Raw genomic sequence first — 72,089 nt, forward strand, 5'->3', positions numbered from 1 at the left:
TTAAATACTTGCCCGTGCCTTCAATCTTCAAGTTTCGTCCTCTTTTCTCTTCTGAATCGTCTTCCTCTTCTTTCTACAACCCTCTCACTTTTCTTGAACTCCAATCCCCTTTTAGGGTTTTCATCATAATCCTTATATATATCACAGATCTAAACCCTAGCCTCGATTGACTTACGGGCCGTACACATGGACATGCCCACGACTCTTAACCTTTAGGGGACCCACCTAATGTTGATTCTGTATTCTGTATAAATGGAGGCGGTTACGTGTCGTGACCTTCGGGTCAGGTACAGGTCGTAACCTACCTGATTTTCACATCCGTCCTTTGTCTTTTGCATGTTGTTATGTTTACACCCTTTCACATCCAAGTTACCCTATTTTCAGTATTTACCTGCAAATCTCAACAAAATGTTAACTACCATTAATTCTTACCAGATTTGCAATAATTTCCCTTTAAAATGTTTCTTTTAACACTAAAATATAACGTATCCTACGGCTATATCAAGTATTTATGGGTATTTATGTGGATTTTAGATGATGTAGAATTAGGGAATGTGTGTCGCCGTTCTAAAACAAATATAGACCTTGTTTCTTGAGGTTTTTTGCTAATGTTTTCCTCATCCGTGTCCATGACAAACCATTCCAATAATACCATGAATCAACCTAAAGCCTGCGTATCCATGAGATAAGTTTATCGAGTATTTAATTTTGGTAACTCAATCTTTTCATGTCAGTTTGAGTTTAAATTTTCTTTTGAAATCCCGTAAGGTGAGGGTTGACCGCCAATTCAAATTTCAATCGCAATTTTTTACTTCAAAATGGGTTTCCAAATAGGTTGTTGATCTCCACCCTTGGACATTTCACCATCTTGAACCATCGAAGAACCACCGTTGTTTTTCTTTTATATCAACCCGATGACAAACTTTCGTTTTTTACTTCCCAAGATCTGGTTGGAAAGCTGTAATGATGGAAATTTTAGGCTATTTCTGACCTCATATTTTCCTAATAAAATGTTTAACTTTGTCTTGTTGTTCTCGCAATAATTTAGTTCTAAGTGTTTCACGCAGTTAAAATATAAATCTTTCATGGTATGTCTAGCCAAATCTGGTAGCTAGAATGGATAAAACGAAAGAAATGCTTCATAACATGTGATACCTGTGAACATCAGTGTGGATGTTTTGGCTGCTGACATAACAAGTAATTTCATATTAAAGGGTAGTTACAAGGAGCATATGTGTACAAACCATCCACAAATATATGCAGACAAATTATTATCATACATAATTTTTTGTCTATCTTATCTTGTCTGGAAGTTCAATTTGTTCAAGCAGTATGCATACATAACTGCAAAGAACACTGTGAAACTAACTAAAACTGCAGTCACTAGTCCCAAATATCCGTCTTCATATCCAAAATGGGTTTCAACATACCATTTGATTGTTGGGTCATATGACATTCCAGGGACTTTAATCGTCTCCTTTACATCACCATATTGTGAAGCAATCAATCCTTGAAAGGTCCATGCTAGTGGGTCTATCCAATAACACCATACCCACCACTTTGGAATTTTCTGAGATGATATATAAAGGTAAAATGTATAACATATGAAGTTAACATATGAGAACTATAAACAAAATAAAAGGGGAAATTACCGGTCTGGGGATGAAGAAGCCGGAGAAGAGATTGAATAGGGAATAGAAAGCAGATGTAAGGATAGATGCAAGTTGGTCATTAGGTGCAAGTGAAACAGCCATTAGCCCATTGTATGTGAAGTATAAGAAGGTTAAGAAGTGCATGAAGAAAAACCAGAAGTATTTAACTGCTGTCCATTCGAAGCTCACCATGGTGTATATGATAACAGTGTAGTATGTAGTTTGGAAAAACACATAAGGTATTTCCACAATTACCTGTAACCAAAACAAAAAAACTCTCTCATAACAACTCCAATTAAATATGAAACTATCTTCTTATTTATTACGCAAACATAATATAACTACTTTGATCTTGAGCTAGAAGTTTTATTGTCTCTTTACTGTTGTAATAATAAGCTAATCAGCTTTTGTGAATCTTTTTACTTTTTGGAAAAATTCAGATTATTGAAAACGCCTAAGATAAAACGATAAAGAAGGATATCTTTCCCAACCAAAAAAATGAGAAACCACTCATGAAAGTCTTTTGAAGTTGGTTAAAAATGGGAGTAAATAGGAAATTTTATGTTGCCTTTTGATTATTCTGGTTTGATTATTGACCCCCTATATAATCAGATAACTAGTTGTATAATATGTCTATCAAACAATAAAAACTGATGGTGATTTGCAGTAATAAGATAGTTAAATGAGAAAAGGGATTTGTAACCTGTGCCATGGCATATGGTAACGCTGAGTACATCCCTGCAGCTCTCTCCCGATAAAATACAGTTCGTTCAAAGGCTACTACGGGAACTACCGTGGTGCCATTGTTGATTCCAGCAAACAATACAGCGCCATACAGACCCCCAAAAATCATTGTCAGGTCAGTGCTGCTGTCCCTGAAATGGAAACTAACATTATGAACATGTTTACACTTCACACTCTTGATCTACAAGATAAATGTGGCAAGATGGAGTGTCAAATGTGATTTTTGATTTGACCACTCTTAGGCTATAGGGTGTGGTCATGACCCTCATGACCACCATGACCCTCCACATAGGCACCTTGTCATCTATCTTTAATCCATCATTCAAAACCACTATCCTAAGGGTGTGGTCATGACCCAAACCACTATCCCCTTTATTTTTTTTTAATTTATTTTTGTCTTAAAATTATTAAATGGGAGGGTCATGGTAATCGTGGTTTAACCCATGGGAACCACCATCAATCAAGGAGGGGGATGGTGTACCATTTAATTAATTTAATTAATGGTCCTATGTGGAAATAATGTTCCAATCCATGACCCCCACACCCCATAGCCTTATATCTAATGTGTTTTGATTGAACTCATTTGAGATAAAACACAACCTTATAAAGTAATGAGTTAGAATTAATGATGACTAACCTTTTACTACCAACCTTCCAGAATATAGTTCCAACCAAGAGTGCTGTGACAAGGGTGAAGCAGAATCTAACAAGGTTATATTCAGGAGTTCTCCAATAACTGTGCCATTGTTTTTGTATACAAGACTTAAATTGGCTCCACATGGACTGGGCATATTGAGTTGTGTAGAAAAGTTGTTTTGCTCCTGAAGGAGGTATGCTTAATTCTTTCACAAGAGCAATATTTCTTCTGCTTAAGGAGACTTGTGTGTCAATTTGAAATCTCTAAGTATGAAACATAAAAATAAAATAATATCACTTACTCATAAAGGGTTGACGACTTATAATGCTGTGCAAAATCGATCCCAAGCCTCTTTTCGGCAGCAACTGAGGTGACTTCAAGCAACCATGTTGCGGGATTTTGTTGCTCTACTATTTTTGGGACCCCATGAATTCCCTAGATTGTAAAATAATCCAAATCTCTATATATTGATTAAGAGGTTTTACATGCTATATGGTGATACTTTAGAGGACTTTCATAAGTAATAAATTGGTCAAGATGGTCACATGTAATTGCTAGAGTATGAACATTTAATCATGATTGAAGTACCTCAAGATACTCAATAAGTTTGGTTGACTTTAGGCCCAATGGCCCGGAGTAGATTACTTGTCCTCCTGTTTTCATTAGCAGTAGCTAGTGCAAAATACAAAAAAAATAAGTTCCATCATTATAGAGTGTATGTATCTTTTGTGAAATACAAATACCTCATCAAAGGCTTCAAAAATATCAACTCCAGGTTGATGGATGGTGCAAACAACGGTTCTTCCTGTGTCCACTGTGTTTCTCACTGTTCTCATAACAATTGCTGCTGCTCTTGCATCAAGTCCAGTTGTTGGTTCATCCATAAATATGATTGACGGATTAGCAACGAGCTCTACTGCAATCGTCAGTCTCTTTCTTTGTTGAGTTGACAAACCACTAATACCTGGAATCCCTACAATCATGTCCTTCAGATTTGTCAGTTCAACCAATTCCATCACCTCCTCCACAAAAAGCTGATCAAGAAATATAAAAGAAGAATCAGAGTTTTAGCAATTCAAAGTCTACTAGTCCATTATATATATTCCATAGCAGAAGAAGAAATGCAGTGCCATAAACAAAAGGAAAAATACTGCTTATTTCTTTACCATCTTTTCATCTCTATTGATATCTTTAGGGAGTCGAAGGAAAGCTGAAAAAAGGAGAGATTCATAGACAGTGACTTGTGGTGAGTGGATATCATTTTGTTCACAGTATCCAGAAATCCTAGTGAAAGTGTGTTGAACTTTTGGAAATCCTGAGATTCTGATATCGCCTTCTATGTAGCCGCCAGTCTTTCTTCCTGATAAGACATCCATCAAAGTTGTTTTCCCGGCTCCACTAATTCCCATCAATGCAGTGAGGACACCTGGCCTAAATGCACCACTTACCTCTGTAAGTAACTGTAGCTTGTTGTCTTTTGTCGTACTTTCTTCTTTCATTGCCTGTTGATTCATTGAAACCACAAAAAAATCATCCTATAATTTTCATACTAATTAATCATAAGTGGTGATTGAAACAAATGGTCTTAGTGACATAATGCTAAAAGATTGTATGTACATCACCAATGAAGATTTAGATGAATGTATATAAATAGACACACACACTTACTAGGGGCATGTCAACATAGTAGTTTATGTTGTCAAATGACATAGAGAGTGGAGTGAATGGAAGAATCATCCCTCTTTTGGGAGCAGCACCCGCAACACCTGAATCTTCATTTATATTATGGGTTTTCTGGATCATCATTTCCCCTGGAAAAATATAGTCAGTTAAATGAAAGGATATCCATAACAAACTACAATATCTTTTTATTCATAGAATATCCCTTACTCGAGTTTTTTGCTTCAACAACATGATCAACTTCCATTACATTAGCTTCATCATCATGTATAGTTGCTTGTGGCTTTCCAGGAGCTAGTATTGTATATAAAACGCTAATTATTATATGTCAAATGTCACGTGTGCTACACAAATATACAGATTATATGCATATTTGTCTTCACAAGTTAGAGAAAGATGTAATCACTATCAAGTTGTTCACACTTATAGGTGTGTGAAAAATGTTCACATTTATATGTCTGATAAGTATACAAAATTTATAAGAAAAGACTGTTTGTACTTTGAAGGACGAAGAAAATGTAGAGTTTGTGTACTCTAAACAATGTTATTGTTACAACTAGTTTCTTCAAGTAAGAGGAAGGGTGGTCAATTTCTGTGTCGATGTTTCTCTTACGTGAAGAAATAAGTTTAGGTAAGCTGTATATTTCCTGATACTTCCGAGTGTGTGCATTCTTTTCTACAGTTACAAATGTGACATTTCTTTTTGATTTTTTTCACACCTATAAATGCAAACATATTTTTATATGTACATCGCTAAAATACACAAGGGCCAGAACTACCATCTAAATATGCAAGAGCTAAAGTGAAGAGAACGTTGAAAAGGACCGCTAGACCAAGAAGAGCAGTTGCTCCTATCCAGAACCAGTTTCTGTCAGGGGTCACTCCAAAGTTCTGTAAAATCGCTACACCTAGTGTGGTACTGTTGTCAGACCCCTAAAATCCAGCAAAATTTTAGTCAATATTTTTGTTATCTATGAATAAACAAGACGTAGAAACAACATACCAGTTTGTTCATCCACCTTGGAGCTAATAGTTCATTTGTTGTTAAGGCATTGAAACCGTAGCTTAAAGGTGAAACCCAATAGGCCCACTGCCACCAGTCTGGAATTCGCCCTGTTACATAAGTAGTTGGTTATCAGGATCAGGTTCTGAAAACTATCTAGCTAACTCCGCGATTTTGAAGGTGTACTAGATATGGAATGGATTAAAGATGTAGCTAATTGTACGTGGCAAGCGGGGCGGGTTGGGTATTGGGTCAAAATGAAATCACCAGAATGGGTAATGCTTATAGTAAGGGTCGAGTTGGTCCAGAAACATCTTTTCTCCTTTGTAACCGATTAATGCGTTAATTGTGATTTAGGAACACTATTACTACCGTCTAAGTCACTGTATAGAACAATAAATTAGAGGTTGTATACATTAAAAATAGATTTTGGGTGACCTTTGACACATTTGATTAGTTTTTCTTTGTGATTAGTAAGTGAATCGGTTGAATTTTTCCATCATTGTGATTGCGTATCTGGAACTAACCTTTAGGAAGGACAATACCACCCAGAAGGAAACATGACTCAAGAACGAGTGTTCCGGCAGTGTTGGCTATTGTCATTGTTCTACAAACTGCAGCATTTAACCTGAATAATCCTGACGCCATTTGTTGAATCAGAAACATTAACAGGAAGTGCTTAAAAAACCTGACAAGTGGACATATTCCATATTTAGTTAGCTTAGGAGGGACATATGATTTGTTCAATATAAAAAATAAACTGGTTTAAGATTTCCTAAAGTCTACTGTTTATTTAGGTGATGTCTTAAACTATTTCATTAGATAATACTGATATAATATACTTTTTTACTACACTTATTGTATATACCTGCTAGGCTCAGGGGCGAAACCAATGACATAGTAGGTCATTACTGTCCAAACAGTAGACTCTACCAATGATATAGGGATACGTAGCAGGATAGTTGGAATCGTAAACGCCCATGTTGGATGAAAAAGGAGTTCCCTGTGTTTGTATAGCACAGGAAGCCTCTCTATGGTCATTGGAAGTTCAGGAAACCCATTGAACATATTAGTAATGAGTGCAAACAAGATGGCTCCAACATAAACACCACCATCTTCTTCATTTCTTGAATACATTCTAGTCCTCAAGAACATTGTTGCACCAATAATTGCCACAAAGCTGATTTGAAGAGTTTTGGCTATATATACTACAGCACTTCTTTTAACAAGTAACCATTCTTTATCAAAACATGCCTTAAAGAGCTCTCTTTTAGTGACTGTGTACTTTTTGAAGACTAGTGCTGATTTTTTACTTTCAGTTTGCTTGTATGGCACAAGCAGCTCGTTCTGTAGCTGTTCGCCAATGTGAAATTGCTTGAAATGCTCTGAAAATTGAGAGACTGCAACATAGGTGTACGGCTTGCTTTTATCGGCCCAATATTGTTCTTGGTCCTTCTGAGAGATTACCTGTTGAAAAAAAAAGGAATGTTTGGAATTGTGATCCTATGCTATATTCTTTACTCCAGATAAAATTGAATCTTAATTGAGGTAGTTCATCAATCCATTTCTACTTTCAATTTCCTTACCTGGAAACTGATGAGTTTCCAAGTGACAAAACAATGTAACTATACGTAAAATATTTAGACATTAACAAGTTCATAAACAAAATAATAATCGTACTTCAAGGAAAAAGTATGCACTTCATAAACAACATAATAATCATACTTCAAGGAAAAGTATGCACTTGAATCTTACTCAAAGTAGGAGGAACGATAAGAGGATGAATTAATAAAATACTAAAAAATATTAAGCTATTACTAAATTAAGAATTGGCAGAGGAACCAAACGTTTTGAGATACCTTTACCATTAAACTTATATATAGTGTTTTCCATTTGAAGCCAAAATAATTACATTTGATAATCGAAAAGGATTTGATGTAGGAAAGCAACTAATTATATAATTGAAATTAGAGTTAAATGTCATTTTGGTCCCTGTGATTTGGGTTATTTTGTCAGTTTAGTACAAAAGTTTCATATTTTGTCTGTGGGTCCAAAAAGGTTTCACCTTTGCCATTCTAGTTAGTTCACTGGGTTAACTTCATCCATTTTTTCTGTTAACGAGAAGGGCAATTCGATCATTTTATATGTTGCCCTTCTGGTTAACAAAATTACATATAAAATGATCGAATTGCCCTTCACGTTAATAGAAAAAATGGATGAAGTTGACCCATTGACTAAAATGGCAACGGTGAAATCTTTTTGAACCCACAGGCGAAAAATGAAACCTTTGAACTAAACTGACAAAATGGCCCAAACCACAGGGACTAAAATGACATTTAACTCTTTCCAATATGATAGTAACTTTTGAAAGGCACATCCTAATACCCTCTACCATTGTTTGCAAGATGATCTTGTATGAAAAAAAAACTTTCAACAAAATCTCTTTAATGTGTACATCTAAAGGTATTTCAAATCTATAGTCTACAACTTTGGGATCAAATTAACAGAATGATTTAATGGGATAGCTAATTAATTACCTCTTGTAAGAAATCCGCAATTCCTTTTCTCTCTGGACAAACGAATCCCAAACTCTGAAAGAAGTTAGCAATATGCTCTATTGGGCCTTGATATACAACCTGGCCTTGTGATAAAAGGATGATGTCATCAAACAGATTAAAAGTCTCTGGAGAAGGCTGGAGGAGGGACATGAGGATGGTGGTTTCTGTCAAGTGTGCTATCTGTTGCAGACATTTGACTATTTGAAATGTTGTTGAAGTATCTAAGCCTGATGATATCTCATCCATAAATAGTGCCCTTGTTGATCCAACCATCATCTCACCTGTTTGTATTCAATGATTGTTTATAAACTCATGGTTGTTGATTGTATTCTTATTATATATTTTATGAAGCTAGTAATGAAAACATTGCATTCTCAGTCTAGATTTTCTAGGCTAGCATATTTATAACCATATACAAAACTACAACGGCTACCAAAGAAAATGGCATATCCAAGATTTATTACTAGTACGACGGATTTCCTATGGATGCATTAGAATTTAAAGAAATTATTTTTTAGATTGGAACACTACAATGATAGATGCTGGATCCAAATTTATATAGTTAACATAAATACCTTTTGGCAATTTTTAAAATATTTCAGAGATAATGAGTTTATTAACTTATTATAACAAAACACAAGCATCATCAAAGTAACTATAATATTAATCTTTTGGTTATAGAGCACACCAGTTAACTAGTTAACCATCATGATATCTCCTTATGAAGTTTTTGGCGTTATAAATAGAGTTTGGACGTCTTTCAAATCATTTGAGATTTGATATATTCAATATTTAGTTTACCTTTTGAGATAAAAACAAGGTCCAAATTGTCACGTTAACATGTAAATGAGCCAAAGTTGCAACATTTAGATGCATTTTATTACGGTTTTCGTGTCTTGGAAAGTCCCTAGGAGTAGTAACTCAGAAAATATTGGCATGTTGGTGTCAGCATAATTAGTTATATTGGGCCTTTTTTACTGGGCTTTAATTTATTAGCTAGGCTAACTCTGGATTGCTTCCATGTTATAATCTTGTTTTCCTTTGTCTCTTTGTATTCCACATTTTACTAATAATAAAAGCCTAGGTGTGTTCCATGTATACCATATTCTGATTCAATGACATACTATTGATACATGCTCAAATTGATTATGTGATTGTATATATGTTGCATAATATCTTGATATGAATAATTAAGTATGAGATATAATTAGTTACCTGTTGTTAGTCGCTTTTTTTGTCCTCCAGATATTCCTCTTATCATCTGGTTTCCAACAACGGTGTCCCGACATATCTCAAGTCCCAATATCTATAGTGATTTTAACCAAAATTTAATGAGAACATAATCTGTCTTGATACGATAAATGAATAAAGGATGTAATATCTTTTCGTATTTAAACTGTCAACCCACTAACACAACAACAATGTCTAAATATGCTTGGGGTGTTTGGTTTCTATTTTGTAAGTTGAGAATGTGATATTAAAAAATTAAAAGCATACAAATTTCAGCTTTTATAAAACTTGTTGCATGAGATGGTGTTTGGATGAGATGGTGTTTGGACGTGATCACTATTCAAGTTTGTAATATATAAAAGGCAAATTGGATTTTAACATTTTAAAATATGATCCATTGGCTAATAATACGTAATGACGATGTAACCAATGACACTCTTAGCTTTCACTTTTGTTGCTAAGGGCAATCTGATGAACAAGATGATATTAGGGTGGTTTGATTGATCTCATGGGGTGGTTATAGGAGATCTTTTAAAGTCTAGAGACTAATAGTACAATTACTCTTATATATGGAGTCTCTATTTTAATTAGAAGTTTTTTAGGATTATGTTTCCTGGTTTAATTACTTTCTTGTTCTCCATGTAGTTTATGTATAAATATGATGCTAGGGTTATTTGTTTTAAAAAAATTCATTATAATTTCTTCTTAATTAATAGAAAAGAGTTGAACAAGTTGTTCAATCTTTTTGTGTTCTTCTTGTCTGGTGTCCACTTGTTAAGTTTAACAATTGGTATCAGAGCCTAAACGATCTTAGGCTCGTTCTTTATTGCCTTTCCCACATGTTTGCCTGAATCAAAGAAGACGTTCGTCCTTTCAAGAATTCGTGGTCGATTTATCTTTTGTTGTTGGAATCAAACCAATTACTGGGTTAGGTAGATGTGTGATATGTCCTACCTTCAGGGTTAGGATTTGTGGAAAGTAACCAATAGTTCAGGGTCAGGATAGATATAGGAGAAGCGATCAGGAAGTGGCATGTGATATTCGAAATGGCTATGTTTATGATGAAGAGAATCGTTAAAGAGGAGATATTGGAACACTTTCAAGATGCCGAAACACCAAAGCAGGTTTGGGAATCCTTGAAAGATTGTTTTCCAAGAAAAACAATATCTGGTTACAACTTCTTGAAACCAAGTTGTTATCGGTCATATAGAAAACCAGTACGTCACCTTCAGATTCGACAGATTCATCTGACACAACACTGTATACATGCTATTTACCATACTCTTTCTTAGGATCAGGAAACTCGTTTTTAAAATTCCCCTTTTCACCACAGTTCCAGCACCTCACATTCTTCCCAGCTTTAGACAAGCTTTTCCCACGACTCCTACTTCTTCTGTTATTACCTCTTCCCCTGCTAACACTAAACATAACAGAAATAGATCCTCCACTAGAGTTCCTCCGGCGAATGTCTTCACCTAAAACACTATCCCGGATCCGATCAAACTTCAAATTTCCAGTTCCAGCAGTTTCAGTGACCGTTGTCACAAACCCTGACCAACTATCAGGTAAGGAAGATAACAAAATCACAGCTTGAGTGTCATCATCGAACTTCATGTCCACAGTTGCTAACCTAGACAATATCGAATTGACTTCTTAATGTGATCAGCAACTAGACTGCCCTCACTCATTCTCATATTAAACAGTTTCCTCATCAAGAACACCCTATTACCGGCAGACGGCTTCTCATACATATTGGACAGAGTTGTTAACATACCGCGAGCAGTTGTTTCTTTCATGATATTAAAAGCAACGCTCCTCGTCAAAGCTAATGTAATTTTACGTCTTGCCTTTTTCTCCTTTGAGTTCCAAATTGCTTCAGCAGGTTTCTCCATTCCAGCTGGATTTTCTTCCAATACCACATCCAAATCACATTCACCAAGCAACGCCTCTATTTGCATTCTCCACCATGCAAAATCAGCACCGTTGAACTTCTCGATTCAAAACTTCCCGCCTTTAGCCATAGCCAATGAGAAAATCAGAAAAAAAAAACACAAGGAACCAAGCAACCGAAACTCGAGCAACCATTAATAAACTAGAAACCCAAAGTACCTGAACCAACAACTTCTCCTGCAAACCCGAGCGAAAATCAGTGAATAACCAGGGTTCAAGAACCGAAACTGTGATCGCCAAACACCCCAAAACCACTAGATTTGCAAGAACAAACCCTAGACCGTATGAGCCGTAACCAAAGAATAGTTACGGGTCATAAACAAGTCAGCGGCGACTGCATCAACAACAGATCAAGATCTCTCTTCCAGCTCTCTCTCGCTCCCTCTTCTGCAATAACCATGTGAATCGTGTGTTTAACTGAACCTATGGCTCTGATACCACTTGTTAGGATATCGGATCAAAGTAGGGTCGAGCAGAAGCGGAACAAATACACACACACTAGCAGAAAATAAAGAACACGAGAATTTACGTGGTTTAGTCAAGGTGTGACCTACGTCCACGGGTTGCAACTAGGGTTTCACTTTTATTAGATGCTCACAACTGTTTACAGAATGACACAGACTACAATTACATAATAAGTATTTATAGAACTATATTAGGGTTTCCTACTTGGTCAACAAGTTAACTAAGTGGGCCTAACAACTAGGGTTAGCTAACCCTAATTAGGGCTGGCTCCCCTAAAGCCTACGAACCCAACAGTTATTTACTGATCTAATCTATATGCTTTTTGTAGGATATTATCACGAAACAGCCTCTCGGGCCATGTTCCAGTAGCAATGGCAAAACTTGTTAATCTTGAGTATGTAGATTTCTCTTTCAAGAAAGCCATTAGCAAATCTAGCCCATTTGTTAAACTTAATGTTTCACACAATCAGCTATAAGGTGAGTTATCAGGTGAAGACGATGTAGCAGATTGTAATTTTAGCTGGACAAACGAGATACAAGTTTGGCCGGAGATGTAGGGTGGCCGGAGATGTAGGTTTGGCCGGAGAGAGAGGGTGGAGGTGTTTTATGATAAAAAGTGGGGTCCACTTTATTTATTAAATGCTTAATTACATTTTTATTATTTTTTAATAGTAAGGCATTTTAGTCAATGCACGTCAAGTTTAGACCAAAAACTAACCCACATTCACGTTAGTGAACTATCCGAGAAACAAGTGTACAAATGTTAGGGAACAAGGTCGTAAATTTATAAAGGTGGAGACTAAATGTGAAATTTCACCAAACCGTAGGAACTATCTCAATATTTTTCTCTGAATCTCGATGTTTAGTAAGATTATGTTTCCTAGTTTAATTAGTTTTTTTTTTTCTCTAAGTAGTTTACCTATAAAAAGGTTCTAGGATTATTTGTTTTTCATTCCTTCATTGTAATATCTTCTTGATTAATAGAAAAGAGTCAAACTGGTTGTTTAACTGTTTTGTGTTCTTCATGTGTGATATCTCTTGTTAGGTTCAACACAATCTCACTCTAACTAAAAAGTAACTTTATTTACTTCTTCGTTAAAGTGGGATTGTTCGTTAAAGTGAAAGTTAAGAGTGTCATTGGTATAAAAGTTCCATCTGTTGTTAAAAAAAAAAAAGTAGTGTCATTGGTTAGGTTACGAGTATGAATAATTATCAATCAACATATTACAATTCGGATATCCAATTTGCGATTGTATAAGTAATTTTATATTTTGTTTTAAGAATTAGTTTGATCTTTAAATTAACATATAATGATGCTCAGAACCAGAAGTAGCATACCCAACACTACACCGCTGAGTATAAGTTGCCTTGGAAGGAGAAAATAATTGTATACTTACCTTGATAATATAGTCAGAAATTATATTGTTCTCAACACCTTCAATTGCGTTAGCCTGCATTGGAAACCTTCAATCAGAACATTATGGCATATATGAAAGCCAATATATAATGGAATGAAATACTATAAATTCTTATTTCTTGTTATAAATCCTACTACCTTCATGAAGAGGTCAACATCTCCTTCTGGAAATATCCCAGCCTCTTTCTCTCTTCTATCAATCTCAGCCAGCAACTCTGTAACATATTATACTTTCAAAAAGAATTCCATAACTTTAACCCAAAGAAATTTAATACATATGATCAGTCGAGGTAGCATAACGGGGCAATAAACACTTCTTGTCTATTTCATCAAACAATATGTGTGTCAAATGTGATGAAAAAGATTAAAGTGTTCTGATGATAATTTAACTTTTAAACGATTTAGGAGGTTTTATGTTTAAGAATAAACTTTGGACTTTACAACTATTTTTATTTTATTTTATCCATTTGACCCGTTAGAGAAAACAAAGATAACCAAAGTAAAAATGGGTCAAAATTGCGAGATCCAACAATGGGTAAACCATTAAGTACCATATCTGGATCCAACTCCATGACACCTAGCTGAAAAATCAAGAGTTTCTTTGACCGTCATTTCTCCTACATGAACATCATTTTGGCTGATATATGAAGATGTCCTCTGTGGAACAAATTCTTCAAGTGTAAGCCCGTTGTACGTCACTTTTCCTTCAACCTGCATTGATCAAATATGTTGTGATCAAATTTAAATACTGTATTTGTTTCGGATAACATGATGAACATGCATCTTCATGACGCTATTTCTTGAAATCTGACATTTAAGCCTTGGTCTAACCGTCCTGCCAAAGCCATCAATAATGTTGTCTTTCCGGAGGATGGCGGGCCTAGTAAAAGGGTCATCCTGCGAAAGAAGAAAAAAATAAGAACAATATATGTTTTGTGCCGACCCAAAATGATGGCCTTTATTTCCCCAAAATTTTTTTTTTTTTTTTTTCAGTTTACATATGCACAGTTACTTAATGTAAACAACAAATTCCCCCTGATTGATGTTCATTTGTAGGTAGAAATTTCGACGCACAACGAAAGCGATAAAACAATAAGATAAATTCTCAAAGGAAGTTGATTAATTTTCTGAATGCATAAACCATTACATAAGGTGCTCTTTTATAGGTTTTTTTTTTTTTTTTTTTTTAAAAAATGGCAGGTTTGCCAAATTCTCGAACTTACAAACTGACATAAATAAGTTAAAATTAACACTATAAATAAAGATGTAAATCACGCTAATCATTAATTTACGCGTTATTAGCTAAAAAGGAAACTTTGGAAAATTGATGAAAACGGGAGAAATCGGTGATTGACGAAATTTGATCCTTAAATCAATTTGGGCTTGACAGCCGCGCCAGTTGGCTTGTCGAGACCTTTCCATCACCTACTCGTGGGCCCGTAACTCCAATCGTAGCACAAGTTACGCCCATTTGAAGTTTGGTCCTTTTATGCCCCACTTCCCTTTACCAAGCAGATAAGAATCTGCCAGCTCTTCGACCCGCTCCTCATCAAAACTTCAGTATGTTAGATATAAAAACCAACTTTAGAACATATATATTACTTATTGTTCTAAAGCAAGGTTCGTTAGTGGTTTGTTAGAACTTATAAGTTTTAGCTAATGTGCTTCTGTCCTAAGTCATACTGTGTTCTAACTCCTAAGTCATGATGTAAGTCCATATATATCACAGTTAACCATTTGGATATGTTGGTGGATAAAATATGACTTTAGAACTCTAGTTATGGCATACTATTATATTGATCAATTATATGTTAATGGGGGTTTAAATCTAAATCATTCACACAAAAAAATTACCTTGAAGGCTTGATCATCCCTGAAACATCACTAAGAATCGTAAGTTTTCTTTTCTTGGATAGTCCAATACCAAGAAAACCCAGAGCCATGTCAGCAAGGTTGCGGGCTGTGTTTGTAAGAGTCGGTATAGCTCTATTACCTACATAGCAGGTAGTTTTCACTGTTAAATTCTCAAATCGAACTTCGATTGTTGGAAGAGTAACACCAATCCTGCAACCCAAAAGATGTAATTAGTGAGACTTCCAATGAGCTTCTTGTAACCATACAAATGTTGAAATATACATTAGCTTTCTTCAATATGATTAAAAGAATATTTTTCATGAAGTTTTAATGTTTCTTCTTAGGACAGTTTCTTTTCATGCTGCATTATTTGTTATTTATAATCTCACATATGTACTCGTGACTTGTTTTCGCTTGCTAACTCTTTCACTTTAGCTCATTGATGATGAGATATTAATGGACTGTATCGTGTATATTTACCTAAAATAGGGATTGTATTATATATATATATATATATATATATATATATATATATATATAGGGTAGGGATATGGTAAAAAGTGTTTAAAATGTGAGAAGGGTAAGAAGTGTTTTAAACCATTGGATATTTGATCTAATGGTTGAGATTAATAGGGTATAAAAATATAAATTGTGTTTTAATTAGAGGGACCTTATGTAAAATTGAAGGGCAATAGTGTCTTTTTCAATGTTTGAAATATGGTAACCGTAACCTACACAACCAAAAACACCTACATTCACTCATTTTTCCTTAAATATCGGAATTAATGATTCACCTTAATTGTAGGGAGGTCTTTGGTTGCATATTCTTCATACGTTATCATAAAGAGATCTATAATCAGATTCATGGTGTGGTGTTCTAAAACAATAGGATAAATTGACTATGATTCAAGTCATGGTGTTTTATCTGGAAACATTGTTCATGGCGTGGTGTTTTAAACATCTATGATTCAAGTCATGGTGTTTTATCTGGAGACATTGTTCATGGCGTGGTGTTTTATCAATACAAAACATTCCCAGATTTTAAAACACCATGACTATGATTCAAGTCATTGTGTTTTATCTGGAGACATTGTTCATGGTGTTTTATATGGAGACATTGTATAATCAGATTCATGGCGTGGTGTTTTAAAACAACTAGATAAATTGACTATGATTCAAGTCATGGTGTTTTATCTAGAGACATTGTTCATGGCGTGGTGTTTTAAAAATCTGGAGACATTGACTATGATTCAAGTCATGGTGTTTTATCTGGAATCTAGAAAACATTGTATTGTGATTACATCCATGGTGTTTTAACATCTGGACAATCAATACGAAACATTCCCAGATTTTAAAACACCATGACTATGATTCAAGTCATGGTATTTTATCTGGAATCCAAAAAACATTAAAACACCAATTCAAGATCGAAGCTGTATGTATATAACCCTTTAAAACACCAGAATCGAAGAAGGGTGCAGAAGTTAAACAACTGTATTGTCTCTAGCGATTTTATAAGACTTCTTGTATTTATAATTGATGAAGAATGATATGTAGATAACAATCGTATTGGATCTTGCAAAAAAAATACAAAATTCGAATCAATCCCTAAACATTCTCATCGCCAGTTATTTTTTTCCAGTTATATTGGAAATCAATTAATTGACAAGAATGTACAATTACTAATATACCCTTTTGAATTAATTAAGATGAGGGACACTTGTCATTCCCAAATTATTTCTTACACTTCTTACAAAAGATGGACTTTGTACAGGATCCTCTACCTATATATATATATTGAGTAATAGAGATTGGGCGGGTTGCCCGGATACCCGTCGCTACTAGTGGTTATTGTGTTTATTATGGTGATAATCTAATTATCCCCCCACTTATGGCCTAGTGGTAGGAAACTTGGGTTTTCCAGTGGAGACTCAAGTTCAATTCCACTTGTGTCAGATTGGGGTGGATATTGGCAATGATGGTGACAAACCCACCGGGGGGGGGGGGGGGTTCGGTCCTGAGCCGCACCCCGGTTTTCATCCGGCTGTTACTTCAGCGAGGCATTTCGTGTGGAGGCAGTACCGTTTTCTCTAAATCCTGACCCTATATATATATATATGGGAGGTTATTTTAGAAGAAAATTTAATTAAAAAAAAAAGAACAAAGCGTACAATTATAAAATATTAAATAGTTTTTCTCTCATCTCATTTATCATAATCTTTAATTAATTAATCATAAAGACAATAATCATTCAAGCTATTTTTTTTGCCTACACACTTAAAGTTAACTTACATATTTCGAAATTTATCATACAATATTGAAATTTATCCCACACAACCCGTAATATATGCTACACACCTCGTAATTCATTTTAAACTCTAAACGATGATTATATATTATTTTGTTTTGAAAAAAAATATATATATTGAACATAAGTTACAAATTTTATGTAGTTAGTTATTAAAGAGGAACAATACAAATTTCTTGTTTTTTATTCTTATAAAAAGTTTCTTCTTATTTCTTCTCATTCTTATTATATATATATATATATATATATATATATATATATATATATATATATATAGGGAGACTTTCAAATAAAAACCATGCCCTTAATGCAAGAACTAAAGAACTAGTGACAACTAACCATTGTCTAACACATCACTAATCCTATCTCATAATTAAAAGGGCAAATTGGTCCATTAACACAAAATCAATACATCAACTCATGCAGACCTGCCCTCCCATGCCCTTATCAAGTAATCTCGAGCTAACAAATATCCTGACCAGTTTCAAGTTCCATCTTCCCTCTCAAAACTCATCCCACTATTAGGGTTTGTATCTAGAGAGAGAATTAAGGTGAACGAGTTCGAGCCGGAGAAAACAATGGCAAACGGTGATCCATCCCAGTAAACCAACGACGATGAACATGTAGGTGAAGGATGGTAGATGTTAATCTGATATCGATGGCGAAAGATACTAGTTTACACGATTGGGACATTATAGATCATATTTACGCTCAAGATCTTATTACATGCAACTCCCAGAGGCTCGATAGGGTTTAGATGAGACCAGAAGTGATGTAAACCTTAAACCTTGTTTGTGAAAGTTCTTCAAGTCAGAAGACACCAACTGATGTAGCAGATTGTTAGACCCATCCAGAAGGTATTAATATCTATCTACTTGCCATTTTTATTGGGAGGGGGGTGTGACACTGTGTGCTTTACCAAACTTCAATTATTTTTGGGTAAATCATGGTTGTGGTTAAGTTGTACACAGGGGGAGGGGTATGTCTTTAGGTTAACGTATTAGAGGGGGGAAGGGATGGGGTTTGTTTTTTTTTTTTGGCACAGATAACATGTTTTCTTAAAGCATTTATAGATGCCAAAACGGGGATATATATATATATATATGGAGCCGCTAAAATAGAAACCACCTCCAGTTGTAAGAACCGCAAGAACCACTCTCAACCAATAACATTGTGCCAACATAAAGGGTCTATTCGTCATTTACCCCATATGTCAAGTCCCCACTCTCTCTCTCTCTGCATTTAATGCTTGTCTCTCTCATCATCCTCTCTCCCTCTCTATTTAATGCTTGTCCTTTCTCATTTTAATTTACTTTCATAGTCTCTCCTAATTTCAAAATGCAGACCTTTCTCCATCTTCTTCGTCCCAACCCATTACCCACCACCGTTCACCACCTGCAACCCACCTCCCTCCTTCGTCAACCACACTTCCGGCACCACCAAACACCGTTCACCACCACCCAAGTGTCACAAAACCCCAAACCACTGTTCACCGCCACCCAACCGTTCACCACCAACCACCGCCCAATCCTGGATCTGATGAAGTCTTGGGTGGGCAACTGTCACAAAACCACCGCCAAAAGCTCCGATTTGGGGTAGTGAGCTCTGATTTGGAGTTTAGGGTTAGATGGTGGTGGTTGACGGCGAACAATGGGCGAGCTCCGATTTGGATGTTGACTGAAACGAGATGGGGGAACAATTCCAAGCTCCGATTTGGGGGTAGTGAGCTCCGATTTGATGTTGTGGTTGTTGGTGTCCCGATCTATGATGTTGGTGTCCTTCACCCCCTAATCTCTCTCTCTAAAGATCGTTCTAACACCATACATGTTACGGTGGTGGTTGGTCGGCGACGGTTGTAACACCCCGTGTTTTCGAATGCCAAAGTCAAAGTCAAAGTCCAAGTCAAGTTTGACTTCTTTGACTGTAATTAGTCTATTTTGTGTTTATTGTTTGTATTATGTGGAGTAAGTGTTGTCAATCAAAAAAATCGAAGTAATCGAATGTTTAATTGACGCGAAACGATTTACGACTGTGAATAGTAGGAAGTAACAATGCGATAAAGTTAATCAATCAATAATCAAGCTAATCGAATCATCAACCGAACTCGAAACTCGAATCATGTGAATTTGGTGTTATATTATGTGTGTGTGTGCCTTACGTGTTACCTGTGCATGTTTATTTTATGTTATGTGTGGTGATCAATCGAATCAAAACTCGAAACTCAATCGAACTCAATCGAAATCGAATATGGAATGTAGATGCTTGTATGTAGATATAGTGGTTGGGATTAAAAGTAATTTGAATAGGAAACTCTATCGTACTCGTATCGTCTTCGATCAAAATCGAAATATCAGAAATCGTCGCATCGAACGCTCGAAACAGGCTGTGGATCGATCAGGCTCCTAGCTGATAGAACAGCCCAGCCGATCGGACAGACTGTCCGATCGAGCAGGCTGTCCGATCGGGATGCCTGGCCGATCGGCCAGCCCCTTTCCTCTTTTGGAAGCCTATAAATAGGCCTGTCATTGTCATTCTTTCCACTTTTGGAAACCCTCTGACCGACCAGCTCGTGCTCCCCTTCTTTTCCCAGATTTCTTCTGATTTCGGTAAGTTTTCATCCTAAATCTTGTACTTTCTTGATCAATGCAATGCTCCTACACCTTTCTATCTTTCTAATCTTGATTTCTAACCGTGAAATCATTAAGATCTAAGCATTCTAGGATGATGTCATCGGGTTAAACGTTAAACCACCGTTCCGAACCGTTCACTGGCCGGACTTGGGTGATTCCTGTCCGAGCAGGGGAAACAAGTAAGAACGAAAGTGTCATGGTTCAGCTCGTTGTCAAAATACCTCGATATAACGTCAAACAATCAGAACAGCCAAGTGTTAGACGAACAGGCCGACCAGGTCAGGATGCTGACTGATCGAACAGGCTGTTCGAACGAACAGCCCAACCGATCGGACATGTCAGCCGATCGACCAGGCCAGCCCATCGGCTAGCATATGGCCCCACACATTGACAATTTTATGAAGTATGGTATTGAACGAAGTGATGTTCGATTAAACGAGCTATTCGATAACATTACTCATCGCATCATGAGATACTATGCTTCAACCCTTAATCGATTTTCAACTCGTTCGACGTATTGGAGTGCCACCCGATTGAACATGCTGTCCGATCAGGTGACATCCCGCTGAGGACCCATCCTGAAGTTCCTAACCGATCGGTTAAGCCGGCGGATCGAACAGGCTGTTCGATCGATTGACCTGAAAGGTAAGGACATTTCAGTGTTCTCAAATACTACAACGAAAACTTCAAAAGGACAAGCCATCATACACAAACACATCCTACACAAAGGAAGAAACAATCCACTCGAACAGTCCAACCGATCGAGCCTACCGGCCGATCGAACAGGCTGTCCGAACGGACTGTCCAACCGAACGAACGACCAGTTCGATCGAACCTGTTGTTCGATCGACCAGGCTGTTCGACCCATCATCACTCGTTTCCATTTTGCGTGTTACTTACCGCTATGCTATCGAACTATTCAGGCTAACCCTACTCTCAATCGCTGTGCGTATACTCGAACCCCTTTTGCTTTAGCACTTTTGGGTGTTACATAAGTTACTTATCAAAAATCACAATTGAACACACTACTCAATTATTTAAACGCTAACCGTTCTGCATGTATTACGTGACTAAATGAATGCTTGTTGCTATGTTTACACATGGAATGCTGTCTACCTGCCTTAACGACGTAGTACTATAGTTTGGACTCAGCACCCGTTCACACGGGGGTTGTTAAAGACAATTACTTGCATGGATTAAGGTGGTAATCATGTATTGCGAACTGTCTTGGACAGTCAACCCGCAGTCATTGGTATCGATAGATCCATTTCGATAATTAACATGCTTCGTTTTCCTCTGTGTACGTGCTGGTTATGCGTAACTATTTCGAACTCTATATGCTATTATCAAACTTGTATGCTCACCTTTACATTTTATGTATTGACTTTATTTTAACGTATGTGACAGGCAATTAGGATGCTTATCTGCTAGGAAGGCGAGCTAGGAATAAGCGTCTAGAGCATAGTTGTTTGTAGATCTTGCAGATCGAGTCTCTAGAAGCATTTAAACAATATTATTTTATATTTGCATTTAAATCTGAGTTGTCGGAACAGAATATTTGGCTAGATGTTATTTGTAATAATTTGTTTTGCCATTTGAGGCACGGTATGGGACGTGTTACATAAATTGAATGGTAATGATAGTTGTTATGGAAACTTCTGGACAATCTGTTTCGCTCAGTGCCATGCCCCGATGATTCCGCCATCGGTTGGGGTGTGACAGATTGGTATCAGAGCCATAGCTATAGGGAATTAGGCTAGACACGACCTAGTCCGGGTCGCTGTCTTAGAGACCTAGACTATAGTTAGGAACCAAGAGACCAAGCTTATGTGCTATATCCTATTACTCTTCGCTATCACTGCACTCGAATTCTCAAATAGAATCAAGCGATTTAGTCAGGAATAGGTGTGAAAGCCGCAAACTCTCGACTAAATTGCTTGGTCAATGGTGATTTTAGCAATTCCTCGATGATTTCTTCGTTAAATTTTCAGAACCTACAAGGAGAATTATACCAAATCAGGAGTGAAATCCATATTTTGATGAATAATCTCCTCAATTTGGCTAAAAGAAGGAAGAAGTTGCTAAGCTAGGGGTGAAACCCTAACCTTGACAACCTGTTCTGATTTTATTTATCCCACCAAAGCCTCGACGGACTCCAACGACCTGAACTTACGAGTATGACCTAGGAGATAAGTGTTGAATGCCCAAGAATCGAGGCAGAAAACACGAACCTGAAGGTCCAAAAGTGACAACAAGTCTACTGCGAATAGTTGAATCGCTTTGGGTAGTCGATGTCTAATAGCCGCAGACAATCCATTACTCGATTTTATGTGTTTCGATTCTGAGCCCGCAACTGTTGACTCTGATAATTCGCCGATTTTATATGATTTATCTGTTTATGTGTTTAAGTTTTTTTTGGAGAATTATTCGATTTTTGCTATCACTTCGATCAACACACACGACTCGCATTACTCTCCTATCTCAATACGCTAACAAGTCGCTGCAAATCTAGACGACACTATCATGTTATAAGATTATACTATACTACCCGACACGCTATACGATTATGCGATGCTACTCAATATACTATACGAACGACACGCGAACTTGGAAGGATAGGTTTCTGTATGTATCTGTGATTAAATGCGTAGGTGTTTATGTGCTTCTGTGATTCTGTGCTCTATGTGCTTCTGTGATTACGTGAATTTGTGGTTATGTGCCTATGTGCTTATGTGATACTTGTTTCGACGTGTTCCTAAGCTTTAGTAAGTAGTAGACGTGTGAGGTGAGATTCAATTTGTTGTGTCTGAGACCTACGACGATGTCTGTTGCAGACCATGTCGTCATCTGGACACCGAACCCCTCTTACTCGCCAAGAAAAGAGAGACAAGCGTCTCGCTGCTATCATCGCCAAGCAAATAGCAAAAGCTGTGAGCGAGGTGTATGAAAACGTCAGCAAATCGTCTGAGGAGTCGTGAACCGATGCTCCTAAAGATGCTAACAAGACCGTTTTCAGTTTCAAACAGTTTAAGGCATGCAGACCAAAAGAGTTTACCGGAGAAGATGGCCCTACCGCCATGTTTCAATGGTTTGATTCGGTTGAAGTCACTCTGCGCCAAAGCGGCTGTCCTGCAAATCTCCGTACCCTAAATGCAACCGGCGTTTTCCAGTCCCGAGCTCTAGACTGGTGGACGGCCGAACGAAACAAACGCGGGAATGATGCAGCTTATGAGCTGACTTGGGAAGAGCTGAAGGCCATCATGATGGACGAATTCTGCCCTCCCCATGAACGCCAAAAGCTGGAGGACGAGTTTTGGAACATCAAGCAGAAGGACGGAGACAACGCTGCTTTAACTGCTCGCTTCAAGCAGCTTAGCATATCTGTCCCGATCAAGTCAAGACACCAGACATGGCCATCAAGAAGTACATTCGAGCTCTACCTGATTGTGTTGCCGACTTTGTTCATGCCGCCAAAACATCATCAATTGAGGAGACCTACTTGCTTGCCGTCGAGATCAATGACAAGCGATTAAAAGCTGGTTTCTAGGATAAGCCCTCCAAGTCTCTGCATCAAGCTACTACTGCACCAACCGCCGACTCCACTACTCAGCCATCCAAGTCATCACGCCGAAAGAAGAAGCACAACAACAACAACAGCTCCAGCAACAAGAACTGTGTTGTCACTACAACTGCTGCTCCTCTGCAAGCCGTACCGGCTCAGCAGCAGTCTCATCACCGACCAGCCCCAGTGACCAATGCACCGCCAGCAAAGCGTGCTTACATAGGTCCCTACCTGCTCTGCCTAACATGCTCATATCATCATCCAGCGGGAATCGCCTGTCGTTTCTTCGCTCATTGCAATCTCTACGGTCATTTCACTGCGAACTGTCGCTATGGTCCCCGAAACACCGCACTCATCAAGCTCTACTCCCAGCCCCTCAAGGCCAACCCGCAGCTCAAGCACCCGCAATCAATGCTCGAGTCTGCTTTGCATGTGGTGATCCTAACCATTTTGCAAACATGTGCCCAAATAGGGTGGTGAAACAAGAGCCCCAACAGCAGCAGCAGCAGCCTCAGCAGCAGCAGCAAGCAGCCCGTGCCAGAACCTTCAACATCAACGCCCGTCAAGCCCAGGCTGACAACAACGTGGTTAATGGTACGTTCCTTGTGAATGGTATTTATGCATCATGTTGTTTGATATTGGAGCCGATAACTGCTTTGTGTCGTTTGAATTCGAGAAGCTCCTTAGTCGTAAGCGCTCTTATCTCCCCTCGTCATTCGAAGTTAAGGTCGCTACTTGAAGAACTGTCGTCGTTAACTCTGTTCTCCGTGATTGTACTCTCGAGCTCAACAATCACATCTTCCCAATCGACCTTTTTCCTATGCAACTCGGAAGTTTCGACATCATAGTAGGCATGGACTTTCTTCGTGAAAACCATGCTGAAGTTGTGTGTTTTGATAAGATGATTCGATTCTCGCTCGCTAATGGTGATCTATTATGTGTGTACGGTGAAACAGCTTCGAAAGGTCTCAAACTCATGTCATGCATCCAAGCTAACAAGTATCTCCGCAAGGAATACAGAGCTTTCTTGGCCAACATTGTAGTAGCGGAGAAGGAAAAGAAAAAGAAGGCCGAAGTTAAAGACGTTCCAGTGGTTCGTGAATTTCCTCAGGTGTTCCCTGATGATCTTCCTGGACTACCGCCAAGTCGTGATATCGACTTTCGTATCGACCTCATTCCTGGAGCGAATCCCGTAGCCAAAGCCCCTTATCGACTCGTGCCATCCGAAATGCGGGAACTCTCGAACCAACTCCAGGAGTTACTTGAAAAAGGCTTTATTTGCCCGAGCACTTTTCCTTGGGGCGCGCCAGTCCTTTTCGTTAAAAAAAGGATGGGTTGTTCAGGATGTGCATCGATTATCGGGAGTTGAATAAGCTAACCGTCAAGAACCGTTACCCTTTGCCTCGAATCGATGACTTATTTGATCAGCTGCAGGGTGCCAAGTGTTTCTCGAAGATCGATCTACGTTCAGGCTATCATCAATTGCGCATTCAAGAGGAAGACATCCCCAAAACCGCTTTTCGAACTCGATACGGCCATTATGAATTCGTCGTCATGCCTTTTGGTTTAACTAACGCACCCGCGGTTTTCATGGATCTGATGAATCGCGTGTGTAAGCCATTTCTAGACCGTTTCGTCATCGTGTTCATCGACGATGTCTTGATCTATTCCAAATCGAAAGCTGAACACACGCAACATCTACGATTGGTTCTCGAACTACTCCAAGGGAACCAACTCTATGCCAAGTTCTCCAAGTGCGAATTCTGGCTAGAAGAGGTTCAATTTCTGGGTCACATCGTTAATAGTCAAGGTATTCATGTCGATCCCACGAAGATTGAAGTAGTTAAGAGTTGGATTACGCCTAAGAACCCGCCCGAAGTTCGTTCTTTTCTCGGACTAGCGGGCTATTATCGACGATTTATCGAAGGATTCTCTAAGATCGCTGTGCCGCTTACCGCCCTTACCCATAAAGACAAGTCTTTTGTTTGGGGAACTGAACAAGAGTCTGCTTTTCAAGCCCTCAAGCATATGATTTGCAATGCTCCTGTTCTCACATTGCCTGACGGAAACAACGATTTCATTGTCTATTGTGATGCTTCCAACCTTGGTCTTGGCTGTGTTCTCATGCAACGGGACAAGGTTATAGCTTACGCATCTCGTCAGCTCAAAATCCACGAGAAGAACTATACAACCCATGATCTCGAGCTAGGCGCAGTTGTTTTTGCATTGAAGATTTGGCGACACTACCTGTGTGGTACCAAGTGTACGATCTTCACCGATCACAGGAGTTTACAACACATCTTTAATCAGAAAGAACTTAACATGCGTTAACGCTGATGGGTGGAATTTCTTAACGATTACGACTGTGAGATCTGTTATCACCCAGGCAAGGCAAATGTTGTTGCTGACGCGCTCAGCAGACGGAGTTATTTGCTCAGTATACGCAATACCCAAGCCCAGCATGATCTCGAAACCCTCATCCGCGAAGCCCAGCATGCTTGTTTTAACGAACACACTTTGAAGAAAGAGAGGATCTATCACGATGGAGCTCAGCTTGTAAGCAAGGCAAATGGGATTTTCTACTATCTGGACCGAATTTGGATTCCTAAGCAGACCGATTTGCGAAAGATTATAATGAACGAAGCCCACAAATCCCAATATTCTATTCATCCCGATACCGATAAAATGTACCAGGATCTTCGCTACAAGTACTGGTGGCCGGGCATGAAACGGGATATCGCTCTTTATGTTGGAAGTTGCCTGACTTGTGCGAGAGTTAAGGCTGAACATCAACGACCTTCTGGCTTACTCGAACAACCTCCAATCCCCATATGGAAGTGGGAGAGTATAGCTATGGATTTCATAACCAAACTCCCGCCCACGCCATCAGGACACGACAGCATTTGGGTTATAGTTGATCGTCTGACCAAATCAGCCCACTTTTTGCCAATACGGGAAGACTACAAGGTAGAACGACTAGCCCGAATCTACACCGACGAGATCATTTGTAATCATGGTACGCCTCGTGACATCATTTCAGACCGTGACGCTCGGCTTACTTCGAGATTGTGGGAAACATTTCAAGCAGCTCTTGGTACGACGCTTAACCTAAGTACCGCATTCCATCCTCAAACCGATGGACAGACTGAAAGAACGATCCGTACTCTTGAAGACATGCTCCGTGCGTGTGTCATAGACTTTGGTGGTAGTTGGAACAAATACCTACCGTTAGTCGAATTCTCGTACAACAACAGCTATCATGCCAGCATACAAATGGCACCATTCGAGGCTTTATATGGAAGAAGATGTCGATCGCCTATTGTATGGCACGAGATCGGTCACTCGCAATTAACCAGTCCCGAGTTACTACAAGAAACGACCGACAAAATCCTCCAGATTCGAGACAACTTGTCAAAAGCCAGGGATAGACAGAAAAGTTACGCCGATAGAAGACGCAAGCCCCTTGAATTTGACGTTGGCTACTACGTACTCCTAAAGGTATCACCTTGGAAGGGTGTGGTCAGATTCGGCAAGAAAGGGAAACTAGTGCCTCGGTATGTTGGACCTTTTATGATTCTGGAAAGGATCGGAAAAGTCGCCTACAGACTCGAACTACCGGAGGAACTTAGTAACGTCCACCCGACTTTCCATGTGTCGAACCTCCGAAAATGCCTAGCTGATCATGATCTAATTGTACCTCTCGACGACCTTCAAGTCAACGAAACGCTGCATTTCATGGAAAAGCCTGTCGAAATCCTGGATCGCCAAACCAAGCAACTCAGACGCTCACGCATCCCTATCGTGAAAGTCCGATGGGAAGGCAAACGAGGCGCAGAGTTTACTTGGGAACTCGAAAGCGACATGAAGACTAAGTACCCGCAATTGTTTAAATAAAGATCTGAAGCGCGAAATTGGTAAAATTCATTCACAGTGATGTGCAGCTTTCAGCCTAATTTGGGATGAAATTCCCTAAACAAGGGGAGGCTGTAACACCCCGTGTTTTCGAATGCCAAAGTCAATGTCAAAGTCCAACTCAAGTTTGACTTCTTTGACTGTAATTAGTCTATTTTGTGTTTATTGTTTGTATTATGTGGAGTAAGTGTTGTTAATAAAAAAATCAAAGTAATCAAATGTTTAGTCGACGCGAAACGATTTACGACTGTGAATAGTAAGAAGTAACAATACGATAAAGTTAATCAATCAATAATCAAGCTAATCGAATTATCAACCGAACTCGAAACTCGAATCATGTGAATTTGGTGTTATATTACGTGTGTGTGTGCCTTACGTGTTACCTGGGCATGTTTACTTTATGCTATGTGTGGTGATCAATCGAATCGAAACTCGAAACTCAATCGAACTCAATCGAAATCGAAATCGAATATGGAATGTAGATGCTTGTATGTGGATATAGTGGTTGGGATTAAAAGTAATTTGAATAGGAAACTCTATCGTACTCGTATCGTCTTCGATCAAAATCGAAATATCAGAAATCGTCGCATCGAACGCTCGAAACAGGCTGTGGATCGATCAAGCTCCTAGCCGATCGAACAGCCCCTTTCCTCTTTTGGAAGCCTATAAATAGGCCTGTCATTGTCATTCTTTCCACTTTTGGAAACCCTCTGACCGACCAGCTCGTGCTCCCCTTCTTTTCCTAGATTTCTTCCAATTTCGGTAAGTTTTCATCCTAAATCTTGTACTTTCTTGATCAATGCATGCTCCTACACCTTTCTATCTTTCAAATCTTGATTTCTAACCGTGAAATCATCAAGATCTAAGTATTCTAGGATGATGTCATCATGGTGTTCTTCAAGAACTTCATGTTTTGGCCTCAATCCACCAAGAATCACTTGGATCTAGCCGATTTCCACATAAACAAGCTAAGAACTATCATAGATCTGAACATTTACATGGTGTGAAGGATTGAAAGAAGGATTTCCAACTTTCTTTCAACTCTTTTACACTCAATGCCTTCAAACCGGTAGAAACGGAGCTTGAGCCAACTCACTAATCATTCTAGTGGTTGTGTGGTTCAAGATTCGGATTCTATCTACGAGATTCGCCGATTTCGGGTTAAACGTTAAACCACCGTTCCGAACCGTTCACCGGCCGGACTTGGGTGATTCCTGTCCGAGCAGGGGAAACAAGTAAGAACGAAAGTGTCAAGGTTCAACTCGTTGTCAAAATACCTCGATATAACGTCAAACAATCAGAACAGCCAAATGTTAGACGAACAGGCCGACCAGGTCAGGATGCTGACCGATCGAACAGGCTGTTCGAATGAACAGCCCAACCGATCGGACATGTCAGCCGATCGACCAGGCCAGCCCATCGGCTAGCATATGGCCCCACACTTTGACAATTTTATGAAGTATAGTATTGAACGAAGTGATGTTCGATCAAACGAGCTATTCGATAACATTACTCATCGGATCATGAGATACTATGCTTCAACCCTTAATCGATTTTCAACTCGTTCGACGTATTGGAGTGCCACCCGATCGAACATGTTGTCCGATCAGGTGACATCCCGCTGAGGACCCATCCTGAAGTTCCTAACTGATCGGTTAAGCCAGTCGATCGAACAGGATGTTCGATCGATCGACCTGAAAGGTAAGGACACTTCAGTGTTCTCAAATACTACAACGAAAACTTCAAAAGGACAAGCCATCATACACAAACACATCCTACACAAAGGAAGAAACAATCCACTCGAACAGTCCAACCGATCGAGCCTACCGGCCGATCGAACAGGCTATCTGAACGGACTGTCCAATCGAACAAACGACCCGTTCGATCGAACCTGTTGTTCGATCGACCAGGCTATTTGACCCATCATCACTCGTTTCCATTTTGCGTGTTACTCACCGTTATGCTATCGAACTATTTAGGCTAACCCTACTCTCAAGCGCTCCCTTCAATCCATCAATCAATCGCTGTGAGTATACTCGAACCCCTTTTGGTTTAGCACTTTTGGGTGTTACATACGTTACTTATCAAAAATCACAATCGAACACACTACTCAATTATTTAAACGCTAACCGTTCTGCATGTATTACGTGACTAAATGAATGCTTGTTGTTGTGTTTACACATGGAATGCTGTCTACCTGCCTTAACGACGTAGTACTATAGTTTGGACTCAGCACCCGTTCACACGGGGGTTGTTAAGGACAATTACTTGCATGGATTACGGTGGTAATCATGTATTGCGAACTGTCTCGGATAGTCAACCCGCAGTCATTGGTATCGATAGATCCATGTCGATAATTAACATGCTTCGTTTTCCTCTGTGTACGTGCTGGTTATGCGTAACTATTTCGAACTCTATATGCTATTATCAAACTTGTATGCTCACCTTTACATTTTATGTATTGACTTTATTTTAACGTATGTGACAGGCAATTAGGATGCTTATCTGCTAGGAAGGTGAGCTAGGAATAAGCGTCTAGAGCATAGTTGTCTGTAGATCTTGCAGATCGAGTCTCTAGAAGCTTTTAAACAATATTATTTTATATTTGCATTTAAATCTGAGTTGTCGGAACAGAATATTTGGCTAGATGTTATTTGTAATAATTTGTTTTGCCATTTGAGGCACGGTATGGGACGTGTTACATAAATTGAATGGTAATGATAGTTGTTATGGAAACTTCTGGACAATCTGTTTCGCTCAGTGCCATGCCCCGATGATTCCGCCATCGGTTGGGGTGTGACAGCGGTGGTTCTAACAGTGGGTCAGTGGCTGGTGGTGGCGGTTCGACGGCTAGGTGGTGGTGAGTCGACGACAGGTGGTGGTGTGTGATCTAGCATCGATGGCAATGGTGGTTCAACGTCTGGCTGTAGTGTGGTCGTACAACACCGCCCCTTTCATCCATTTTATTTTATGGGTTTAGTTGATTTTTCTGGTGATTCTTGGCCTGTGTTCTTGATATGTGTTCTTGAATGATGATGATGATACCGATGGTATTTTGGTATGTTGGTATTTTGATCTCAGTTTTTGATTTGTTTTGATATGGTCGATTGGGTGGCGATGATGAAAAACATTGATTTAGATGACGATGGCGTGGCAAGGACGACGGAGGGTAGGTTTTTTGAACCTGCAATCCCACTTTTGCAACTTTTTGATTATCGGATAATCTGAGCAAACCCTGTTTTATTTTCGAGATACACTTTGGTTTGATGTTGTTTTTTTTTATTTTTCCCCCTAGTCGATAATGATAACGATATATCTGAGACACCTCCCGGGTGTGCGATTTCTGGGTGCGTAAGTTTTTGCTTAAAAAAGTTTTTGTAAAACGTAAAATTTTTTAACGTAAAACGTAAAAACGTAAAACGTAAATTTTTTTAAGTAAAACGTAAAAAGTTTTACGTAAAACGTAAAAACGTAAAAAGTATTACGTAAAACGTAAAACGTAAAAAAGACGATTGAAATAGCCCGGCGTGCAAAAACCGGCACGTAAAACGTAAAAACGTTAACGTAAAACGTAAAAAGTTTAACGCAAAATGTAAAATGTAAAAAGTATAAAAAATCTTTTTAAAAAATCTGAATTTAAAAATGCTTTCAATAAAAAAAATTATGTTTAAAAAATAAAAACTAGTATAATAATACAAAAAAAACTAATAAAAACAATAAAGACAAAAAGACAAAATAGAGTTATTTTACTAAATTACCCTTTTGAATTAAAATATTGAAAACATAATAAGACAAAAAGTATTTAATATTATTTTTATTTACTTTTTATCTCATCCATTAATCTTGAAGATCTAATGGCTAGGAACTGGTTCTCGCGGTTCTTACAACTGGAGGTGGTTTTCATTTTAGTGGTCCCCTATATATATATATATATATATATAGGGTAGGGCTAGATAGAAAACCCTATATATATAAAAAACCCGAGAAAACCCAAGCTCCCGACATTTTTTTTTTTTTGAAAAAAATAACACATGTAATATACATGTTTTTAAGACTTTTGGGCCAAAAAAATCAAAAAAGCGCCGAAGGGATATTTTAAAAAAAAAAAAAAACAAGTTTCAGCAATTTTCAGCGAAATTCTGTTTTTTTTGCTTAACACGTGTTAGGAGCTGAAATTTGTTTATTTTTTTTAAAAAAATCCCTTCGGCGCTTTTTTGTTTTTTTTGGCCCAAAACACTCTAAAACATGTATATTACATGTGTAATTTTTTTCAAAAAAAAAAAATGTCGGGAGGTTGGGTAAAAATGGCTTCCCATTTGGGTTTCCAAAATTTTCTAAGAATTTTAGGGTTTTTTATCTAGCATTATCCTATATATATATATATATATATATATATATATATATATATATATATATATATATATATATATATATATATATATATATATATATATATATATATATATAAGAGAGAGAGAGAGAGAGCGGTTAACATACTTTACGGCTTATCCTACTTCACGTACGCGACAATCCTGGCCGTGGATTATCACGCATAGAACACATAATCACGCATGGACCTGGATTATCACGCATGGGACCTGAATTATCACGCATAGGAACTTAATCACGCATGGAACCTTGAATAAAAGATAATCACGCAAGTTATCTATGTTAATCACGCACGTTATGTTCTTGTCGCGTACGTTAACGTACGTTAAGCAGTTTTGTACATTATACTTTCTCTCTCTCTCTCTCTCTCTCTATATATATATATATATATATATATATATATATATAATATAGGGTTAGGTTCATTTGTGAACAGCACCCTTCATAGTGAACTATGTGAACTAATTCTTGCGCTTGATTATCAAAACACAAGTGTAAATTAATACCCATGATTTAATTAGGATTTATGATTTATGATGAAAATAAACTAGTGTATTTTACGATTTAATGATGTAAACCAATGATCATGATTTGTTCACTCAGTTCACAAACACACTAGTGTTCACTCTAGAACCCCCACCCTATATATATACTACTGTAGGATCGGTTTTGACTCCAAAACGATTGTGAACCGACTCGTGTAACGTGTGGAATCCGTACACGAACGTGACCGAACACACAAGACGTAATATAATCGGGGATTTTATAGATTGATGTGAAAACGTACAGCACCTGAATCACGTGGACAACACTTTCTCTCTCTAGACTTTCTCTCTCTAAGCACCAAGCTCTCCAATCTCCAAAATGGCAAAAGTCAAAAAGTCCCTAAAGCTAACCCTAAGGGTTCTATTTATAGGCCAAGGGGCGTAATGAGAGTTCTCATTAATTACAGAAATGCCACCTTGCCTTTCTACTAAATATAACACTATAAGCTCAAGAATTCTTCTAATTCAGCTACGAATCGTATTGACGGAGGCGATAGACATTACTGCACTAACAACTACATATCTTACATATATACACACACAAATCATCGCACAAAAACACAAAACTATCGTCAGCCACCACCCCATTAGCTCCACCTCCACCAACAACGACCACCACCGCTAGCACCCCCTACCCACCACCACACCTCCACCGTTCCCCAAATCAAAAGCCACTATCATCCCTGTCATTCGCCAAATCAAAAGCCACCATCACCACTAGATCTAGCCAAAAACCACCACCATCTCACTTAAAAAAACCCCTTTCGTCCCCGGCGGTTCCACACCACCATGGCTCATGGGTATAACGGTTGTTATCGACAAAGTTTTAGGTGGATGTGGCTTTGTCGTTTGATTTTGGGTTTTTGGTTGCGGGATTGACTTTAGGTTTTTGTTGGTGAATGGTGATGGTGATGGTTATGAACAATAGTGGCGATGGTGGTGGGTTGAAATGGTGGCTGATAGTCGTGGCGTTGTGACGGTGGTGGAGGTTGACGACAGTTTAGTGGTCGTTGGGTGTCATCGGAGTTCAGGTGAGTGGTGAAAGGTGATGGTGGTGTACAGAGTTGCAGTGTTGGTGTAGTGGTGGTATTGGTGGTGGTTAAACCAGTGTGGTGGAGGTTGCAGTGGTGGCTTAGTGGAGGTTGCAGATGTGGTGTGGTGAATTTGGGTTTTGAAAATTGTGGGTTTAATTTGCTAACTTTTAGAGAATTAGAACTGAATCGAAGCTGCTTTATTGGGTTGGTGGAGTGATGATGTTCATCTTAATGTTCACCATTTGTTTTTGTGTGTGTATATATATAGTTCTTGATATTAATATTTTGTTTTATTTTTTTAAATTAAAAGTTTTCCATATATTAATATGTATTTTTATTTTTTAATTAAAGGGTTTTCTTTAATTAAAGGTTTTTTATATACATGGATGAAATGGGCAAATACCAAACTGTTTGGTGAACTAATGAAATTGCCTGTGACCTAACTGAGTTTTTTTGGATGGAGTTAGGTTGTTAGATGAAAATGACAAAAAAATGGGAATGTCGGGGGACTAGAGGAGAAAAAATGGAAATCCGTCTGTCGATTAAAGTGATTAGCGGCGAGATTCCGTCAGTGAAATTGTCTCCGTAACATAAGTTGGACAAAACATATTTTTATTAGTGCTTGTAAATTGAGATGAAAGTACGATAAATTCTAACCTGTCAAATCTGTCTCTTATCTTCCTCAAGATCCTTCCATTATCTACTTCAGCAACCTTAAACATTGTCTCGATAATATCTTGTTGAACATTTGCACCAAGATCTCTGACATTAACTTGTTTATGCACATGCCTTTGTTGGTTTTCAATATCATAAGACACCCAGAAAGCCGTTCGTAAACGCTCAAAAGTGGGTAGTTTCTCTAACACTGCCCGTTTTAGTGCATCGTCATCCTCTTCCTCCGCACGACTGATTCTTTGGCTACCATCGGTTGCACTCACATATACTTCTTCCATGCTCCAACTTTGGCTTCTGCTTTGTATTTCTGAAGTCCCATGTTTCTCAACTTCCATCTCAGTGGACATAATTTACAACTATGTAGCTGTCAAACAGTGTTATCTGATAGCTTGTTTTCAAGCACTAATCAGGCCAAATGCATAGTTATACATATCTGACTCACACTACGCAATCGAGAGAACCATCCACATTTTATATATACATATATAATTGTATAAGCATGCATATATAATGACGTGACAAAATGGACAAGGGTTTTGTAATTTTTCGAGAACGCTTACGGTTGGCCTGCTTAACATTTATGGTCTAAAAATATAAAGGATTGTTTTGAAGCTTTAAATAAATAATGGAATGTATTATTTATAAAACAGTCAAAAAAGTTGGATAACCCAAAACGAATAAAGGAACAAAAACTATTATAAAAAAATTCTTAATAAAACAGTTATATAAATAGTAAATATTTCAGTAAGTGCTAGTGCTAATAGGTTGAAAGTTGAAAAATTGTAAAGTATTATAGTCAACAAAATTGTAAAAATTATAAGGTTTCAAATTTTATTCTTGTGAGAATTTAACTTTTGGGTAAATAGGTTGAAAATTGAAAGTGCTAACATGATTAAACGTTGTATAGTTTTCTTCTTAATTTTATTGGGCCGTGGAATAGATTGGAGATTTTGGGAGTTTATTGTTGGTTTTTCGATCCATATGATCGGCTTAGCTACATTAATAGAGTCAAATTTGCTATGTTGTAGATGGATAAGTCCAAGGAAAGAAGAAAAAAATAAATTGCTAGAGTGTCATCATGTGTTTGTTTATGATGATAGATTATGAAGCCTGTCATTGTTTGTGACGAAACTTGACTCTATTTATAGTGTTGATCGGCAGGAGAATCTTTCAGTAAAATAAATTGTTGAATCCTCCATTGATTACACAACCGTATATCCGAGCCGAGAGGAAATGTTTTATTGTATTTCTTTTCTAATGTCAAATCTTTCAAATATAGGAAACAAAAGGAACCAGGCGACCGTTCACGAGCCGAGCTGAACTAAGTGGGCATTTGCTCGTGCTTGGCCCGTCAACAAACCAAGCAAAAAATCGAACAAGCATTTTTTGAGTAGTAAATTACCGAGCAGACAATCTGGATAACTATATGATGTGGGCCCAAGTGTGGAGGAACGGGCTATTTTGTACTTGGAGGCCCAAGACCGCGTAAGAAAAGGGCCTTCACTAAAATGGCCCTAACTTGGGCTACGGGGGTCCGTTTGGGACGTGCGACCAGACGATTCGAAGGCGAGAACGAGCTCCATCTTGCTGCAAACGGCCTACGGCGGTTTGGGTCATCTTCCGGGCCAAAAAAACGCTTATTTCTATTACTTATTTGCATTTTTATGTTTTTTGAACTATTTTGGGCTTTTTGTTTTAGGCCGTGTGTTTGGCCCGTTATCTTTTTTAGGCCCGTTTCGAATTTCAGTCTTTATTTATATGTTGCTAAAGCTAATGAGAAGATCAGAATTGAATTTTGAGAAAACTGTTTTTTCACTTCAAATTCCGTGGCCTTTGGGGTTACAATTTGGGGGTTGGGGAAGAGCTACACGGGTATTCGCAGAATCAACGTGTAATCTTCATTTTTTTCGTTTCACACGCTGCATCAGTTGGTATCAGAGCCGAATTCCTGGCTCAAAATGCCTCCGAGGAGAAACAACAACAGGCCTCTCGATGAAGTGTATGAACGAGAGTTGGAGCAGCGACTCATGGCGAGAGTGGATGAGCGGTTGGATCAAGTGGTCAATCAGTTGACTGATCGGATGGCCGATTTGATCAATCGTAGGAGGCAGGGACCCAATGACGGGTATGGTTCTGATTTTAGTAACCCATTTGGTGACGGTTCGGCTTCCGAAGACGAACAGGAAGGGCGACCAAGGGGTGAACGTGGAGGGGGTAACAGGCGTTGGGATTCTGGGATTAGAGTTGATATTCTAGAATTTGATGGGTCTAGTTTGAATCCAGAGGGGTTCATCGATTGGTTGGCTACCGTGGAGGAGGTGTTTGAATACAAGGAGGTGCCTGAAAATAAGCGGGTGGCCTTGATCGCTACCAGGTTACGTGGTAGGGCCTCTGCGTGGTGGCAACAATTGAAGTTAACACGAAACAGGCTCGGGAAGTCAAGGATCGTGACATGGACCAAGATGAAAAAATGCTTGCGGTCCAACTTTTTGCCTCATAACTTTCAAAGGTTGATGTACCAGCGTCTGCAGAATTTAAAACAGGGGGCTAAATCGGTTGATGATTATACAACTGAGTTTTACCAGTTGATTGCAAGGAATGATATTCAAGAACCGGAGGAGCAACTTGTATCCCGGTATATTGGGGGTCTAAGGGTTCAGATCATGGAGGCTGTGAATCTTTTTGATCCGTTAACCATTCCTGAGGCACACCAACGGGCGTTGGCCTTTGAGAAGCAAAACCGTCGGGTGGGCGGTTCATTTACCCCCGCTGGGGGAAACGTTGGGTCAGGCAGTGGGGCACCTCGTGGCGGGCCTAGTCAGGGGAAGCCGGGGGGTAGTAATACCGGGCCTACTTCTAAGGGGGCTAGCAGTAGTGGTCCCAGATGTTTCAATTGTGGTGAAACAGGCCATCGTCAAGCTGAGTGCAAAAAGGCTGGTAAAAGACACTTATTTGCTGAGTCTGAAGATGAACAGTATGAAGAGTATGAGAATAACCCAGTGTACGATGAAGAAACTGAATATGAAGAGGAGGTTGTGACCGGTGATGTTGGGGTGAACTTGGTGGTTAGGCGTTCTTGCTATACACCAAAGGCAGATGGGGATGACTGGCTGAAACACAACATCTTCCACTCAACATGTACCATTTTGGGGAAGGTTTGCACGTTTGTCATCGATTCGGGGAGTTGTGACAATCTGATTTCTGAAGAGGCAGTTCAAAAGTTGGCCTTGAAGACAGAGAGTCACCCGAAACCGTACAAGCTTCAATGGCTGAAAAAGGGAGGTGAAGTGACGGTATCTAAAAGGGCACTCGTTTCAATTTCCATTGGGTCCACGTACAAGGATGATGTTGTGTGTGATGTGGTCCCTATGAACGCGTGTCACTTATTGTTGGGCAGACCTTGGGAGTACGAGCGTAATATAGAACATAACGGGCGGTCCAATACTTATAGTTTTCTGTTTGGTGGTGTGAAGATCACTCTTGTTCCTAGCAAGCCTAAGCAGTTAGCCGCAAAACAGTCGGGTACTTTGTTGACCATCAGTCAGTTTCAAGATGAGTTGGAGGATACGGACAGTGTTTTTGTTTTGATAGGGAAGGCAGTGCCCGAGGAAGTCGAAATTCCTGATGCTATGGTTCCTTTGCTTGAGGAATTTTCTGATGTTTTTCCTGTTGAGTTGCCTGATGGATTACCACCTTTGCGTGACATCCAACATCATATTGATTTGGAGCCTGGGTCCCAGTTACCCAACAGACCACATTACAGGATGAGCCCTGCTGAGCATGAAGAGTTGCGAAGACAGGTGGAGGAGTTGATTTCTAAGGGTCACGTTCGTGAAAGTATGAGCCCTTGTGCTGTTCCGGCTTTATTGACTCCAAAAAAAGATGGCACTTGGCGTATGTGTGTTGATAGTCGAGCAATCAACAAGATTACTGTGAGGTACAGATTTCCTATTCCTCGACTTGATGATTTGCTTGATCAACTTAGTGGTGCTAGTATTTTTACGAAGTTAGATTTGAAGAGTGGTTATTACCAGATTCGTCTTAGACCGGGTGACGAGTGGAAGACTGCCTTCAAGACTCGTGAGGGATTGTATGAGTGGTTGGTGATGCCATTTGGTTTATCAAACGCACCTAGTACTTTTATGCGTGTGATGAATCAGTTGCTTAGGCCTTTTATTGGGAAGTTCGTGGTTGTGTATTTTGATGACATCCTCATTTATAGTGCTTCTTTCAGCGACCATGTTGTGCATGTGAGACAGGTTTTGGCCTTACTTCGCAGGGACCGTTTTTATGCAGCCACCAAGAAGTGTGTGTTCATGACCCCTAAAGTGTTATTCTTGGGGTATGTTATTTCTGGTGATGGGATACAGGTTGATGAATCCAAAGTGGCGGCTGTTCAGAATTGGCCAACTCCTACAACCATTACTGAAGTTCGTAGTTTCCATGGGCTTGCTTCTTTTTACAGAAGGTTTATTCCACACTTCAGTTCTATTATGGCCCCAGTGACAGATTGTATGAAGGGGAAGACGTTTGTATGGACGGATGAGGCAGAGTTGGCTTTTCAAGTTGTGAAAGAGAAGCTCACTACAGCACCAATTCTGGTATTGCCTAATTTTTCTCAAGTTTTTGAACTTCATACTGATGCCTCAAAGGTTGGGATTGGTGGGGTTCTTAGTCAGGGTGGTCGACCTGTTGCTTATTTTAGTGAGAAGTTAACTGGGCCTAAGTTGAGGTACAGTACTTATGACCTAGAGTTTTATGCAGTGGTCCAAGCTGTAAAGCATTGGCGTCATTACTTATTTCAAAAGGAGTTTGTTTTATTCACTGATCATGATTCCCTAAGGCATATTCGTACTCAAGATAAGGTATCTCACAAGCATGGGCGATGGTTGGCCTTTCTTGAGAAGTTTACGTTTGTGGTCAAACACAAGACTGGTGTTTCAAATAGGGTTGCTGATGCCTTAAGCAGGAGAAGTAATCTGCTTGTATCTATGAGGGTTGATGTGCCGGGTTTGGAGGTCATTCGTGAGCAGTTAGCCATTGACCCTTATTTCTCAGTTATTTTGCAGGATGTGGAAACTGGGCAAAAGTCAGACTTTCTTTTGCATGATGGTTTTTTGTTCAAGGGGAATCAGCTATGTATTCCCGATTCTAGTCTTCGCTTAAAGATTATTAAGGAGTTACATGGTGAAGGGCATGTTGGTCGTGATCGTACTTTACAATTGGTTCAAGCTTCTTATTATTGGCCAACTATGAGAAAAGAGGTGGATCGTTATGTGAAGAGGTGCCGTGTTTGTCAGGTTTCCAAGGGCACGGCTACCAATGCGGGTCTCTATATGCCTTTGCCAATTCCTTCACAGCCATGGGTTGATATTAGTATGGATTTCGTGTTGGGGTTACCTCGTACTCAGAGAGGTAATGATTCCATATTTGTTGTGGTGGATCGGTTTTCTAAGATGGTACATTTTATTCCCTGCAAGAAGACGACTGATGCTGTCAATGTAGCCCAACTATTCTTTCGTGATGTGTACCGTTTGCATGGGCTACCTTCTTCTATCGTGTCTGATCGGGATACCCGATTTCTGAGTCATTTTTGGCGTAGCTTGTGGAAGATGGTGAATACTCAACTTAACTTCAGTAGTGCTTATCACCCACAAACTGATGGGCAAACTGAAGTTGTTAATCGGTCACTTGGGAATTTGTTGAGGTGTTTGGTTGGTGATCATGTGAAGGCATAGGATCAAAAGTTGTGCCAAGCTGAGTTTGCTCATAATCATGCTGTCAATCGTAGCACTGGATATAGCCCATTTCAGATAGTGTATTCATCTCAGCCTCGGGGACCACTTGATTTGATGTCCCTTCCTGTTTCTGGATCTGTTCCAAAGAAAGTTCAGGATTTTGTAGAGGGTCTACATGAAGTTCATAATGCTGTGTATGATCATTTGACCCGAGCTAATCTGAAGTATAAGCAAGCTGCTGATCAGAAGCGTAGGCATGTTGAGTTCGAGGAAGGTGACTTTGTTTGGGCTGTTTTGACTAAAGATCGTTTTACAGTTGGGGAATACAACAAGTTATCAGCGAAGAAGATTGGCCCAGTTGAAATCGTGGAGAAGATCAATCCAAATGCATATCGTCTAAAACTGCCTAGTCACATTCGTTGTGCTGATGTGTTTAACGTGAAGCATCTGTTGCCTTATTATGGAGAGTCTTCTGATGATGAAACTGTTGGTAATTCGAGGGCGAATTTTGTCTATCCAGGGGGGAATGATGTGGGCCCAAGTGTGGAGGAACGGGCTATTTTGTACTTGGAGGCCCAAGACCGCGTAAGAAAAGGGCCTTCACTAAAATGGCCCTAACTTGGGCTACGGGGGTCCGTTTGGGACGTGCGACCAGGCGATTCGAAGGCGAGAACGAGCTCCATCTTGCTGCAAACGGCCTACGGCGGTTTGGGTCATCGTCCGGGCCAAAAGAACGCTTATTTCTATTACTTATTTGCATTTTTATGTTTTTTGAACTATTTTGGGCTTTTTGTTTTAGGCCGTGTGTTTGGCCCGTTATCTTTTTTAGGCCCGTTTCGAATTTCAGTCTTTATTTATATGTTGCTAAAGCTAATGAGAAGATCAGAATTGAATTTTGAGAAAACTGTTTTTTCACTTCAAATTCCGTGGCCTTTGGGGTTACAATTTGGGGGTTGGGGAAGAGCTACACGGGTATTCGCAGAATCAACGTGTAATCTTCATTTTTTTCGTTTCACACGCTGCATCACTATATTGTCTAATGTGTCATTAGGTTTTAATTTGCAGAGAGAGTGACATAAAATTTGGGTCTCAAGTTTTTATATCTTAAAGGCAACCAATTTTATATAGTAATAGTTTTGATGAATGACATTGCTGTGACAGATGATGACGCTCAGGTTGTGGTGGATGCGGCAATGAGCAGACTGTAGAGAACGATAATGGTATGAGCGAGAGATAATCGACATAGGGTGAGAGTGGTAGATAGACAATGAAGCGATGGGAAATTGTCCGGCTGACAGACCGTCGTTTAGCGGCTTTGGGTGTTACTTTCTGCTTTAGTGTTATTTTTTATAGGGCTGATTTGGGTAAAATATGTGTAAATATAATTGCATATTTGTATATAGTGGGTCAAAGTCCGATAGAGTGGTATATGTAAAACAATAAATACACTTTATATTTGTGTGTGTATACTACTCGTTTTCCATTTGTTTCGATTTTTGCAAGGTTCCAAGTTACATAAAAGAATTAGTAATAACATGAGTAATAATTTATTTATAGTAGCACTAGCTTCAATGTTACCTCTAGCAAAAGTAGTGTATTGCCGAGTAAATTGTTTATAATCTCATTGTTTTCGTGCGGACCCGAATTGTTGGTGGTTACGATATATGTATCGAAGTGTCTTATCGGTTGTACTTAGATAGCGCAACTTTCCATCGCTTTCCTTGCATTTGGACACATGCGTGCGTGTGTGTGTGCGCACACACACACACTTACACACACACACACACACACACACACACATATATATATATATATATATATATATATAGGTAGAGGATCCTGTAAAAAGTGCTCAAAGTGTGAGAAGTGTAAGAAGTGTATTATAACACTATATATAATACTATATAACACCATATAAACGCCGTATAACAATATGTAACACCATATAATACCATATAACACTATGTAACACTATATATCATTATATAACAAATATAACACTATAAGTTGTCTGATAGCATGTCTATGATAGATGTATAGTGTTATATTTGTTATATAATGATATATAGTGTTACATAGTGTTATATGGTATTATATGGTGTTACATATTGTTACACGGTGTTTATATGGTGTTATATAGTATTATATACAGTGTTATAATACACTTCTCACACTTCTCACACTTTAGGCCCTTTTTACACTATCCTTACCCTATATATATATATATATATATATATATATATATATATATATATATATATATATATATATATATATATATATATATTAATATATATTCGAGTCGAACCGAGCCAAATATCTAATATGTATTATATGAGTGAGCATCAACCGAGTGACAAGAAGCGAGCGATTTGGACAACCCGATAGGTGAGTTATTGTTGTTGCTGCTGTTGTTGATGGTATTGTTGTTGTTGTACGTTGTTGTTGTTACCACTATTACCGTTACTGTTGTTGTTGTTGTTGTTGTTGTTACCACTGTTACTATTACTATTGTTGTTGTTGGTGGTGGTACTGGTGTTGCTACTGTTGTTCTAATATTGTTCCTACTTGTCCTCCTACTCCTATTGATACTGCTTCTCCTAATGTTACTGTTGATTAAGTTGCTGTTGCTACTTATTATACTATTAGTGTTGCTCCTACTACTGTTATTGCTTTTGCTACTATCGTTTTTGTTGCGATTCTGTTTCTACCTATAATTTTCAAAATGTTAAGATATAGTGTATAGACTCTCGAGGCTCAAGGTGCATGACTAACTAAACCTATGTGAATAACTATTCTAGAAGTAGCATGTTAAGATATAGTGTATAGACTCTCGAGGCTCAAGGTGCATGACTAGAAACAATAGTCTGCTTAGCAAACCAAGTTGAAAACTTGGGTGGTTGGGTAATCTTTAAAGAATGTAATAATGAGAGAATTCTTGGTTGGGGAACTATCACAAACAAGATTGTTTTTATTGAAATAGTTAAGTATGTAAATGTTTTGAAGTACAAATTATTGAGCATAGACATAAAAAAATTATTTAGGGAACTAAAAAGAGCCATCAAAAAAGAAGATTGCTAAATGCTAACCACTCGGAGGCTGAAAAAGATATACTTTATGAGCTTCAATGATGTCAAAGCATCGAATCATATTTTCATAGTTCCATCTTGTGACAACTCGTACAGTTAACCAAGATCGTCGAAAGAAGGGTACTGTATTATGATTATTATTTAAATAATATTAACCGCGTCGCGAGGAACGTGTGATTTAAGGGATAACCCGAAGCAAGCAATATATAATCTAACGTACATATGAGACCGTTAGATTAACCGTTTATGTGAAACGCAAAAATTCACGGGTTCACACTTGTGGGCTAGGCCCAACCCAACTCCCTTACACCCTAAACCCTACCTTTTCAAACATCTTCTCCTCATTACCCTTCATTTTTTTAATTTGAAACCCTGCATTACACAACAGCCGCATCCCTCTACTACATTTCCTCTCTAAACATGCTTGGTCGGATCCTAATGATCGACCAAACGGGTCGAGTTCAAAAGTCTAAGCGGTGGTTTAGGCCGCTTGACTTACGACTCTACATAAGCACTAAACTAATAGTGACTAGTTAAACATGTCAAAACATGTTTAACCTATTTAGAAAACTGATTTGGTATCAAAACAAAGTGTTTTGATATCTAAAAGTAGTTCCGTGGCAAAATGCGTGCTAAAACGCATTTTGACCGAAACTTTGACTCGTCACTACGCCTAGTTAACGTGGTAATCAGTAGGTATAATCGCTAAGGATTATAACCATTGTGATTACAATCACACTGCAAAGTTCAACCGAACTTTGCGTTGACCATTGACTGGTCAAACTGAAAGTCAAACACTGTTTGACTTTTAAGCTAGGAAAGCAATAAAAGAATGAAGGAAGCTTACAAAGGGTCCTTGCTAGGGAGAACTTGATCTAATAATCTAAGGTATGAAGCAAATTACTTCAACTTAGAGAAAATCAGAATCAAGGGTGAGGAAAATGTATGAAAGGCCATGCTATTTACAGTAGAGCATGAAGAACAAGATCATGACACTTGTTTGTGTGGCCAAGAAGTAAGAAATCCTAGCCATACAAGTGTTTGATGCAGGTTAGAAGCCTTGGAGAGGTGTTAACTTGATTAACACACCAAGAAAATGGCAAGAACAATCCATAAACTTTCAACAGTTTGCAAAAACTGATTTTTGGTCGCTGGGCATTTTTACCCGGGGCGCGTAGGAGTAGGGTCAGGGCTTACGCGGCCCGCCTACTACCTGCAGCTTAGCAAAAGTTTGGGAAATTACAAGTTCAGTCCCTGCAATGATTTTAAGCTCATGTTAAGCACTTTTGACACCCGTTAAGCCATTTTCAAGGCTCTACAAGGTCATTATAGTTTAGAGGACTCAAAATATGCTCGGAAAACTCTCGGATGTCGGCTCGTTTGGTTGTATGGTCGCGTTATTCGTTAAATTACGATGAAACTCAAACGGACGCGAAAACGAACCAAATTAAGCGACGAGCGGTATTTTTGCATGCCGATCACTAAAATAAAAATATTTTAGTGTGTACAAAAATTTTGGACGTCCAGATGTAGTCAGAACGTAAGATATGCGCGTAATTGCAAACTTATGCCGTTTTGACACTTTTAGTCCCTGTAAGATCAAATAAGCATATTTTCGCACACCGAACCATTCAAAGCTTATTTCTAAGCTATATTTAGGTTATTTATGGTATGTTTAGCTTATGATCATATTTCAGACTATACGTTGCCTTACGAAACGGCAGACTTTTGCAAGTTGACGCAAATAGTCCCTGTGAGCGAATAAACTTGATTTCGACACACCAAACCTTCCAAAACTTATTTCTAAGTTATGTGAAGGTTATTTAAGGTATTTTAAGCCTATGTCACTGTTCCGGAGTGTTTGTTGCATTAAACTGGTTATATTTACGCATCAGATCACATATATCCTTCCAGAAAGCGATTTAGAGCTCGAAATCGAACAAGAATTGATATGTGCAAACGACACATATATTTATACAATTCCCAAGTTTGAAATACAATATTTCATTGGTTCGGTATTTGTTTGATGATTGAAGTGACACAGGTGTCACATAGTGCCACGTTATACCCCAGCGGCCCCCACTTCATTTTCCTCATTTATATCATTTGTCACAACTAAACCCTAGCTATCCACCGTCAATTTCCCCTTTCAAAATTCCACCATATCATCATCTCCCACTGAATCAACATGGTTTTTAACATCAAAATATCACCAGATAATATGCTAGTATGCTCGTAGAAGTACTCTTCATCACCGGAGCAACATCACTCACGGTGGTCTCCAGTACACCGGAACCGGCAGCGGATAACAATTTCCGGTTGCATTCCTTTCACTTGTATTCGAACCGACCCAGTTAGAAGATGAAGAGTAAGACGAAGACGATGAAGTTATCATGAAACCACTAAATAAACCACCGCACCTGGCTCGTTCCTGGATGCAATCTTAACCGTTGGTTCGGATGGTTGACGGTTTGACTTTTCCCTCGCGTTGCCGAAACCAGTTGAGATACGTTCAAAGAAGTCGCCGGAAAAGTTCCGGCTGTCGCACCCGACGGATCTGGATCTGGATACTTTCCGATCGAAGGATGCGTGACATGGGCTTCCTTTTCTACAACCACAATAATATTATTTGCAGGTTGAGATAAATGGACGTTAGCGAAAGATGAAGTGACCGATGCACGCATGCTGTTTGATGAAATGTCTCTGAAAGTTTTGCAGTTGATAGATGAGGAGTTTGAGTGTTTTTGTAAGTAGAGAAACGACCAGAACCCACGTTTATGTGGGGTAGTTGTTGTTGTTGGTGTGGTCATTCCACATAATCAAGATTGTGCCAAGTAATCCTGTTCACCTAATCAAGATTGTGCCACGTAGGATCAGAAACTAACTCAGTTAGTAAAGAGTTAAGAGAGTGGTGCCAACACAAACTAAAAGTCAAGTTAGAGGTGCCGGGCGTCAAAGTGTTAGTTGTGGGTGGCAACGGCCAAAGGCCGATAGTTGGGGGTGATAAAGTCCAATAACCCTTAGATTAACCGTTTATGTGAAACACAAAATTTACGGGTTCACACTTGTGGGCCAGGCCCAACCCAACTCCCCTACACCCTAAACCCTACCTATTTAAACATCTTCTCCTCATTAACCTTCATTTTTTTTTTAATTTGAAACCCTGCATTTACACAACAGCCGCATCCCTCTACTACCTTTCCTATCTAATCTCTGGTCACCAGAGGTGAGATTTCGGCGCCGTTTTCCAACCGACCGCACCTAAAATCCTTGTGAAACCTCTTCTCTTCCTCCTTTGTCCCTGATGTATGGTAAAATATACATATTTATCCCGTGTAAAATGTATAATTTTTGTATAGTTTTTATTTGTTTTATTTGGTTTTTAGTATTATATTACATTATTTGGTGTTTTGCCAGGTCCTTGGTGCAATTGGAGCAAAAATGAGTAATATGGAAATAACTAGCCAGTTAGGCAGAGTGCGGCACTGAATTATAATTGACGCTAACTTTCTCGAAAGGACCGAGGCTGCTATCTCTATGTTATCTATTAAGGGCCACAGTGTACAAAATAAAAGTTATAATTAATTTTCTTTGGTTATTACAAAAGCAAAATAAAAAGATGCAGATTTTCGTGAATTATATGTTGACCATTTAGTTCATTGTTGACCGAGCCACACACAAACAAGTTGATCCATTATTATTTGTTGATGGGCCATCTCTACTAGATTAATTGGGCATCATAAAGGCAGCCATAGATATATTTGGAGAAAGATTATTTTCGAGGCGACAAAAAGAAGAGAAAAGGATTGGGCTACGGCTAGGAGGGGGCCAGGCCCACTTTTTTTTTTGAACGGCCAACGAATCCTCCAAATGGGTTACTGGCGAAATTCACCACATCGGGATACACCCGCCTTCCGAACCGGGGAAAACCCCCACCTAGGGCCGAAGCCCGTGAACACTCGCCTGAAGGCACGACAGTGCGGTGAGGTAAAACCCGCTCAGTTCAAGGATCGAACTAGCGATCGCCGCCTACTCGCCTAGTCTCCCATCATCACCAGGTGCCGCAGAAACTAAATGCTAGGGGCAGGAATTGAACTTGAGTCACTTGATCCCTAGTCTCCCATCATCACCAGGTCTCTCCCACTTAGATTTCGTTATACACACAATCAGAAAGGTTGCTTAGGAGGAACATTAGGAGTGACGGCTGTATACAAAAGAGAACAGTTGACGACAGTAAGGCAGTTGACCGCTGTCTTTGAAGAGAAGCATATTTGGCGGCTGCGAGGGAGAGTTCGATCCAGAAGAAGAAAGGAAAAAAAGAATTGGTTCAAGCTTTTAAGCCGCTATTCAAGATTCGGGTTTGATTTGTAATTTATTATTTTTTGGTTTTGTTAGACTTTGTGTTTTACAAACTACTAAATATGATTTGTTTATGGTATGAAGCTTGTTTCCTTTTAGCGAATATGATTCTTGGCTAATCTTTTATACTACCTGGGTTTAGATGAACTTGATGATTGTAATGCGATTTTGACATGATTATGGTTATTTGATGTGATTTACATAACTTTGCCTTGTGATTGATCTTGATATTGCATGTTGGTGTGTTTTGATTGATTATTGGTTGATGAATTCAGCGGTTTAGGCACATAGAAATATCCCCTAGACTTAGAGTTTAATTTGAATCATTGATCTTAGGGTTTTCGGTTTGAATATTGAGTTGAGACATTGACCAATTCGATTAATAATTGAAATCAATATACTAAAACTTGCATCCTCATCTTGTGACTCGAAAGACGATTAAGGTAAGCTAGGTTATTAGCTAATCATTGGTGGGTAGATTGGGTGACCGATAACTCGGGCTCGTTTATTACATCGTGGTTAAGGTTTCCTAGGATTTCAATCTTCAAGGTTTGGTTTGCTTTGCGTTTTGAGAGTTTTGGGGGTAGAGTTACTTTCATTGCTTGATTCTCGTAGGATTTGGTATCGATAGGTCGAGCCAGTTTGTTCTAGCACTTCACATTTCGTCTTTATCTTTCGTTTGATACATCTCTAGCGGGGGGTTAATCGAGGGAGTAGGATATTTAACCATTGTCACTGTCAGAGTAGCATTGCATGATTCTAGGGATTCGAAGCCTGGGTAGTTCTTTCTCATTATTGTTTGCTTCCTGTCACTTCAATATCTTGCTTGCTTTCTCTATTATCTTATTTACTCGCTTTCGTAGAATTAGTTAAAACCTCAAAATCCAAACAAACCAATTAAGTAATTAAAGTTGAGTCAGAGTCTAGTTTAGCGTCGCTAGTGTCTCGTGGGTTCGATACTTGGACTTCATTAGGCTTTACTACGTACGACAGGTACACTTGCTTGTCAGTGGTCTAGCATTTAGAGAGTCTTAGTTTATAAATTTAAAACTAGAGTGTCTAGATTAGGTTTAGTTTTTTTACAGACCGCATTCAGCACATCAGTCCCCGTAACACACACACCTCAATGGTTTTAGAAAAGAAACACTGAGAGAGAGAGAGAGCAGATGAGAGAGAGAAGACGACAGAGAGAGACCAGCGTCGACGAAAGAAAGGAAGGCCAGTAGCGACGGCGGCGTTTCACGGCAACCCGTTTCCCTCTTCTCCGATGTCCGACATGCGCAACGGTGGTGGTGGTGGATGTATACGAAGAAGATTCAGCTCCGGTCGTCAAGGAACGACGATACGGTGACAGCGGCGGTGGTGCTCAGCTGTGACACTCTAGGTTTTTCCGAACGAACACCTTGTAATATTTTGTGTATATAAATATTATTAAATGGAAACGTGATCTTTATTTGCTTAATGTGTGTTGAATGTACGTATTATATATAAATGTACGTGAGTCGAGACCATGACTCGCAACCGGGCGGTTGCGAGTGGGCCTTTGGGCCGTAACCGGTTTGGGCTGAAACCCCAAGCCCAACCCGAAAACCCCCCCCCCTTGTATAAATCCCCAACCTTCTCCTCACTTTCCCTCATTTGTTACACCACACATCCACACTTCTCCTATTCTCTCTCTCACTAGTAAACCTTCAACAACAACCATTCTCTTCTTCCTCTTTCGGTTCAAGCTTGGATCTCGGACAAGAGAACTCGGACAAGTTCATCACCACTAACTCGGACACTCCATCTTCTCGGTTCTTTTCCTTGTTTACGGCTCCTTCTTCTCTACCCGGTTAGTGTCCTAGTTTGTGTACAGATTTATGTGTAATGGATGCCTTGTATTCTTGCTTGAATGATATGTATATGAACTAGAAAAATGTTTGGTTAGTAGTTTTATGCATGATCATTAGGTTGTTTTGTAAAGATTGGAAATATATGATAACATGTTTAAAATGACTTGATAATGGTAGTTTACAAGTGTTCATAGCCAACTACACTATGCTTTAAAGTTTCTTGCAAAAATGATGTTGTTAAATATGAGATCTCGGCTACAAACATGTGTGTTTCTTGTTCTTTCATGATGATCTTGTTTGAAATATATGATTTTTGGTTCAAAATGCATGGTTATGAATAACATGAAAACCCTAGAAAAACTATGAACTTGATGAACTTGTTGAAGATAGTTTGAAGATTTTAAAATGGTAATGTTTGATCTATTGTTGTATGTGAGCAGATTAGGAAAAGTGTTAGTGAAATATTATTGGTTGTTTCCTAATCTGGGCCTGAATTCTTGGTACAATTTGGACTGTCATATCTGCATCATCACGTGTACATGAAAGGGACATATTACGACTCGCAACCACAGCATTCCAACTCGAGACCACGCAGTTGCGACTCGCAACCATAGCATGACAAGTCGAAACCACACGATTGCGACTCGAGACTACGACGGTTGCGACTCGCAACCAAAACGTGACAACTCGAGACCACAGTTGCGACTCGCAACCATAACGTGACAAGCCGAAACATCCTGGTTGCGACTCGAGACCAGCTGGTTGCGAGTGGGCTGTCCATTTTGGTTGTTGGGCCATTATGTGTACCATGGGCTATCTGTTAAATGGACTATGTGATGCTGTTTGACTGTGTTACTGTTAGGGCCGGCCCAATAACCCCATGACTGCTTATTTGAATGTATGTTACGTGCCAGTATGTGTCTTATGTGAATGCTTGTACACCGAACCTGACCTATACCGGTAACCATGTTAGGACGTGGTGACCAGCGTGTTTGACCAAGTAACCTAAATCTACCGAGCAACCCAAGGTGAGTTCACAACTTAAAAGCATGCGTCCCGGTGGTTTGGGACACGAGACTAGAACAACCCTATCCCCTGGTAAAAGGGGATACCATTTACATACATTTCCTAGTTATTGGGAACAAAACTTTCTTTTCCTTCCCTGGTATTTGGAAACCTTTTGGTTAATTACTGTTTATACGGATTGCAACTAACGGCACTAAACGAAACTCTATCACTCAAGTCCCTACTACAAATACCGATTAGTCGCCGGGGTCAGGCGAACGGGTTATTAGTTGATAGCGCTATTTAGGTGTTTACCAGCCTCACACCGTGCCCTGGTTTGGGATCGGTCGTGAACTAATGTACTCAGATATCCGTCAATGATGATAGAACATTGACATCGGGGCATCCTGCGGATACGCAACGGTTACTTAGTGTTCGGTATTGGAAAAACAGTTTAGTCGCTAACTTTTGGGGTAGCTCCCCATGGCATGTATAAACGGATAAATTAACCGGTGGAACAAGTTTTTGGTAATTAAAACTGGATAACTAGTGAACTCACTCAGCATTATTGTTGACCCCTTACTGCATGCTTTGCAGGTAACCAGTGACGAAGGAGCTTGCAGCTTGGGAACGTGTAGTGTCTGTTCACCCTTGTGTTGGGTGTTACCTTATTTTGAACTATGAACTTTGTTTAAACTGCTTTTCTTATGCTTCCGCTACTTATTAACTGTTTGAACTTAAAACCTTAAACTCTGAACTTGATATTTGCTAATCTTGTGGTTAGTAAGTATTACTTTTGTTATCAACTTAATTATTCAGTATACTGGTGGCTGGATCCTGGTCAGTCACGCCCCCGAAGCGGGTGTTATCCGCAGGTGGATTTTGGGGGTGTGACAGATTGGTATCAGAGCCATTGGTTATAGTGAACTTGGTTTAAAAAAAAAAGGGGGAAAATCTTTTTGGAGAAAACCAGACTATAACCCGTGACTCGCGACGACACTACACTCCAAGTGCAAGGCTCGACACATTTGACCTCATAGCTCGGACCCGTGTTTACTTGTTTACTTTATGTTTCCTGTTATGCTATACGCACTAGTGTGCCTAAACTAGATAGATACACCTCTCTCTTCTATCTCATTCTGGCTACACTACGACATCACACTCATATTGTGTTTTCTGGTTATGAAGACAATGAGTGGACGCGGAAGGGGAAACATCAACATGACTCAGGCTCAGTTCACTAACCTGCTTAACACTGTGGCTGCAGCTTTCGCAGCTCACCCTATAGGTAAACTCGTTGTTTTAGGATGTATAGATCCTACCGCCACATCGACTTTTCGCCTCTAAACCTATACGCATCGCTTCTCACGAACAGGTCAGCATGCACCTGCGCAACCACCAGTGTGTACTTTCAAAACTTTCATGGATTGCAAGCCTCTCCCTTTCAACGGCACTGAGGGTGCCATAGGTCTTCTGCATTGGATTGAGAAAATTGAAGCTGTCTTTGCTGTCTGTGAGTGTCCCCCAGCAAATTGGGTGAAATTTGCTACTGCTACGCTTGAAGGAAGCGCGCTTTCTTGGTGGAAGGCGCAGATTCAGATGTTTGGATTGGAAACTGCTAATGCTACTGCGTGGGAGGATTTCAAGGATATGATTAAGGATGAATACTGTCACCGGGATGACATCCACAAGCTTGAGAACGAGTACTATGAGCTCAAGATGGTTGGGTCAGAGATTGAAACTTACACCAAGCTGTCTAATGACTATGCTGCTCTTTGCCCAAACATGTCTCGACCAATGTATCGAAGAATCGAACTGTACATCAAGGGTTTGGCTCCAGAAATTCGAAGCCATGTAACTTCAGCCAACCACACTACCATTCAGCCGATCGTTCGACTTGCTCACAAACTTACTGATCAGGCCGTAGAAGAGGGCCGGTTGCCCAAAAGGATCAGTGCTACTGTCGGAACTTCTAGTGACAACAAGCGTAAGTGGGAAGGAAATCAAAGCAAGGATGCTAACCCCACTCAGGCCCCAGCACAGCAAAGGAAAACTGAAAACAACAAAGGCACTCAGCAACAGGGTGGCTACCGGGGAAGCTACCCTAAGTGCAACAAGTGTAACAGGCACCATAATGGGGCATGTAATAAGGGCCAGTGTCAGCGATGCCACAAAATGGGGCACGAAGCCAAGGATTGTAGAAGCCAGTTCCCAACAAGACAGAATCAGCAACAACCTCAACAGCAACAGCAGCAAGGAAACGACCGAGCATGTTTTAAATGTGGGGCAACAGGGCACTTTAAGAAGGATTGCCCTGAACTGAATCAGAACCGCAACAATAATCAGGGAGCTAGGAACAACAATCAAAACAACAATGCTGGGAATGGTGCGAGAGGAAGGGCTTTTGTGATTGGAGCTGGTGAAGCAAGGAATGACCCCAATGTCGTGACGGGTAAGTTCCTACTCGATGATCGTTATGTTTCTGTGTTATTTGATTCCGGTGCCGATGCTAGTTATGTATCCCTACGTATTAGTAAGAAGCTTAAGCGTCCGCTTTCGTTACTAAGTTCTCCTCATATCGTCGAGTTAGCTAATGGTAGAAACATAGAGGCCTCACATGTTGTCAAAGGCTGCAAACTAGAGTTGTCCGGTCAGACATTTAGTATCGACCTTTTCCCTGTTACTCTTGGAAGCTTCGACGTCGTTATTGGTATGGATTGGTTATCCAAGCATCGCGCTGAGATCCTCTGTCAAGAGAAAGCAGTTCGTATTCCTCGCCGTTCTGGCAAACCCCTCATTGTACAAGGTGGCAAAGGTGGAGAAATCTCCGGCGTTATCTCGTTCTGGAAAGCCCAGAAGTGTTTACGAAAAGGGCACACCGCTATCTTAGCACTTGTTACCAACACGCAGGAAATGGGAAAGAGGATTGAAGACTTTCCAGTAGTGCGTGACTACCCCGAGGTATTTCCTGAGGAATTACCTGGACTCCCTCCCCACCGTCAGGTCGAATTCCAAATCGAACTAGCTCCCGGAGCAGCGCCAATAGCTCGTGCGCCTTATCGACTAGCCCCCGCAGAATTGAAGGAACTCTCGACGCAACTACAAGAACTATTGGATAAAGGATTTATCCGCCCTAGTTCATCGCCCTGGGGAGCACCGGTACTCTTTGTTAAGAAGAAGGATGGCACGTTCCGAATGTGCATTGACTATCGTGAGTTGAACAAGGTTACCATCAAGAATCGTTACCCTCTCCCTCGAATCGACGACCTATTCGATCAATTGCAAGGATCGAGCTACTATTCTAAGATTGACCTGCGATCAGGCTACCATCAGTTAAGGGTCCGTAATGAAGACATCTCCAAAACTGCATTCAGAACTCGTTATGGTCATTATGAATTCCTCGTTATGCCCTTTGGAATGACCAACGCGCCTGCGGTATTCATGGATCTCATGAACCGAGTGTGCAAACCCTACCTCGACAAATTCGTGATCGTGTTTATAGACGACATCCTGATCTACTCGAAAAGTCAGGAAGAGCATGAACAGCATCTACGCCTTATCCTCGAACTCCTTCGCAATGAGCAACTGTATGCCAAGTTCTCGAAATGCGACTTCTGGCTTCGAGAAGTCCATTTCCTTGGGCACGTGGTTAACAAGGACGGAATCCACGTCGACCCTGCAAAGATCGACTCTATAAAGAATTGGCCTACCCCTAAGACTCCGACGGAAGTCCGCCAATTCTTGGGACTGGCGGGATACTATCGAAGATTTATCATGGGATTTTCAAAGATCGCTCAGCCTCTCACGGCTCTTACTCAGAAGGGTATGGTTTATAAGTGGGGTGAAGCTCAGGAAACCGCGTTTCAGAAACTAAAGGATAACCTCTGCAGTGCTCCTATTCTCTCGTTACCTGAAGGAACGGACGACTTTGTGGTGTATTGCGATGCATCTATTCATGGGCTCGGTTGCGTGTTGATGCAACGCGAGAAAGTTATTGCCTATGCATCCCGACAACTCAAGACACACGAAAGGAACTACACAACGCATGATTTGGAACTGGGAGCAGTGATATTTGCGCTTAAGATATGGAGACATTACCTGTACGGTACCAAGTGCACCATTTAAACCGATCACAAGAGTCTCGAGCATATCTTTAAGCAGAAGGAATTAAACATGCGCCAACGTCGATGGGTCGAACTTTTGAATGACTATGAATGCGCCATCAAGTATCATCCGGGCAAGGCCAATGTTGTGGCAGACGCCCTCAGTCGAAAAGACACTATACCAAAGCGCGTGCGAGCGTTACAACTTACCATCCAGTCTAGTCTCCCTACCCAGATTCGAAATGCTCAGATTGAAGCTCTGAAACCGGAAAACATCAGGGCTGAGTCCCTGCGAGGATCGAGGCAACAACTAGAACAGAAAGAAGACGGCGCCTACTATGTGGCAGGGCGCATTTGGGTCCCACTTTACGGAGATCTACGAGAGCTTGTGATGGACGAAGCCCATAAGTCCCGTTACTCAGTACATCCTGGTTCAGATAAGATGTACCACGACTTAAGAACCACTTACTGGTGGCCTGGCATGAAAGCCCACATAGCAGCCTATGTCAGCAAATGTTTGACTTGCGCCAGAGTCAAGACAGAATACCAGAAGCCAGCAGGCCTACTCCAACAACCAGAAATCCCGAAATGGAAATGGGAGCAGATTTCCATGGATTTTGTTACAGGGCTACCTAGGTCTCAACGCGGAAACGATACTATTTGGGTAATCGTAGATCGATTGACCAAGTCCGCGCACTTTCTGGCTATTAAGGAAACAGACAAGTTTTTTCTACCTTAGCAGAAATCTATTTAAAGGAAGTAGTCTCCAGACACGGGGTGCCAACTTCTATTATTTCCGACCGAGACGCTCGTTTTACTTCCGAGTTGTGGCAAGCTATGCACAAATCCTTTGGCTCACGTTTGGACATGAGCACCGCTTATCACCCGCAAACGGATGGGCAGTCTGAACGCACCATCCAAACCCTGGAAGACATGCTTAGAGCATGTGTGATCGATTTTGGCAAGAACTGGGAGAAACATCTACCGCTGGTGGAATTCTCCTACAACAACAGCTACCACACTAGCATTCAGGCGGCACCTTTTGAGGCACTGTACGGTCGTAAATGCCGATCACCTCTTTGCTGGGCGGAAGTAGGTGACAGTCAACTCACAGGCCCAGAACTAGTGGTAGATACAACAGAAAAGATTTCCCAAATCAGGCAACGCATGGCGGCAGCTCGTGACCGTCAGAAAAGCTACGCTGACAAGCGTAGAAAATCGTTAGAATTCCAGGTCGGGGACCGGGTTCTACTTAAAGTCTCACCCTGGAAGGGTGTGGTCCGTTTCGGTAAACGGGGCAAGCTGAATCCACGGTATGTTGGACCATTCGAAATTACCGAGAAAATCGGTAAGGTAGCTTATAGATTGAACCTGCCTGCAGAGCTGAGTGCAGTGCACAACGTTTTTCACGTATCTAACCTGAAGAAGTGTTTGTCGGATGAAACACTTGTAATTCCTTTTAAGGAACTGACGATTGATGAACAGCTACACTTTACTGAGGAACCGATTGAGATCACGGATCGAGAGATCAAAACCCTCAAACGTAGCCAAATACCCCTTGTGCGAGTTCGTTGGAACTCACGACGCGGCCCAGAGTTTACCTGGGAGCGGGAAGACCAGATGAAGTCCAAGTATCCCCAGCTGTTCCCAAACGAAAACCCCAGCACCGAAGCTACAACCGAATTTCGGGACGAAATTCCAAACTAACGGGGGGATGATGTGACACCCCGTTAAAACACGCTAGCTTGGCAGTGGCTGCTCCAACTTTCGGGACGAAAGTTCTTAAAACTTGGGGATAATGTGACACTCTAGGTTTTTCCGAACGAACACCTTGTAATATTTTGTGTATATAAATATTATTAAATGGAAACGTGATCTTTATTTGCTTAATGTGTGTTGAATGTACGTATTATATATAAATGTACGTGAGTCGAGACCATGACTCGCAACCGGGCGGTTGCGAGTGGGCCTTTGGGCCGTAACCGGTTTGGGCTGAAACCCCAAGCCCAACCCGAAAACCCCCCTTGTATAAATCCCCAACCTTCTCCTCACTTTCCCTCATTTGTTACACCACACATCCACACTTCTCCTATTCTCTCTCTCACTAGTAAACCTTCAACAACAACCATTCTCTTCTTCCTCTTTCGGTTCAAGCTTGGATCTCGGACAAGAGAACTCGGACAAGTTCATCACCACTAACTCGGACACTCCATCTTCTCGGTTCTTTTCCTTGTTTACGGCTCCTTCTTCTCTACCCGGTTAGTGTCCTAGTTTGTGTACAGATTTATGTGTAATGGATGCCTTGTATTCTTGCTTGAATGATATGTATATGAACTAGAAAAATGTTTGGTTAGTAGTTTTATGCATGATCATTAGGTTGTTTTGTAAAGATTAGAAATATATGATAACATGTTTAAAATGACTTGATAATGGTAGTTTACAAGTGTTCATAGCCAACTACACTATGCTTTAAAGTTTCTTGCAAAAATGATGTTGTTAAATATGAGATCTCGGCTACAAACATGTGTGTTTCTTGTTCTTTCATGATGATCTTGTTTGAAATATATGATTTTTGGTTCAAAATGCATGGTTATGAATAACATGAAAACCCTAGAAAAACTATGAACTTGATGAACTTGTTGAAGATAGTTTGAAGATTTTAAAATGGTAATGTTTGATCTATTGTTGTATATGAGCAGATTAGGAAAAGTGTTAGTGAAATATTATTGGTTGTTTCCTAATCTGGGCCTGAATTCTTGGTACAATTTGGACTGTCATATCTGCATCATCACGTGTACATGAAAGGGACATATTACGACTCGCAACCACAGCATTCCAACTCGAGACCACGCAGTTGCGACTCGCAACCATAGCATGACAAGTCGAAACCACACGATTGCGACTCGAGACTACGACGGTTGCGACTCGCAACCAAAACGTGACAACTCGAGACCACAGTTGCGACTCGCAACCATAACGTGACAAGCCGAAACATCCTGGTTGCGACTCGAGACCAGCTGGTTGCGAGTGGGCTGTCCATTTTGGTTGTTGGGCCATTATGTGTACCATGGGCTATCTGTTAAATGGACTATGTGATGCTGTTTGACTGTGTTACTGTTAGGGCCGGCCCAATAACCCCATGACTGCTTATTTGAATGTATGTTACGTGCCAGTATGTGTCTTATGTGAATGCTTGTACACCGAACCTGACCTATACCGGTAACCATGTTAGGACGTGGTGACCAGCGTGTTTGACCAAGTAACCTAAATCTACCGAGCAACCCAAGGTGAGTTCACAACTTAAAAGCATGCGTCCCGGTGGTTTGGGACACGAGACTAGAACAACCCTATCCCCTGGTAAAAGGGGATACCATTTACATACATTTCCTAGTTATTGGGAACAAAACTTTCTTTTCCTTCCCTGGTATTTGGAAACCTTTTGGTTAATTACTGTTTATACGGATTGCAACTAACGGCACTAAACGAAACTCTATCACTCAAGTCCCTACTACAAATACCGATTAGTCGCCGGGGTCAGGCGAACGGGTTATTAGTTGATAGCGCTATTTAGGTGTTTACCAGCCTCACACCGTGCCCTGGTTTGGGATCGGTCGTGAACTAATGTACTCAGATATCCGTCAATGATGATAGAACATTGACATCGGGGCATCCTGCGGATACGCAACGGTTACTTAGTGTTCGGTATTGGAAAAACAGTTTAGTCGCTAACTTTTGGGGTAGCTCCCCATGGCATGTATAAACGGATAAATTAACCGGTGGAACAAGTTTTTGGTAATTAAAACTGGATAACTAGTGAACTCACTCAGCATTATTGTTGACCCCTTACTGCATGCTTTGCAGGTAACCAGTGACGAAGGAGCTTGCAGCTTGGGAACGTGTAGTGTCTGTTCACCCTTGTGTTGGGTGTTACCTTATTTTGAACTATGAACTTTGTTTAAACTGCTTTTCTTATGCTTCCGCTACTTATTAACTGTTTGAACTTAAAACCTTAAACTCTGAACTTGATATTTGCTAATCTTGTGGTTAGTAAGTATTACTTTTGTTATCAACTTAATTATTCAGTATACTGGTGGCTGGATCCTGGTCAGTCACGCCCCCGAAGCGGGTGTTATCCGCAGGTGGATTTTGGGGGTGTGACATCAGCCGATGTCCCACGGTGGCTATCTCCAAACCCCTCGGGTATGGTTGATCGACATAAAGCAAAGCAAATGTAAGTTCACAACTTTTTACTTAAAGCATGCATTCCTTGTGGTTGGGAAACGAAACGAAAAACACTCTCCCTGGTTTAGGATTGCTTACTATTCCTGGTTTGGAATACGTTGAACGGTACAAACAACACTTTCCCTACTTTGGGATTGCTTACTATCTCCTTGTGTGGGATACGGGTAACATTTTTCCCCTTGTGTGGGACATTAAATTAATTACTATTTATATTAGGTGCAACAAGTGTACTAAACGAAACTCTATCATGGAAGTCCCCACTTACTATACCGATTAATCGCCTGGCCTGGCGAACGGGATATTAGTTGGTAGCGCTATCTAGGTTTCACTAACCTCACACCGGGCCTTTTGAGGACGGGCATGAACTAATAGGCCTCGGCAACCGTCGATGATGATAGACATTGACAAACGGGGCACAACAATACAACAAGTGCGCTAGTTTCGTTACTGCATAGTTTAGTAGCTTACATATGGGGTAGCTCCCCATGGTATGACATAAATGAGTAATTAAACAACAAAAGTTTTTGGAAATAAAACTGGAAAACTGTGACCTCGTGGACTCGCCAACTTGTGGTTTTAAAACTATGATGAGCTTTCTTTATACTTTCGCTGTTAAAGTAGACTGTGTTTTTGGACAATCAAAAACTAGAACACCATTCGTGTCAGTTGGATAACTTATAACATACGTAGATAGTTCAACATGACTAGTGGCTAAATCCTAGTCAGTCACATGCCTCGCGGTAGTATTCCGCGTGTGGATTTTGAGGGTGTGACACATCTGAATCATATATTCATAGTTTCCATCTGTTGAAAGCATCTAGTCAAAGAACATGTCTCAACCCGTTTAAGACATGACTAATAACGTGCCTAAACATGTTCAACCAGTTGACACTCGTAACACATTTAACTTATTATCTTAAATAAGTTAATATATCAACATGATATGTGTATAAATAATTTATCAAAATAACATAGTTTTATAAATAATTAAGTATGTTTTAAATCTTGAGAATGCATTTTATCATGTTAATCAAGTCTTATTATTTAACTATTTTGTTGAAGTCCATCGGATCGATACAACTCACGAGAACATCACTCCCGGTCCATTAAACATGTAGAGATAGGATCGTGTCAGTCAAACACACAAAAAATGGAACAAGATAGAAAGATATAGAAACAAATTGTATTGATAATCATCACATATTACATATCGAAAGAGTATACATCTATCAATTAAGCACCATGTCTAAATCCTTGGTGAGCTCCCTTAAGGTTGGAGACTCACATTTCTCAAACTTAATGTTGGTCCCTATCACACGTGGATCGATACGAGATTGACTATTCAATCGAGGTTGTGGAATCCCTTGATAAATCACACGAACATAAACAAGTAATAAGATGAAGAACATACAAAATACTTTAAATTGAACTTCTATTATTATTATTATTATTATTATTATTATTATTATTATTATTATTATTATTATTATTATTATTATTATCAAACACAAGGTTTACAATCACTCAAGATCACAAGAACTCACAGCCAATACTCTATGTTTTCTCTCACAAACTCACTAACTGCTCTCTCTCAAGTGTCTTACCTAAAATCCTAATGTAAAACTGCTTATATTACACAGTTACGTGCATACTGGGTTAGGCCCACATTACATAAACACACAAATTCGGAATACATATAAAGACTAACAAACTCGGACCAACTAAACACTCAAACTCAGAATATATATGTAAAACATAAACTCAGAATTCTCAGTACTTCATAACTACAAATGAACCTATCTAGGACTATTTATAGTTACATGTAAGTCCCGCCTCTAGTTTATTCTAAGTGAATTTATCATTAAAACCCGACTAAATTTTCTTTTAATTGAGTAAGTGAATTTAATCAAATTTGCTTACCATTTAAATTCGCTTTCTATATTAGTTTCTCACACACAATGAAAACTAACATAGAATTTCATAGGTATAGTCACAAGTCTTGCATCAACATCAGTTGTGATCAGAAGCTTAGTGAAAGATAGAAGATCATAAGATATATCTAATAGGTGGGAGCACATAGACTAAAATTATCTCATATCCATCCGGCATAACTTACAAGGTCAATGGATCCAGTAACGATCAGAATGAAGGGAAATCTAAAAAAAGATAAGAGGATTAAGGGATCTAAAAAATTTAAGGGGTTAAGAGATCTAGTAATGTTCAATGTGTAAGGAAATCTAGTACAACGAACAAAAAATATGGTTAGAACTTAGAAACGATCAATGTGGAAAATATGTCTTAGTGGGACCTCAATAGGAAAGCGGAGATGGGGTCACTTGGGAATGATTTAGTTTAGACAAAGTCATCGACACACATAATGATAAATGTTATGACACTCGAAAGTTGGAGCTCGGTGTAGCTTTATCTGACCTTTTTAAATAATGATGAGAAGGGGACTCCAATTTATGAAGATGGAAAGTTCTAAAATTCAAGAAAGATAGAGCAATTTAAAGTTTGTCAAAGCCTCTAAATGGGAGATTATTGGTGTGGAGGCTTCTCAAAGGGCAGTCGACCCTAGTTTTCAATTTAACGGAGAATTAGGCAGATTTCCTAAATTACATGATCTTGTCTAGTAATGTAACCCTAACTCAGTTAAATAGATGTTGATGTTGGCTTGTGACTTTCACTATGTAAATCAATAATAGTTGTAAAGGCGTTTGCAGGTGCAACCTAGGTGTAATTTGAGGTTACACATAAAAGTTAGCAAAGTTTCATGCTTTGACTTCAAGACTTCTTGGACCACTATAAATAGGAAAATTAGGTCACATTTGTAGGTGAGTCTTTGGTGTGAGTCACCAACCCTAGGGGAGCTCACCTAGGGTTGGCCATGAGCTTAAACGATGTATGCATGTATGTATTTGTGTGTATGAAGAATTTGTGATAATAAATGAATTTCTTCTACATCTACATCTATCTTCTTATTCGATTTGTAATTTTTTGGCTCATCCACTATCGTCTCTACACGACGTAATGAATCGAGAGTGATGTTATGGTGATTTTAGATCCATTTAGTCTCTAAAATTGGTATTTGTGATGATAAATGAATTTCTTCTATATCTACATCTATCTTCTTGTTCGATTTGTAATTGTTTGACTCATCCACTACTGTTTCTACAGGATGTAATTGTTGATACATAATGTCTGCTACCTACATCATCGTGTCATGTCATATGTAATCGAGCTTATAATTGTTAGATTTGTGTTTTGTATGTTTTAGATAGGTTCGTACAGATGAGAGACATCCGCACGGATGAACCTGGTCCGCACGGATGTAACCCTCATCCATATAGAAGTGATTGGTCCGTCCCAACAGATCAAGCATGTCTATAAATAGCCGGTGAGGACCAAGTCATTTGTAACTTTGTTGATCCGACGGCGAAGCTGTCGCAACCCCCGTCCCCTAATTACCCGGGAACGTGCGGCCGTGACCAGTTTCGGCGGTATTCGTATTTATCCTTTTGGTAGCGGAAATTACATCAGGACCGTAGTTAGGAAATATTTTATCAAAGTAGAATACCACATTTTCATAATATTAAACACGTGGGAATAATCCCAAGTTTTAAGTACACACATTTTCATAGGGATAAACCCTGTTTTATTTAATAAAACATCTCTTTATTTTAGGTAACTTTATAGCCACTTTTCCAAGCCTACAGTGTTGTCCAGCTGGCTTCTATTTGGCTTTCACATTTTGTTACTTGAAACACGTTTAAAAACATTAGTGGGAAATACTGATGAGTAAATCTCAGTTTAATCAAGTTAAGTAAAACCATTGTACAGTATTGAGGGCGGTCGCGCAATTACATTTGTTTCCATCTACTTTAATTACCACCCACGGTACTGTCAACCCGACTTGTGGTCATATTACTCCTCGCAAGGTAGTAACAAATTTTGTATACAAAACCCCAACATACCGACGATAATTGTAGAATACAAATACTCAATCACTGTTTAATGTAATTTAATTAAGTGAGGTTTTGTAAAAACAACTAACAAAAAGGGGATTACTCACATTGCTGTCTTAGGTTTTCCTTTAGGGTTTCCTGGTGATTATCTATAAATTACACAAATGCACACGCGTTAGTATAATAACTCAATATTTGCATTAGTAATACCCTCCCCGAGACGGTATTCCAACGACTACGTCGGGCAGAACCTCGACAGCCGATACGGAACCCTGGATCAATCGGGCAGCGTATCTAATACGTCATCGGGGTTATGATACTTACAACGGGGCAGAATTTTGTTAATTAGGGGGGTATACTACCCGAGAATTATGCCTACACTATAGAATTTCGAGAGAGAAAATTGTTGTGAGCGAGTTCGACTGATCAGCCGATGGCTCCTATTTATAGGGCCTGAATTGCAGTTCCTCGCGGCCCGCGAAGACTCAAAGGTCTTCTTACGCGGCCCACGACATAGGGGTAGTAGGGCCTAGCTGATCCGGGTCATCGCACTAGGTTCAACACGTTGCTGCCACGTGACAGCTCAGGGTGTCGCCCTGGTGACTGGCTGTCGCGCCCCGCGTAGGAGGTAGCCAAGGGCTACGCGGCCCGCGAGCGCCCTATTTACTGGTTTTTATTTTATTTTTGCAAAATTAAACGTATTTTGGGCTCGGTTTTCTCATACGGGGTATGTTTTAAGACATACAGGGACATTTTAATTATATTAGGGGTGTCGAAAAATATTTTGGTGGGTTGTTATATCCTCCCCACTTTGTTTTAGAACTCGTCCTCGAGGTCTACTGGAATAGATGTGGGTATTTCCTTTGCATTTCTGATTCAAGCTCCCATGTGTACTCTGGTCCTCTTTTGGAGTCCCATTTCACTTTGACCAGAACTAATCTCTTGTGCTTGAGATTCTTAATTTTCCTGTCTTCAATCTGTAAGGTCTTTCTACAAATTTATGTTGCTCATTAACCTCTATACCCTGAAGAGGTACCATCAGCAATTCATCAGCTAAGCATTTCTTGAGATTAGATACATGAAATATATCATGTTTTCCGGCCATTTCCTCTGGAGGTTGTAGTTGATAGGCTACCGGTCCTACTCTTCTAATAATCTCAAAAGGTCCAACATACCTGGGGCTTAGCTTTCCCCTTTTGATGAATCTTACCACTCATTTCCAAGGAGAGACTTTTAATAACACTTTGTCTCCTACCTTAAATTCTAATGGCTTTCGTCTGTTATCTGCATAACTGTTGATCACGCGTTGCTTTCATTCGTTCCTTGACTTGAATGATCTTGTCGGTTGTTTCTTGCACTATCTCAGGTCCAGATAGTTGTTTTTCTCCAATTTCTGCCTAACAGACTGGGATTCGACACTTTCGTTCGTACAGTGCTTCGAATGGTGCAGCATTGATACTCGTGTGATAGCTATTATTATAAGAAAATTTGATTAATGGTAAGTGATCGTCCCAATTACCTCCGAAATCAATTACACAAGCTCTAAGCATGTCCTCCATTGTTTGAATTGTCCTTTCGCTTTGTCCGTCCGTTTGAGGATGATAAGCTGTGCTTAGATTCAACTTGGTTCCCATTGCTTTTTGGAAACTTGTCCAAAAATGAGAGGTAAAACGGCTATCCCTATCAGAAACAATTGATAAAGGAATTCCATGTAATGAAACTATTTCATTTACATACAACTTAGCTAATTGTTCCATATTGAAAGTTTCCTTCATTGGTAGGAAATGAGCTGACTTAGTTAACCTGTCTACAATCACCCAGATTGTATCATTACTTTCCTTGTTTTGGGTAATTTGGTAACAAAATCCATTGTTATCAATTCCCATTTCCACACTGGCATTTCTAACTGCTGCAATAAACCTGAGGGTTTCTGGTGTTCAGCCTTGACTTGGGAACAGGTTAAACACTTAGAAACATAAGTTGCTATATCCTTTTTCATTCCTATCCACCAAAAATTCTCTCTTAAATCCTGATACATCTTAGCACTTCCAGGATGCATCGTATACTTAGACTTATGGGCTTATTCTAGTATGCGGTGGTGTAGGTTTCCTAATTTAGGTATCCACATTCTCTTCTTATGGAATCTCCAAATTCCATCTGTTCCTTGTTCTAATTCCTTAATCATTCCTTTTAATTTTTTAGTATCATCCTTGATTACTGATTCTTGTGCTTTTCTAATCTGTTCATTTAAATCTACCTGTAGATTTAATTTAAGAGAACACACTCTTTTTGGCTTTTCATGATACTTTCGACTTAAAGCATCAGCCACTACATTTGCCTTTCCTGCATGATACTGGATATTACAATCATGATCACTAAGTATCTCCATCCAGCGTCTTTGCCTCATATTCAGTTCCTTTTGCCCAAAAACATACCTTAAACTCTTATGGTCGGTGAAAATGGTAAACTTATTACCGTAAAGGTAATGTCTCCAGATCTTAAGGGCAAAAATTATAGCTCCTAATTCTAAATCATGGGTTGAATAATTCTCTTCATGATTCTGAAGTTGTCTAGATGCATAAGCTATAACCTTTTGACGTTGCATCAATACACATCCATAACCTAACTTAGAAACGTCACAATAGACTACAAAGTCTTCAGTTCCTTCTGGTAACGCTAGTATGGGTGCATTGGTTAATCTTTGCTTAAGAATTCTAAAGGCTTCTTCTTGTTTTGGGCCCCATTCAAACTTAATAGATTTACAGGTTAGCTTAGTTAAGGGAATGACTATTCTAGAAAAATCTCGAATAAATCTTCTATAATAACCGGCCAATCCTAAGAAACTTCTAACCTCAGTTGGCGACTCAGGGGTTTTCCATTTAGTTATCGCCTCGATTTTGGTGGGATCCACATGAATTCCTTCATGATTAACTAAATGTCCAAGAAACTGTACCTGTTCTAACCAAAATTCACACTTAGAAAACTTAGCATAAAGCTTTTCTTTTCTCAGTAAACTTAAAAGTGTGTGCAAATGCTTTGCATGTTCCTCTTTACTCTTAGAGTAAATGAGAATATCATCTATAAAGACAATTATGAATTTATCCAAATATGGCTTACATATTCGGTTCATCATGTCCATAAATGCAGCTGGGGCATTGGTTAAACCAAATTGCATGACAGTAAATTCATAATGGCCATACCTTGTTCTAAATAAAGTTTTAGGAATGTCCTCTTCCTGTACCTTTAACTGATGATATCCTGACCATAAATCGATTTTAGAGAAAAATCGAGCTCCTGGCAACTAATCGAACAGATCATCGATCCTTGGTAATGTATACCGATTCTTAATCGTGACTTTGTTCAATTCACGGTAGTCAATGCACATACGCCTTGATCCGTCTTTGTTTTTAACGAATAAGATCAGCACTCCCCATGGTGATAAACTTGGCTGTATGAATCCCTTCTTCAACAGTTCATCTAACTGTTTCTTTAGTTCCTGCATTTCTGCGGGTGCCAAACGGTATGGTGCTTTGGCAATTGGTGCTGTTCCTGGTAGTAGATGGATTCTGAATTCAACTTCTCTGTCTGGCGGTAGTCCTGGTAATTCTTCTGAAAACACATCTAGAAATTGAGATACTGCTGGAATATCTTTCAGTTCTTTTCCTTTAGTGTTAGTGATTATCGAAATCAAATACACTAATGTCCCTTTTCTTATATAACTTGTTGTTTTCATTACAGAGATGAAGATGGCTTATCTCCTTTAATTGTGATCTTTTCACCCCTTGGTGAATTTACTTGGATTGACTTTTGATCACATAAAATACTGGCTTTATTGGTTATTAACCAATCCATTCTTAATACAACCTATGCTATCAATATCGGCGATATATCGGTGCTATATCACCGGTATATCGGTTATCGGACCTAGCCCCAAATATCGGTTTCGTATCTCGGTCAAATATCGGTCAACGATAATATCGGTGGTCAACACCGAAATATCGCCGATATTTTGTAAAAATCATATCGGTTGTCTCGCCGATATCTCGTCTGGGCCCAATTCCGACCGTATAGTGACCTCCGGCGGCTGAAAACAGAAGAAGAAACATACCTGTTGGCACTTATCGACCACATATCGACCGTATAGCGACCTCCGGCGGCCAATTCCGACGCCTCTGCCGGAATTTCTGCTGTAAACCAGTAGCGGCTGAGGGAACAGCGAGAGACAGGAAGAAGGAGAAGAAAGTAGCAGCTGATGATGATGAAGAAGATGTGTGTGTTACTTTTAGGGTTAAATAAGTTTTAAGTATTTCAATATTTACCCCTCATTGTTTCACTAGTTTATACTTAGTCCTTTAAACTTGTTTTTTTTTTTTTACATAAAAGCACATTATTAGTTTGTGTATATAAATATTTAACCCCTCTATCTTCACTAGTTTATATTTAGTCCTTAAACTTACAAATCCATGCATAAAAAGTATAAACTTAACATTATATATATAGATTTATATAGGTTCTATATGTATATATATATTTATGCACTATATTAGAAATTACCGATATCTCACCGATATATCACCGCGATAAACGATATCTCAGGTATCGGTCCTTGACCGATAACCGATATTTTTCCGCATTAACTGCTTAGAATACAACATCAAATCCTGCCAGATTTATTGGATAAAGGTTTGCAATAATTTTTTGATTTAAAAATTCTATTCTTGCTCCCTGCAAGATTTCAGAAATCCTAACGATTTCCCCATTTGCTGTCTCTACTAGACATTCTTGTGGGATTTTAGTTAATGGTTGATTGAGAAGTTTGCAAACTGAAGTATTAATAAAACTTTGGTTCGCACCAGAGTCAAATAATAGTTTAGCAAAAATATCATTAACTAAAAACGTACCGGCTATCACGTCCGGAATCATCTTGGCTTCATCTGCCGTCAGAACAAATCCTCTAGCATTTTTGGTAGTCTTATTGCCCATGGCTGGAACTAGTTTTGGACAATTCGGCTTGATGTGACCTTTTTCTCCACAGTTGAAGCACATCCCATTATTAGGTTTCGTCCTACAATCTTCTTCCTTGTGCCCTGGTATCTTGCAGAAATTGCAGTAAGTGGAGCATTTTCCTGAATGCTTCTTCTTGCAGGCCTTGCAGTAGGGTGCAGAGGTAGAACCTACATTTCTCCCACGGTTGGAATTTCCATAACGGAATTCTTGGGTAAGCCTTTGAGCTATGTTCTTCCTTTGATCCTCTTCTCGTGTACGCACTAACTCATCTATCAAGGTATTTGCTAGTTCTACAGCTTCTTCTATAATTTGAGGTCTATCTGCCTTGACTACATGCCTAATCACACTGATTGATCCCCAGATGTAACGGGAGATTAATATTAGTTCAGGTGATGCAAGGGTTGGCACTATTCTAGCATATTCAAAGAATAATGTACTGTATCCCTTACTATCCACTCCAGTCATCCTAAGGTTTAAGAACTTATTTGCTATCTGTTCTTTTTCATTGGGAGGGCAGAATTTCCTTTCCACCATATTCTTAAATTCTTCCCATTCCATATTGTAAACCCTATCACTTCCCCTAGACTGGAGGATAGTGTTCCACCATCCTAAGGCCGAGTTCTTAAACAGATTGGAAACAAACATTATCTTATCCTCTTCCGCATACTTGCTTATTTTTAAGACTGCCTCAGTCTTTTCTATCCAGCGTAGAGCCGCAAAGACCCCTTCATTGCCCGAGAATCCAATTGGTTTACAAGACCAGAATTCTTTATAAGAACAACCATAAGATATCGTTCTTCTTCTTTTGGGAATGGGCACTTGAAGTATGGGTCCATTGTTTACGCTGTGTTCCGGTTCAGTGGGTCGTTTACTGCTATGGTTACTTTTATTATCCGCTTCCCTAACTATCTTAATAATATATGGCATTGCATCTATTATCCCTTGTGCCACTATGTGTTGGATGACACTGTTATCCACTTGATTTCCATTGTTATCGTTGTTCGATTATCATTATTCGGGTTATTGTCATTCTGGTTATTATCATTCTGGTTTTCCTGGTTCACTTCGTTGTCCATCTGAATTTTAAACATTTACCACGTATTAATATCACAAAATAATATTTAATACAACCAATCACACAACACGCGTATTGATCAAAAACGTCGAACATTGCGACTTACTCTTTCTTATATATATTATGCATCTAATACAAACTGAAACTGGAAATTAAAATTACAATACTAGTAGGCATCTATAGCTATCGTCTAGATTTTTTTTTCAAACATACACACATATTATATATTATTATTATTATTATTATTATTATTATTATTATTATTATTATTATTATTATTACTATTACTTCCACCATCACTGATATGGGTTCATCCAGAACTCCATATTACGCTCGTCATACTTCCAGACGAGTCGTTCTCCAACCTGTCTCATTCTCTCGCTACTTTCTAAAATCTCCTCACCGAAGGTTCGGAGTTCTTGCACATTTTCTGCACTCATTGGGGGTGCAGGTGCTGGTACTGGGTTTGGGAACTGGGGTATGGGTTCCTGGTACGGGTATGGACTCTCTAAAATTTCCCTAATGTATTCATCGTTATCATAGTAGGGATCTAGAGGGTTCAAACCTGGGTAGGCTGCTAGATTTGTCATGGGTTCATCTTCTGGTATTGGGTATCGCTGCTGGTAATCTCTATTGTCGTCTAACCACGGGTCGTAGTTTGGGTCTAAGGGATTGGGTGCTGGTATCCTAGGTATCTCATCTGGGTTAAAATCAGGCATTGGGAATTGGTTTTTTTATTCTCAATTTCCATTGGCTGGGTGGGAAATAGTGGTAATGGTTGGGGTGCTATGAGTTGCTCCAGGTTAGGGTCGGCAGCTATGGTTGCTAGGATATGAAAGTTTGCTAGACTCCTATTAAGCATATCCTGTGTGTGGGCATCTGTCTCTCTTTTAGCAGCTGCTAGGGCTCGCTGTTGTAGTAACTTTTTCATTCTTTTCCTACGTTCATGCGCTCCTCTACTGAACCATCCTCTCGTTTTAGGAGGGAATGACTCTTCAGACTGAACCTTAAACACGAATATCCCATCTTCATTGTCAGCTGAATACTCTGAGAGGGCAGGCTGTGAAGAGGTGCCTTCGCTCCTAGGCGAGCTGGACAATTGTCGGTAGGCGTCGGAAGGTACTTGGTCGCTCATACTGTAAACTAACAAATAGTCAAATAACACACAACAATAAAATACAAATATGCATGTAGTTCCGTAATTTATTCCCTAACATATTGAATAATATCTTGGTGTCAGCAGAACACTTCTGTGGCTGAATCAGTGGCTTAACTCTAATACCACCTTTTGTTGCAAACCCCGTCCCCTAATTACCCGGGAACGGGCGGTAGTGACCAGTTTCGGTGGTATTCGTGTTTATCATTTTGGCAGCGGAAATTACATCAGGACCATAGTTAGGAAATATTTTATCAGAGTAGAACACCACATTTTCATGATATTAAACACGTGGGTATAATCCCAAGTTTTAAGTACACACATTTTCATAGGGATAACCCCTATTTTATTTAATAAAACATCTCTTTATTTTAGGTAACTTTATAGCCACCTTTCTAAGCCTTCAGTGTTGTCCAGCTGGCTTCTATTTGGCTTTCACATTTTGTTACCTGAAACGCGTTTAAAGACATTTTGTCAGTGGGAAATTCTGGTGAGTAAATCTCAGTTTAATCAAGTTAAGTAAAACCATTGTACAGTACTAAGGGCGGTCGCGCAATTACATTTGTTTTCATCTACAATAATTACCACCCACGGTACTGTCAACCCCACTTGTGGTCATGTTACTCCTCGCAATGTAGTAACAAATTTTGTATACAAAACCCCAACATACCGACGATAATTGTAGAATACAAATACTCAATCACTGTTTAATGTAATTTAATTAAGTGGCGTTTTGTAAAAACAATTAACAAATAGGAGATTACTCACATTGCTGTCCTAGGTTTTCCTTTAGGGTTTCCTGGTGATTATCTATAAATTACACAAATGCACACGCGTTAGTATAATAACCCAATATTTACATTAGTAATACCCTCCCCGAGACGGCATTCCAACGACTACGTTGGGCAGAACCTCGACAGCCGTTACGGAACCCTAGATCAATCGGGCAGCGTATCTAATACGTAATCGGGATTATGATACTTACAACGGAGCAGAACTTCGTTAATTAGGGGGTATAATACCCGAGAATTATGCCTACACTATAGAATTTCGAGAGAGAAAATTGTTGTGAGCGAATTCGACTAATCAGCCGATGCCTCCTATTTATAGGGCCTGAATTGTAGTTCCTCGCGGCCCGCGAAGACTCAAAGGTCTTCTTACGCTGCCCGCGACATAGGGGTAATAGGGCCTAGCTGATCCAGGTCATCGCACTAGGTCCAACACGTTGCTGCCACGTGGCAGCTCAGGGTGTCGCCCTGGTGACTGGCTGTCGCGCCCGCGTAGGAGGTAGCCAAGGGCTACGCGGCCCGCGAGTGCCCTATTTTCTGGTTTTATTTTATTTTTGCAAAATTAAAGGTATTTTGGGCCCGGTTTTCTCATACGGGGTATGTTTTAAGACATATAGGTACATTTTAATTATATTAGGGGTGTCGAAAAATATTTTGGAGGGTTGTTATAGAAGCTCTGTCAGTTTGATTTCTCGGATGTAACTTGGACTTATATGAATGAAAACAGTTAAAAATAAACTAATCTTGTATTTGTCACCTATTATAATGAATTTTGCGCATTATAACTAGGTTATTAGATATCACCGGAACATAACGTCAAGACAAACGGCCCTTTCAAGTGATATCAGAGCAGGATGGCTGATATCTAAGACATTTCACGAGATTTGGACATTCGAAGACCTTCTCTCTACTCTTTTCTTTATTTTTTACACTTCCTACGGACAAAATGTATTGATTTTTTTGAGGATTGTAAAAAAAGTCATTTTTAACCATCATACTAAAAAGTTAGCTTAAAATTCAACTGTTATCATGTTGAAATTTTCAAAAAGTGAGAAAAACCAAGTTTTTGTCTTTCGTACGAACGAACTCGTCCGCACGAACCATGTTCGTCCGCACGGAAGAGACATTAATCCGTTTGAAAATTTTTAATCCGCACGAAAGAGCTAATTTTTTTGAATTTGTTGTTGATCTATACTAACAAGATACATTCACACGAAATTTTCATCCGTATAAGGGATTTTTTGTCCAATTGTCATTCGTTCCAATCTCATCTCATTCATACCATACTTCTTGAATCATGAAAAGCGAGTTCTATAACGCATTTGCTACTACACACATAAATGTAGTTCAAAACTTGAACTTAGATAATGAGATGGGTACCAAGACCAAACCTCCTGAGTTGATGCGTATGGAAGACTACAAGGGGTGGCGTGAGAAATTCGAGACTTGGGTGCAAGCTAACTATTTTGATTGCTAGCTCGC

General features: G+C 39.5%; 1 protein-coding gene across 1 annotated transcript; it reads right to left on the bottom strand.

Annotated features, from left to right (window-relative positions):
• Positions 1–1,183: 1,183 nt before the first annotated feature.
• Positions 1,184–34,695, bottom strand: LOC110922946 (ABC transporter G family member 29). The gene is made up of 22 exons (XM_022167141.2): positions 34,228–34,695; positions 15,191–15,400; positions 14,149–14,233; positions 13,888–14,047; positions 13,475–13,551; positions 13,317–13,370; positions 9,490–9,580; positions 8,254–8,555; positions 6,585–7,183; positions 6,244–6,404; positions 5,717–5,826; positions 5,493–5,646; positions 4,924–5,007; positions 4,702–4,844; positions 4,200–4,535; positions 3,777–4,067; positions 3,622–3,705; positions 3,335–3,468; positions 3,034–3,261; positions 2,356–2,527; positions 1,653–1,907; positions 1,184–1,570 (listed from the first exon to the last, which is right to left on the bottom strand). Exons 1-22 carry the CDS (start codon positions 34,590–34,592, stop codon positions 1,298–1,300), a joined length of 4,368 nt encoding a protein of 1,455 aa, XP_022022833.2. The 5' UTR covers positions 34,593–34,695; the 3' UTR covers positions 1,184–1,297.
• Between the last annotated feature and the right edge of the window lie 37,394 nt (positions 34,696–72,089).

The sequence above is a fragment of the Helianthus annuus genome, chromosome 17 (genome assembly GCF_002127325.2).
Source record: "Helianthus annuus cultivar XRQ/B chromosome 17, HanXRQr2.0-SUNRISE, whole genome shotgun sequence".
Classification (NCBI taxonomy): Eukaryota; Viridiplantae; Streptophyta; class Magnoliopsida; order Asterales; family Asteraceae; genus Helianthus; species Helianthus annuus.

What these genes read in the sequence shown, in the direction of transcription:
- LOC110922946 (XM_022167141.2), bottom strand. Translation starts at nt 34,592, where the DNA reads ATGTCCACTGAGATGGAAGTTGAGAAACATGGGACTTCAGAAATACAA. An exon ending in GGGATGATCAAGCCTTCAAG is followed by an intron (nt 14,234 to 15,190) that starts GTAATTTTTTTG and finishes CTTCTTTCGCAG; the next exon opens with GATGACCCTTTTACTAGGCC. An exon ending in AAAAAAGCGACTAACAACAG is followed by an intron (nt 8,556 to 9,489) that starts GTAACTAATTAT and finishes GAATACAAACAG; the next exon opens with GTGAGATGATGGTTGGATCA.